The sequence below is a fragment of the Musca autumnalis genome, unplaced genomic scaffold (genome assembly GCF_047663935.1).
Source record: "Musca autumnalis isolate F117 unplaced genomic scaffold, ASM4766393v1 scaffold_2, whole genome shotgun sequence".
Classification (NCBI taxonomy): Eukaryota; Metazoa; Arthropoda; class Insecta; order Diptera; family Muscidae; genus Musca; species Musca autumnalis.
In genome coordinates this window covers 161,677,824-161,749,912 of record NW_027411755.1, presented here as the reverse complement: position 1 = coordinate 161,749,912, position 72,089 = coordinate 161,677,824, and the positions used below count along the sequence as shown (strand labels likewise).

Here is a 72,089-nt window from a genome sequence, read left to right as displayed (position 1 = left end):
GCCCAACTCTTTGAATGATTTAGCGTTCCTGATGGCATTCGCTACATCATCCATTGTAAAATTGGTGGTTCATCTGCGGCAGGAAGAAATCTTATGCGACGTAGTACTCTTCTCTTCGCCCTGTCACTACGTGGTTCTAGACCAACTGTCGATTGAAATAATTTGCGCACCTCTAAGGGTCAGACAACGTAACGTCGCCTACCGGGGTTCGAGAGTTGCAACACTTCCGATGATTTACCCACTTGTTCCGCTTATGCTCGCCGACCAGCCTGTTAACTTCCAGTGTCAGCTCACTGACTCTGTGGTCACTGGGGTTGGCTCGACGAGGCTCATCACGCTCATTTGCTAGTCCCGTCCCCTCTGCTGGGAAATTGGGTCTGATTTCTGGTATTCCACCAGCAGGTAGGTAGCGAGCGGCTGCTGCAGTGATGATGTCTCGGAAAGTTATCTCAACTAACCGATGATCTGATGGAGAGGGCAGCTCTCTGAAGCGGTTATTGGTAAATTCTCGGAACTCTTGCCAATCAGCTTTCCCATGGCTCCGAAAAGTACTGCGTTCAGAGGTTATTCAGTCGAGTGTTCTATTTATGGAGACGATGATAGGAAGGTGGCCTGAGTCAAGGTAAATGGCAGGTTGCCAGGATACGTCATTTATCAGACCTGGTGCCACAATGGTGATATCTGGCGAGCTATGGCAATATCCTCTTAAACTCGTGGGAGCGTCTTCATTCAGCGTGCTATCAATTTGTAGCTATTGATTTGTTCGGCCAGCGCTGTACCCTCCTGGTCATTACCTAGGACTGAATGCTGAAGTTCATGATGGGCATTGAAGTCCTCTGGCACCAGGCGATAATAGTCCTCCAATAGTGAACTAATGTGGGACATATAACGCTAGGCACAACTATTCATCGGCGGTATGTACACATTAACCAGCTCTACCTCGGCACTACCACACTTTACTGCTACCCCCATACATTCCATGTACTGGATCTTCTATCAGAAGACATTTTGGTCTTCTATAAGAAGACTCTGCGGTCTTCAATAAAAAGACCTTGAAGTATTCAATAAGAATACCTTGTAGTCTTTAACAAGAACACCTTGTGGTCTTCTATAAGAATACCTTGTGGTACTCTATAAGAAGACTTTGTGGTCTTATATAAGAAGACTTTGTAATCTTATATAAGAAGAATATGTGGTCTTATATACGAAGACTTTGTGGTCTACTATAAGAAGACCTAATTGTCCACTCCTTCGGCTACCTCCCACACAAAATGTCGGAAATGTTCAGTTCAGTACCTGCTCCCGAATTGCTTGGATTTTTGTTGCAGGCACTTGTATTCACTGCCACCCATGCGACGGTACAAGTTTCATCAGGGGCAATTCCATACTTCCTGAGAAAATGGTCTGAAAGGTGCAAAAACCTCTTGACGCCGTGTGCAGCGGTTGGAGCGCAAGATAGTTCTTGAACGGATCTGCCGATTCGGTCCAAAATTTGGAGTTCGCAATATTCTGTCTAAACTTAGTTTAAATTCGAAGAAAAGCCATATCGGCCCACTCCTTCAGGTACCTCCCCTACAAAAGTTCAAAAATGTTCGAAAAATTGTGCGCACAATAACTCCTGAAGGGAGTAACCGATTTGGACCATACTTTACACATGCTAATATATCTACCAGATTTAGATCAGGTTCGAATATGGACTATAATTGTTCAATCCTTCGGATACGTACCACACAAAATGTTGGATAAGTTCACTTTAAGATCTGCTCTCGAATTAGTTTGATTTTTTTTTTTTTGACGGAACTTGCATTCGCTGCCTCAATTACGACGGTAAAAGTTTTTCAGGGGCAAGTTCATACTTCTTGAGAAAACAGCCAGAAATGTGTAAAAACACCACGATATCTCTCGAACTGATCAACTGACTTGGTCCAAAATTTAGTTTCAGTTGGAAGATGGGCAATATCGGTCCACAACTTCTGGTACTTCCCCCAATATTTACCAAATGTTACTAAAATGGCATGCACGATATCTCTTGAATGGGCCAACCAATTTGGCCCAAGCTGTGGATCTCCTAATATTTTGTCCAAATTTAGTTTAACATCTAAAATGGTCCATATCAGTCCTCTCCTTAGAGTACCTCCGCCACAAAAGTTCAAAATTTGTGTCTAGGTGCAGTTTAGGGTCTGTTTGAAGATCAAAATATTGCGGAGGAGGTACTTAAAGGAATGTGGATCTTATTTTGAGAGTCATTTCAGTGGGTCATCGTATGATTTTTGGCCAGTAAGCCAGGAAGCATGGAGCTGTCCATGGAAAACATAACATCGCTGCAAACAGGACCACACGAACCGAACTGTCCGTAAATGAAAGTTACAATTCACATAGGCTGAGGGTATATCTCTGTCGGCAAAGCCGAATGATACCTTTTTACTTGTTTTCTCCCATAAAACAACAACATGTAATTTAAATATATCCTGTGTTGTTTAAGGAAAAAGTTGTGTTCTATTCGAACTTAATTGCATATTTCAATGCTTCAATTTCTAATGTTTTTGACACAAACTTAATGGAAATTTTTTAAAAAAATAAAATTTTAAGGATCACATTCCTTTAATCAACTGCGTCACTAAAATAAATTTCACTTTTATTCCAATTCGAAGTACATTAACAAACTACCACATGCGAAAGAAAAAAAAAACAACTAAACGCAGGAATGTCATTGTTTTGTGTCACCAACAGATGGAATAACTGTTATTGGTGTTCAATATGGACGTGAAAGTCCATTAAACCAAATACATGCGAGGCCACACAGGTAGTTCGGACACTGAATGCTTAAATAGCGTTTGGTTGATGTGGAAAGCAAAACAAAAGAAAAAAAGAACCATGTGTCAGACACATCACGCACGTTTTACTTTTTTGTGTTGTTTGGTCGGATTTGCTTTGTACGAATTAAGGATATAACTTTTTGCTACGCCACGTATCAATCGCATTTTGGGGTTCTTTGTTATATTCACCTTGCCACAGATGGATGTAACAAAACAAAAAACGAAACGAAAATGTGTGCTTGGGTTTGAGTGGGTGTTTTCGTCACTGTTGTTTTTTGAGGGAAAACAACCTATTCTTGAGTTAACCATGAGATGTCCATAAAAGGGTCGAGTAATTTTATTTTGTTGTCGTTTGCCGCAAAAAACCCCAGAACCTGCAAGTTCTTTAAAAGCTAACTTTGTATGCGATTTTTTTTATTCGCTTTTGAATTCATTCTTTTTGCACTTTGGGGGTTTTTTGGTCAAAGTGGGCCCCTCAAAAAAAAAAAAAAAAAAAAAAAAACGAAGATGAACAACAAAAACAGATGAATGAAAACAAAAAGAATAATCTACTCATTCGCACAGCGAAAAACGAAAACTTCTACTAATGAAAATAGGACATAACAAAAAATATGCAAGGCTAACACTTTAAGTGGTTGCAGTAGCTCGTGTAGTTGAAGGTGGCATTGCTACTGTCATTACTAAATGCTGGCACTTTTTTTCTGAAGGCAGAGGGAAAAATCTCAGTTTAATTTATATAACCCCTGGAAAAAATATTGTTTATAACACATCACAGAAAATGTCAAAAAAATAAAATTTGGCAAATTTACTTCTTGACCACAGTTTGCTAAACTAGAGGCCCATTTCCACATGATGAGGCGTCCAACAAGCAAAAGTGTAGCATCTGGAGATCGGAAACCCCAATAGTTAGTCTTGAGAAGCCTCACCATCCTTAATGTACGAATCGGTATACATTTCCAAGGAATTGTCGAACAGACCCTAAACTTCACTTAGACACAAATGATGAACTTTTGTGCGGGAGGTTCCCTAAGGGTGGACCGATATCGGCCATTTTAAAAGTTAAACTAAATTTGGACAAAATAGTAATAGATCCAAAGTTAAGAACCCGTTCAAGAGATATCGTGCATAACATTTTAGTGACATATTTTAAATATTGGGGGAGAAGTAACGGAAGTTGTGGACTATCGAAATGAAACTAAATGTTAACAAAATATGACGAATGCCAAATTATGGACCAAATCGGTCGAACAGTTATTGTGCTCTCCGGCCGGTACAATAGTGACATAGGGTATGGACTTGCACCTGAAAAAACTTTTACCGACGTAATTGCGGCAGCGAATGCGAGTTGCTTGAACAAAATCAAAGTGATTCGAGAGCAGGTCTTAAACTTGTATGAACCTTTACGAAATTCTATGTGGGAGGTATCCGAAGGAGTGGTCAAATATAGTCCATATTCGAACCTGATCTATATCTGGTAGATATATTAGGATGTGCAAAGTATAAACTACTCCCTTCAAGAGTTATAGTGCGAACAATTTTTCCGACCATTTTTGAACTTTTGTGGGGAAGGTACATGAAGGAGTGGACCGATATGGCTTATCTTCGAACTTAAACCTTTACGAAATTCTATGTGGGAGGTATCCGAAGGAGTGGTCAAATATAGTCCATATTCGAACCTGATCTATATCTGGTAGATATATTAGGATGTGCAAAGTATAAACTACTCCCTTCAAGAGTTATAGTGCGAACAATTTTTCCGACCATTTTTGAACTTTTGTGGGGAAGGTACATGAAGGAGTGGACCGATATGGCTTATCTTCGAACTTAAACTAAGTTTGGACAAAATAATACGAAGGCCAAATTTTGGACCGATCCTTGGCAGATCCTTTCGAGAGTTATCTTGCGCTCCAGCCACTACATACGGTGTCATAGGCGTTTTTTTTTTTGCAACTTTCAGGCTATTTTCTCAGGATGTATGGACTTGCCCCTGATGAAACTTATACCGTCGTATGGGGGACAGTGAATACAAGTTGTTACAACAAAAATCAAAGCGATTCCAGAGCTGGCCCTAAACTGAGCTTTTCCAAAATTTTGTGTGGGAGGTACCCGAAGGAGTGGAGCGATTTAGTCCATATTGGAATATCATCTGAGTCTGGTAGAAATTTCAGGATGTTCAAAGCATGGACTAAATCGGTTACTCCGAACATTTTTGGGGGGAGGTACCCGAAGGAGTGGACCGATTGGACCCATCTTCGAAATTAAAAATAGGAGTCGATTTTGTCATGTCATGTCTGTCTGTCTGTCCGTCTGTCTGCCTGGCTAGTGCGCACGATAACTCTCGAACGGATGAACCGATTCGAACCAAATTTTGGGTATCGTACTATTTTGTCCAAACTTAGTTTAAGTTCGAAGATGGGTCATATCAGTACAACTCCCCCCCCAAAATTTAAAAATTATTCTGGATCTATCGATTAGCTCCAAACTTTGAACAACGTATTATTCCTTCCAGATATAGATCGGGTTCGAATATGGACTATATCGGTCAAATCCTTCGGGTACCTCCCACACAACATTCGGATAAAGCGAAGTTTAAGAGCACCTCTCGGATAGTTTTGTTATTTTTTCGGTATATTGTCCTTGTGGCTCTCTTTGCGACGGTACAATTTTTTTCTTGCACAAGTCTATACTTCCTGAGATATTGGCCTAAAAGCTCCAAAGTTATACCTCAACCAAAATGGCAAATCCGCAAGATAATTCTCGCAGAGAGTTTCTGATTGGTCCAAACTTTGCACATCGTATTATTTCATCCATTCATGTAGCAGGTTGGAATGTGGACTATATCGATTCCGTCCTTTGTATACCTCCCAGACAAAATTTGGGAAAAGTGCAGTTTAACAGCTCATCTCCGATCGTTTTGAAATTTTTTTGCAACAAGTCTTTCTTCCGTCCCTGTTACGGCGGTGCAACTTTTTCTGCGGCAGGTCCATACTTCCTCAGATAAAGACCCAATAGCTTCAAAAAAGCCTGCATCGTATTGTTTCTTACAGACTCGGAATATATCAAAATATTGATTACATTGGACCACTGTTTGGTGTACCTCCCACACAAAGTTTGGGAAGAATTAAACTTGGAAGAGTGAAGATTGGGAAGAGATGTCGCCCTAGTTACAAAGTTATACCTCTGTCGGCACAGCTGTTGGACACTTTCTAACTTCTTTCTTGTTAACATCATCCGTTGGTGAATTCAATAATTACAAATATTTTGAGTATCGATCGGAGTGTTTTTTAATTTATATTAATTAAAAAGAATATATTATCTTCAAATAAAAATAAATGTTCCTATAGTGATTGGAAGGTTGATATGCGAACTATTGATGATGAGAACAGGAAGCCCGAACGGTATTCACAAAAAAACAAGAGAGACTAAATTTTTATTTTGAAAGAAATTGAGCCAACGAACTGATTCCCATTGGAAACTACAAAGACAATATAATCGCCATGCAGGACATCCTCACAAGACCGTGTCCTGATAACAACCAAACGATTGCTTTTTTTTCTCGAGTGTACAACATAACACTTGACCATCAACCCAAAAAAGAAAAGTCAGTGCCAGCTATTTTTTATCTCTAGCACTGCACGAAATAAAAAAAAATTGCAAGGGTTGGTTGATGCTTTTATTTTAATGAAATGTTCCCAATTTCATAGAAATCCGATTCGTTTTTTTGTCGTTTCCTTTTTTCATTTCATTTCACTTTCTCTAGTTCGCTTAAGTTCTATTCTTCGTTTTTACGTAGTCCGGTATTCATTGTATTTCTTGGCTCAGAGTTACGACCTAAATTTCAATGCTCATTAGACCAGCAAAATATTAAAAACCTAACAAAAATGGAAAGTAAAATCAAATTCACATAGAAGGATTTGTGAGCTGTGTAAAAAAACTGGGGTTAACTTTACATTTCAAATGGATACCGCAAAAATCTTCCGTGAAAAAATCCACGTCCTTTTACTTTGACATTATGAAAGGAAAGCGAAAAATACAAAAAAATGAGGTTTGGAATTTTTTAAGCATTTTGAAAGGTTTGTGCTTTGGTGACTGTTTGTAGTTTCCTTTGTATGCCATGTTTTTTCATTTGTTATCAAAACGAATAGTGGGAAATGTTAGTTAGATTGAAATTTAATCAATATTCCATTTCTATGACAAATCTAAATGTCCATCTATCAACATGTCGTTTCTATTATTGTTTGCATGTCGTGTTCATCTATGAACATAGAGTAGAATGTTTTGAATGTACACAAAACTGGGTTTTATTGTCCTGCACAAACATGACAACATGTTGTGTGTCCCTGTTTTTTCCGCTATATCAAAATACTGAACATTATTGGCAGGGAATGTATTTTAACTGTTCTCACATTGTTCACACTCTTTTGCACCCTTTATATTGTTACATTGACCGTATTGTCACAGTGGGAGACTTTGAACAGAATATATTTAACGATGAACCCACGTGTTCCAGCCAGTGGCTGTCACTTCAGTGCGCACATGTTTTTCTTTGTATCGTTTTTTTTTGTGTTGGGAGCAGCACATCCCGGAATGCCTGCTCCGGATTTTTAAGGTCCGCGCCGGCACACAGTGGTCGAAACCACTAATCTAGCGGCGCGAAATTAATAACTTGGAAACGAATGAAGATATCTTTCTGAATTTTTGCACAAACTCAATCTGTGTCTGTGGATAATTATGGACTAAATATGAACAACATAGGCAAATATTTTGGTATAGCCGCCATATAACGGTACCTCCTGATATTCGATATTTTGAGGATTTAAGCCACCTTTTCCTTCCAAATTAGTTGTAATTTGGTACTTAGGGTTCCTAGTGATCACTAAACCTTTCCACCAAAAATTGTGGACATATGTCCACGTTTGGGTATAGGCCCCTTTTAAGGTATCTCCCGACTTTCATTAGTTTGGGGATTTAAAGCTGCATTTTCCGACCAAATTAGGTGTAATTTGGTATTGGGAAGTACACAAAAATTCTCCACCAAAAATTGCGAACATAGGTCTACATTTTGATATAGCCCCCATATAACCGTACCGACAGATTTTGGGTATTTTGAGGATTTAAGCTATTTTTCAAGACCTTTTATCAGCAAGATTTGCAGCTAAATTTTGGTTATTCGGAATCTAGGGAGTCAAATTTAATTATTAAAAAAATAAGTGGACCGAACATCGGTGGACCTTTGTAGTTACGCTCCATCCAACAAAAGTATATTGCATTAAAAACATACAAAAAAATAATAATTTTTGAAAATTTATTGCTTTATAACTATGTAACTTCAGGCCCCAAACATTTTATTTTAATCTAACTTAAACCCTCCCCTATCAAAAAAAAAAAAAAAAAAACTTTGTTTAGTTTTATTACGAATTTATTTAACAATTAAACAAATATGAGATCGGATTCTTAGCAACAATTTTATTAAAATCTGATCCGTCAAAATTTCTTGCACTTGACACTGAATAACTGAGTGAATATTTACAACAACAAAAAGTAAAAACAAAATCTTAGTCAGCAGAGTGTCTGTAATCGATATAATGGAAAACATTTCGCAATTTTATACTTTGATTTTTTTACTTTCGCGCCGCTAGATCAATGATTTCGTCCTCTGTGCGGCACCGAGAAAAAGCAGGGACGAATAAGAATGTGCTCGATTTATCACTTCCGCAACCGTCTCACTCAAACTTTGGTGAGATGCAATAGATGCCGTGATTGGGTGCATCTCAGAGGTTGCTCTGAACTCGTCCATGTGAAGGACTAAGGCGACATACTGCGTAAAGCATTCAGTGAGTCGCCGTCGTCCTCCGTAGTCAACCCAATAGCAGCCGGGCACGCTGCACTTAACATCAGCCGCTTCTGTTCCAATCCGTGGAAATGCATCCTTTTTGTAAATAATTTGCAATGGACTCTGAGATTATATCGAGCAAATAGTGGATTTTCTGAGTCGGAGGAATATAAATGTCTCGGCTGCGGAAACCAAACACAAAAACATCTGCAGCTTACAGCGTTGTGATGCTTACAACATACTGAGGAAGAATCCCACCAGAAGTGGAGGAAGGGGATTAGCTTTCGAATTACACCAATCTTTTCAATACAGATCAATCTCGCTTGAGCCTGGCTCTAATGACCTGAGCATTGAATATATGGGGTTAGCAATCAGGTATGGATCTGTCGAGGCAGAGTTGCTTAACGTATATATGCCGCCGATAATTTGCTGTAGTCCAAGTTATAGACCCAACATTAGTCCGCTTTTAGAAGGTCTGGTCTTAGGGGAATATAATGCTCATCATGAGTTGTGACATTAGGTCCACGGCAATGACCAAAGGGGTATAGTGCTGACTTATACATCTCTTCGATAAATAGCTGTACTTGAGGTTATAGGTCCAACATTAGCCAGCTTTTGGAAGGTCATAACCGTATTGTCTTTGGGTCTTTAATATTCATCATGAGTTCTGGCATTAGGCCCTCGGCAATGAGGTATAGTAGTGCATTGGCAGAGTGATATCTCTGCGTTTTGCGCGGTGAATAAGGACACAAATACCAGAATTAGCGGATTGTGTCACAGTTCGTCCGATATAACCATCGTGTCACCTGGTCAAAACTGACGTTATCTGACAACTCGTCGTTTCTTTGGTGTCAGACCATCTCTCCATAATTGTCTGCATCAACGAACCGCCTGATTTCATCCTCTCTGAACACCGTAATTTCATAAATCATGGGCAAGCTAATAAACCAAGTTTCAGAGAGTTAATTAATCACCGTTTCAGGGATTTACCCAATCCTTCTGATTTTCGGGTAGCATATAAGATGCTCCGAGACATCATTCCTGCTACAGCCGTTCGCCATATACTTGTTGGTCGAATTTCCCATGTAAGACCAAATTTGGCGGGATTAGCAAACGAGCATGATGAGCTTCGTAGAGCCAACCCCAGTGACCCCAAAGTCTGAGAGCTGACACTGGAAGTTAACAAGTTGGTCGGTGAGCATAACCTGAACAAGTGACTAAATCATCTGAAGAGTTGCAACATTGAAGCCAAATAACAGAACGGTTAAGTCATTCTCGCACCCTGGAAGGAAGTAGGAAGATAGGACCTCAGTCAGACGTTACGTCGACTGACCAGAAGTTATTATAATAGAGAGTTCATCGAGCACCCCGAGAGTGACATAGCGAAGAGAACAGTACCACGTCGCATTAAATTTCTTCCTGCCGAGAAGAAACCACTAGAATTTACAATGGATGATGTTGCGAAAGCCATTAGGAACGCTAAATCGTCCAAATCTTTGGGTTCTGATGAAATCTCCATGGTAATGCTAAAACAGCTAGTTGAGTATCTCACCAAAATTGATGACTACTGCGGTGTAATTCTCAATCACTTTGTACGACTGCATACCTATGTGTTTCAGTTTTTGATGGGAATGGAAGGCTTGCTACAGCAGCGAGTTACCCACACGGGCTTGAGTACTTGAGTGTTGAAAGTCCGTCAACTGACACGAAAGTGTAGAGAGTGTTGTACATCATCTGAAAATTACATGAAAATCGGTTCAGAAATTTTCGAGATTAACATATTTAAAAGAAGCATGATAGGGCCTTTAGGTCCCAAATAAGGACCCAGGGTGAAGGACACAACCACCATTGCAAATTCATTTTCAAACCGATACGTGCGCAAGATTTACAAAACTAGCGTTTTTAAAAAAATGGGCCTAATGGAGGTTCCTCGGCCCCTCCGAAATTCAACAAAATATATTGCCTATTTTCTCCAGGGGTCATCCCTGTATATTCTCTGAAAATCGGCTCAGTAGTTTCAGAGAAAGAAAGTATTTAAAAAGTGGGCGTGGTCGGGTCTTTAGCCACCAAATAACTACATAGGGTCGGAGATTCAACCTCAGTTGCATTGCAAATTAATTTTCTAACCGATACGTTCGTTAGTTTTGCAAAAATAGCGTTTTTAAAAAATAGACCTAGGGGAGGTTCCCCGGCCCCTCCGAAATTAAACAAAAAATATGCAGCCTATTTTCACCAGGGAACATTCCGGTAAATTCGCTGAAATTTTCAGGAAAATCAGCTTAGCAGTTTCAGAGATAGAACATATTTAAATGAAGTGGGCGTGGTCGGGTCTTTAGGCACCAAATAAGTACTTAGGGTCGGAGATTCAACCACCGTTGTATTGCAAATTAATTTTCTAACCGATACGTTCATATGTTTTGCAAAGATAGCGTTTTTAAAAAATAGGACCTAAGGGAGGTACCCCGCCCCCTCCGAAATTCAACAAAATATATAACCTATTTTCGCCACAGGTCCTCCCTGTACATTCTCTGACATTTTCAATCAAATCGTTTAAGCAGTTTTAGATATACATATAACATATTTTAAAAAGTGGGCGTGGTCGGGTCTTTAGGCACCAAATAAGTAATTAAGGTCGGAGATTCAACCACTGTTGCTTCGCAAATTCATTTTCTAACCTATACGTCCGTCTGTTTTGCTAAAATAGCGTTTTTAACAAATAGGCCGTAGGGGAGGTACCCTGCCCTATCCGAAATTCAACAAAATATATAATCTATTTTCACCACGGGTCCTTCCTGTACATTATCTGAAATTTTCAGGAAATTCGGTTCAGTAGTCTTGGATATATATAACATATTTAAAAAGTGGGCGTGCTAAAATAGCGAAATTCCTCAAAATATATAGCCTTCACCGCGGGTGTTCCCTGTATATTCTCTAAAATTGTCAAGAATATGGGTTCAGCAGTTTTTGAGTCTGTATGGAACATACAAACATACTAACTTACACACATTGTCTTTTATATATAAGACTAGCTGAACCCGGTGCGCTTCGATACCCCGAATAAGGTAAAATATATTTTGACACATTTATTTGTAGGCCAATTTCGTCACCCATTCCGACTTTCATTAAAATCGGGTATATACAGCGTGTTCGGTGCATCAAATACATGAAATCAGACGAAAATATATATGGGAGCTATATCAAATTAAACTTATTTCTAGACCCTATTCCGTCACACATTCCAAATTTCATTGAAATTGGACATACATAGCGTGTTTAATGCATAAAATACATGAAATCGACCGAAAATATATATGGGAGCTATATCCAAATCTAAACCGATTTAAATATAATTTGGCAAATGTATTTCTAGACCAAATTCCTTTCACATATCCAAAATTTTGAGACATTATCTGTTACCATTCTATAGATACTTGCATAAAAAATCTAATTTTTTGTAGGTATGTATCTCCGATTCTGATGCTATATCTCCGGATCAACGCGGAATTTCAGAAATTTTTATAGCTTACGTTATGTTAATTGCAGGAAGATCGGTTAAGCGATTTTTGAGTCCATAAACTTTAAATAAACAAACTTACAAACATTTTCTACTTTATATATATGGTAAATTTCAAATTTCCTTTGCAATTACATAGAAAAAAAAATTAAAAACTTTTTTGGCGAGCACATCCGCCATTTTTGGTACATGGGTTACGAAAAAAATCGTGGTTTCAAATCTGTTCGCGTTCACAAAATTGGATGCTGCACTCAAAAGTTATATGCGGTTTTACTCTCTTGTAAAGAAGAAAATATTTAAAAATTCCTATTGTGTTGTAATATGAACATGTATATGTGAATCGTTAGCAGCATTTGATATCTATCCATAGATGCTAAAATAGTTGCTAAATTTATTTTTATTTTCGCGGAAAATCAAAAAATATTGAAGAAATCTTGGAATAAATTTTATTTATTCTAAATCAGAGTCCAAAAAATCTCTAAAAAAAATAATTTAAAAATACGTACAGAATCTAGACAACGCGTAGAAAAATGTGAGACCAAAATTATAAAGATCGCGTTTATAACTTGCATATTACAGCAACAACAAAGAACGGAAACTTATTGTTGGAAATTATTTCAAAAATATATTTTTGGTAAAATACGAAAAATTTGAAAAATAAATGTTGGGAGTTATTCTATTATTTCGCTAAATTTCGATTCAAATCCTGAAGTATTTTGCTTAAACTTCTACGAGAAAAGTAATTAGTCATCGTGAAAGTATATTTTCTTTCTGTGATAAGCAATAGAAATAAGAAGTAGAGAGTAATATTGAAATTACAATCAAAGAAAAAAACATAGAAGTTAAAAACCGAATAATTCGCGAATTGGTTAAAATCGGTTGAGGTGCATGTGCTTTTCGGATACAGGGAGTCCATGTCTATCAATATGCATGGATTTTCCCATGTTTCATTCAGCGGCCAAAGTGTGCCATCAGTTGCATCTTACTATTCAAAAAACCTTCAAGTGGGGAAAAATTGCGCGATATGAATATGGTGATAAGGTGCATCCGATTTCAATGGCCCCCTATTAAAAATACGTCAATATAAATTATTTTAGACAGATTCGTCAAGAACTGCGGATGTGCCACCACATTCTATTTTGGGATAAATAGGGATATTACTCCCGAATCTTTGTAATTTGTGACACACCTTTTTGGCAAATATTATAATCGCGTATAAAGGATTACATTTATGCAAAAATAATCAAAGAAAATCGCGGTTCAATTCGCGGAATTGTCAAAATATATTTTTGCAGATTTTCCTACTTTCAAGGTATCTATATCCGGCGTTTTAGTGGATGGATTCGACCGCGGAAGAGCTCATTAGATCCGGCACGTAAAAAAACTAAAATCACGCGGGGTTCAGGGGTACCTGTACGACGGTTGTAAATTTTAAAGCCAAAAAATAGGTTTTTTCAGAAAATTTACGCACCAAATTTTCGCCTTTGGACTCCTATTACTAGGAAGCTGTACGGAGCACACTCATGAGATATACATCGAACGACGTGGAATCGCCAGTTCTACCATCCTATAAACTAGTTTGGATTATTATCTAGTTGCACCCACTATTTATAAGAAAAATTCGAAAAACCCAGTTTTCAAAACTTCAAAATGTCAGCATCGATTTTAGGGGGATGCAGTGTATATATCGAGAAGTCATACATTAGAACCATGTTGCCCAAGGGGTATTCTTCAATTCTTTCTTTGAACTTATGTCTGAATTTTCCGTGGTTTGACCAGAAATCAAGAAAGAACACAAAAAAACTTGTAAACTTCAACACATTTTTACCTATTTTTTAATATTACCACCAACGCAGCTTCCACGAAAATTATTTGTTATGGTCCATATTATGAGATCATGGCGAAAACACTTCAATTAATATAAATATATTCATATTTTATAAAATATATTAACAGTTCGCGACTTATTAAATGGTAAACCTCAACTTCAACGATTGCAAAACTTTTTTGAATATTACCATATATATATATATATATATGAGGAAAAGTCAAAATTTTTTAGTTTCCATGAAGCCAAGGTTTGCACTATTATAATACGTGAACTATTGTAGTTTACCAGTAACTATGACTATTGCTGGATTATTTTAGATGTTTTTGTAAAAAGCTCAAAAATTTAGCAAAAAAAAAAATTAATTTACGTGGTAGTTACGACCGCGTAAAGGAAAAACCATAGGTAAAAACACGTTGAATCTATACAGGTTTTTTACATTGCTATTCGATTTCTGATTAAACCATTCAAATGACGGACATCTGTCCAAAGTAAAAGTAGGAGAATACAAAATGAAGATTACACTTCTAATGTATCACTTTCCAAAATTTCCACTGCATCCACCTTTTATGGATGCTGACATTTTGAAGCCGGATTTCAGGTGTTTTTTGTATTTTTTATGTAACTGGGACGCGCATTCGGATATTTCGAAAAACCAATTATAGGATTAAAGAACTCGCGATTTCGCATAATCTGATATGTATATTGAGTATGTAGCCCACACAGCAGCAGAGTAATCTACTGCCAAAGGCCAAAATTTAGTGTGATATTTTTTCTAAAAAACCTATTTTTTGGGTACAGTATTTACAATATCGTTTTGAGTGTGCTGATACCCCGCGATATTTTAGTTTTTCGACGATCCGGATCATATGAATCACAGATCGCTGACTACTTCGCGTTTTATGTGGATCGTTTCCATTTCAATGAAGAAAGTGAATCATCACTCGCTTTTGTGCCAAAACAGCGGTTTGACAAATTTAGTGGCGTGGGAGCTGTATCCGATTTATCCAAAAAATACTGTGTGATGCTACATCCACGGTTCTTGATGGATTTTATTGAAATATGTTTAGATCGATGTATTTTTTCACGGTTGATAGTGAAATCGGATGCGCATAAAAAGTGTATGCACTTTGTGCAAAATATAAGCGTTATACAGTTTGTTGCACATTAAACTGCAGACGATGCTACATCTTAGCGGCCAAAGTAAATCCTGGCAAATGTGTACAAATTAAAAGAGAAGAATTCGCTGTATTGGTAAACCGCATGCGCATTAAGTGGTTTTGAGGATTTCGCGATTTACACGCATTTCAAAATGAACATTACCCGATACAATTTTATTTCAAGATTAACCCCTATTTAAAGGAACCCAACATTTATTTGAAAGATATCGATATATTCTGCTAGATGTTAGCGTGTTTTCGAGAAGTGATTAGAATAAAAAATGTGATTTATTGCGTGAAATTTAACTAAAATAGAAGAAAAACTCCGACCTATTTTTCTTACATTTTGTTCAACTAACTCACAAAATAAATTTTAATAAATATTTTCTCTTACAAAAATTTTATAAATTTCCTCAATATATTTCTTGTTTTTTGCTATAATATGCAAACCGCTAAACGGATTTGTATAGTTTTGGTTTCATTTGAATCTTCGCGATGTTTGGATTACGCACATAATTTTTATATATTTTTCAGATGCATAAACAGCTTGAATTTTATTAGAACAAGTTGTAAACTACCAATTGTTTTGAATGCTTTCCTAATTTCCGCGAAAATTTACAACTTTTTCACTAAAGTTATTGGACCTCAGTAAACATATAATATGTAGGGAGCCCCTTATTAAGAGAGTTTCTCAATATAATGATTAGAGTCTTTTAAAGATTTTTTTCTTTTTATCAGAATTGAAACCGCCATAACTTTTGCGCGCAACAACCAAAATTAGTATCACGAACAGATTTAAGAATGGGATTTTTTTCCCAATCTATGTACCAAAAATCTTTCATGTAGCTTAAAAAATTTTTTTAATTTTTTTTTTATGGAAAACTAAAAAATTTTGTCTTTTCTTCATATATATATATTATAGATCTCGTGGACCTTGGAAAAATATTTTTACAAAATCCAGACTTCCCACTGTTTTCATTTTTGTGCAGCCATGTCCATTTGGCCGGTCATTCATTCAAGCATTTTGACTCGTCCTTGCTTGCACAATTTTCCATGAATCAAATGGGTTCAATAGGATGTACGTATGTACACACATACATACATACATATGTCAATTCTGTATAAAAACTCTCGTTATTATATTTTATTTTTCAATTTTTTCCATTTCACATTCCCTACTCTTCTTTTATCTGTCTCTACGCTTCTCTTTATCCATTTCATTTTGTTGTTCATTAAACTATAGTTGGAACAAAAGTTGCAACACTTACAGGATATGAATCAATGAATGAATGTATTGATATAGTAGCTATATGTACCCCTGCAAACATTTGCTATCTGTTTCTTGTCCAAGAAGTCACTTGAATACGATTGCACCAACGAATCCGAAGAACGAATCGGGAAGAACTTTTCCACACATTAGATACTTTTTGTGAGTGTTTCATTGGACACTGCAGAAAGTTATTAAAACGATAAGCATGTTCGCTTTGCAATCTGAGTGCCCGGGTTCGATTCCCAGGCCAGTCGACATCCCTTTTCAAATGACAAAAAGACATATGTTCGTTGATAAAATAATAATTACAATAATACAAAAATTAGCAAATAAAAAAGAATAAATTAAAAAAAAAACAAATTTATTTTTTTCTATTTTATTTAATTTCTTTTTTATTTATTTTTTTGGTTTGTTTTGTTATTTTGTTGACCTATTGTAGAGTTAATTCTTTGTTTGGATTATTTTGTCTTAAGGTTTTTTATTTTTATCAAGGTATTTTTTAAAAATTCTCAGGAATTGTCGCTTATGTTAATGTTGTCATCTGAACAAAGGTCACGCATTGCTGAGAGAAAATAAAACTCACTTAAAAATGCTGGCAGGGTATTTAATGTAAGTGTGTGACTGGCCTGCAACAGTGTGTGTGTGGCTGGTCTGCAACAACATGTGTGTGTCTGTCTATGTGTTTTATTCTGCATATTTCAAAAACTATAAGGATTTACTTAATTGGATTTTCCGTTAAAACTAAAAATTGGGACCAACCAATTTATTTGCTGCAAGAGAGGAATTCTCGAACACAGAAAAATACGAAATTAATTAATTCGTCTAAAAACTTGTAACGTCAAAAGCGGAATAAGTCCTTTTATTCCAACAAATAGCAACAATGACATTTTGTTGTTCAAACAGTTCAGAGAAAAAAAGTTTAAATGTAATTGGATGCCAATTTTATTTTTGTTCTGTGGAAATCACAACATTTTGCTGTTTGTAATGAAATGAATTAGGAAAATGAATTGACCCAACGCTTTTGAAAGTCAATACTATTGTGGGGATATTCAAAATTGTAATATAAAACAGTTGAAAATGAGTTTTTAATCAACAATTCGACTGTAAGAAATATTTAAGATTGTAATCCAAATACTATGCAAATGATTTTCAAACTTTTCCAAAGACAATGTCATTGTGGTGTGGAACTATTTTTAAAGTTGCTGTTGTTGTAACAGCAGGAACGTAGTCAGAAATTCACCACGACACCATTTTGGTGGCGGGACAACGGACAAAATTTGCTGGCTTGTGAGAAAAATATACAAAAATGTCTAAAAAATTACCGTCGTCGTCTGAATACGAGACTCCCCCGCAGTTCCCCCAACAGCAACCGCGAACGAAGCACATAACATAAGCCTTAACTGCTCCAATTCCTGATAACGCATTCTTTTTGAAATTTAATTGCAATGGACTCGGAGGTTTGATCGAGGTAATATGGGATTTTATGTGTCGGAAAAACATCATGGAACAACATCGAGGAAGGATCGCACCAGAAGTGGACGTGGCAACGTCAGTGGGATCGTGTATGTTCTCCAAGGACTGCATGGTTGTTTATAGGGGTATCTGCCACTGCATCTGTGTGAATTTGTCACCTAAATGACCTACTGAAGACATGCGGAGGCACGCTGTTGCAGTTCTCGGGGAAGCATTCTAACAGGTTTGATTATATGTGGTCAAAAAGACACTTGAGGACCTTGTTCCTACATCTCAGCTTGTCGCAGATAGGTGTAGCATGCGCGGACGACCTGAACATACTGTCGAAGGTGATCCCTAGAATCTCTGTTGGTGGTAGGAATTCTGCTACCATCGACCATGACATTCAACTCAGTACTCACCTCTACAGTTCATGTGGTGAAAAAATGTGGTAAGATCAGTCAAATAGGACTTAAGTCTTTCACAAATGACATCAGGGAAGTTACCTGAAGCCAAAATCATACAATTTATACGAATACGTTACGATCTCAATGACTTTAGAAGGGGATGGAATACAGGAGAGATAGAGGTAAAACAGTTTCGGAGATATCACCTCACCCTGGGAAACTCCCTATTTCACTCTACGGGGCTTGGACTTCTTATACCTGAATTCCACGTACGACCGGCGTCCAAAGTTTCAAACTTGGCCGGACGGTTGTCTGCTCAGTGTCCTCAAACAGCGTGGAGTGCTTAATAGTATCACAGGCTTTTGATAAGCCTAGCGCCACAATCACTGTTCTATCACACGGCTCGCTCTGGTTGAGTCCTCGACTAATATGTGTGGAGATGGTTTGCCCTGCTGTTTTCGTGCTGTGATCCATACGGAACCCATGCTAATGGTTGCCAACTGGATAGCAATTTCTGACGATGGGAAGAAGTAAGGCCTCAAGGGTGTACAGAAACACCATTTTTTCAGAAAGGATATATAGAAGCACCCTTTTTCAGAAAGGGTCTATAGAGGCACCCTTTCTTTCAGAAAATGTGTATAGAGGCACCCTTTCTTTCAGAGAGGGTCTATAGAGGCACCCTATCTTTCAGAGAGGGTCTATAGAGGCACCCTTTCTTTCGGAGAGGGTCTATAGAGGCACCCTTTCTTTCAGAGAGGGTCTATAGAAGCATCCTTTATTTCAGAAAGGGTCTATTGAAGCATCCTTTATTTCAGAAAGGGTCTATTGAAGCATCCTTTATTTCAGAAAGGGTCTATAGAGGCATCCTATCTTTCAGAAAGAGTCTATAGAGACACGCTTTCTTTCAGAAATTGTGTATAGTGGCACCCTTTCTTTCAGAAAAGGTCTAAAGGGACACGCTTTCTTTCAGAAAGGGCCTCTAGAAGCATCCGTTCTTTCAGAAAGGGTCTATAGGGGCACCATTTCTTTCAGAAAGGGTCTATAGGGTCACCCATTCTTTCAGAAAAGGTCTAAAGAATCATACTTTCTTTCAAAAAGGGTATATAGCAGCACCCTTTCTTTTAGAAAGGCTTCATGGAAGCACCGTTTTATGAGAAAGGGTCAATAGAAGCAAGCTTTTTTTCAGAAGTTATGGGAAGACCTAAGAGAAACGATGTGTTGCTAGATGGCTAATATTGTCAGACGAGGTGACACTATGGGTATATCAGATCAAACATTAACGCCCCCTAAGACAGTCGGTTATGACATTTCAAAATAGGGCTATTGTTGGGCCTATAATCTGGAGTGCAGCTATTTATCGAAGGGGTGTATGTGTTAAGCAACGGTACCTCGGCAGTTCCGCATCTGACTGCTACCCCCATACATTCCATATCATTGTGTCATTATGCACAGGCTCAGGCGAGATATGTAGGTCTGTATTGACCAGACTTCTGTAATAGGAAAGCAAATCCCCTGCTTCACTTCTGGTGCGGTCTTTCCTTAGTACGATATAAGCATCACAAGGCCGTAATCTGCAGTAGTTGGTGAGCCGCGACCATGATATTCTTCCAGATCAAAAAAATATACTATTCCCTCGTTCTAGACTCGGATTTCATTGCAATTAAATTGTAGAAAGGATTCATTTTCAGGGATTGGAACAGCAAAGGCTGTTGTTAAGTGCTGCATGTGCGGTTAAAGGAACTGCGACGGAGTCTCGCATGGCGAGATGGCGACGGCGACTCACTGGAGCCTGTGTTCACGCAGCAACATAGTCCCTGTCGTAGTCCATCACATGATCCAGAGTCTAGAGCAACACCTGAGATGCACCCACTCCCTGCATCTCTCCAACGTTTGGGTGTGCTGAATAGTGTTTTTTCCATATTGATCCTGGGGTTTCCTCCGGACCAAAAGAGTTTGGATCATACATTCCGGGATATGCGAATCCCAACACAAAAAAATTATACAAATACAATCATGTGTACACTGAGATGGCAGCCGCTGAACCGGAACACGGGTTTTGTGTGGTTGCCGGTCAATCCGGTACCGAAGACCGCGCCTATTTTTTAAACATTTTAATATGCGTTGTGGTTTAAAAAATATATTTTTAATAATATGCATTTCCACGTTTCTCATTACAGAGATCCCTTGGATGGTTTTTGTATTACCGAATGTGGTTCGCTGGCCTGCCTATCCAGCCCCTGCCGCAATGGTGCTGATTGTATTAAAATCGAAACCAATGAAGTCGATAAAAATGGTGATAAAGTGAAAAAAAAAAATGGAAATGTAAATGTCCTTCCGGCTATATGGGTCCAACATGCGAGATATCGGTGTGTGAGGAAAATCCATGTCAATGCGGTGGAACTTTGTTTATGTCCTTTGGGTAAACATGGACACTATTGTGAACACAGTAGGTTTTTCCTTTTCCAGGATATTTAAAACAAAGAGAAGAGTATTGTATTGATGCACCCCCATATCCACTTTTGAAAAAATGAACTTAATTTATTGATTTTTAAAAAACTGCCGCAGTGTCAATGGCCTCTCTTCGTTTGTGGCCTACGCTGTACCCATACCCTTGGAGTACCCCATGTAATTGAGTTTCAAGATCTTACCACAAACCATGTCATAAATTGCCTTGTTGGCCTTTTTGGGCCAGTTTGTGCTGGACCAAGAGCACCCCCATATCCACTTTTGAAAAAATGAACTTAATTTATTGATTTTTTTATTTTTTGAAAAAAATTAATGTTTTTTTTGGTAAGAATTTTTGTTTGCAGATCATCTCAGATGATGCTACTGAACCAAAGAAAATAATCAATTTGTTTTGTTTTATTTTTTTTTTTTAAATTTTGAAAAAATCCTTTCTATTCCAAATTCCTTTCTATTCCAAATTCCTTTCCACGCTATGATATCCAATACTCCATTCATCCCCCCTCCCTTAATGCACCGGAAAAACTCTTATTGCTCTCTATGCTCTAGCCTACCTACCTCCTTTGTCAGTATTCCTTGATGCAAATGCAAACTTTTCAGACTGGGAAGTGGCGCTGCCTTCATTTTTTGGGCAGTGTCAATGGCCTCTCTTCGTTTGTGGCCTACACTGTACCCATACCCTTGGAGTACCCATGGAATTGAGTTTCAAGATCTTACCACAAACCATGTCACAAATTGCCTTGTTGGCCTTTTTAGGCCAGCCTGGCTATCACGATGAGAAGAGCGATCATTTGGCAATTAGTTTCATCCAAGGCTATATTATGCTTACCTGGAATTTGGGTACTGGACCAAGAAGAATATTTACCCAAAAACCGATCGATCACAATGGACCGGAAGGTCTCCGAGTGACGCAGTCACAATTAGTGACTGCACATCCCCTAACCTAACCTACCCAAAAACCTATATATTTCCGTTTTGATGCACCACGAGTGCCGTACGAAATTAAAGTGGGCCGAATTGGGCGTCAAGCATGGCTGACCGTTGATGGTAAATTTAATATCACAGGACGTTCACCGGGCAGTGTTAGCCGCATGGATGTTTTACCCATTCTGTATTTGGGTGGCCATGAGATTGCCAATTTCGATACACTGCCGCATGACTTGCCGCTGCATTCAGGATTCCAAGGCTGCATCTATGATGTGCATCTTAAGGCTGGTCAAGTTACAGTGCCGCTGCAGGAGACACGCGGTGTAAGAGATCATGGTGTGGGCCAGTGTGGTACACGAGAATGTCATCGTCATGCATGTCAGCATGACGGTGCATATCTTCAGCATGGAGCCACATTTACGTAAGTAATACAGCAACAACACTGAAATGCGATCAAATAATTAATGCCTCAATGTTTCTGCTTTCTCCTATCCTTTCCATCTTCCGCACACACAGTTGCATATGCCAGGAAGGATGGTATGGCCCATTGTGTGCCCAACCCACAAATCCTTGTGACTCGTTTAACAATAAATGTTCCGATGAATCGACATGCGTGCCATTGGTCAACGGATATGAATGTTACTGTCCGGTGGGTCAAACGGGCAAAAACTGTGAAGAAGGTAAGTGTACGAGTATCCAATTCAAAATGAAATTCCATAACAAGACAGCACTGCTGTCTGTCGTACATCAAAACGTACGTTCAGCCGGTAAGTGCCCCCTCCATAAGAAGAGGTTAATGAAATGTGATTGTAAGAATATAAAATGTGTAAAGTGCTAATTGGGAATATGTATCATTTCATGGCTAAATTAGCAGAGGATAACGAAGTTTATTTGTTCGAATTCAAACAAAAGTGTGTGCGTGTGTGTCTGTCTGCCTTTAGAAGTTATGCAGGTTAGTGATGAGATTAATTATGGAAAATTCCATTATATTGCATTTGAAAAATTAATGCCAATAAGTCCGATGTCATTTGGGGGTTTTGTGAATGTGGCTGGAGTTGAGGTAGGTGTGGTTGAACATAAATAACCTCAGGGCCTTTTCAATTAAAGATTTATGTAAAATTGCACTTAAATATGAATTTAAAACAAGTAACAACATCAAAGCTATATAGCCTTAGCCCAAGACTGTAATAATTGTACTATTCGCTAAACAAAATTACTGTATATAATCCAATCCCACGGCGGCGGGTTCTTCAATACCGGATTTAACCATTCGTTTTCTGGCCAGCGGCTGCCACGTCAGTGTATACATGTTTGTATTTGTATTCGTGTTGGGAACAGCATATCCCGGAATACCCGCACTGGATTCATTTGGTCCGCGCTGTAGACGGAGGAAACCCCAGGACCAATATGGATGAGGTCACTTTTTCACATCCGCATCCACCACATTTAAATATTGGTGAGATGTAATAGATACCTGGGTGCATCTCAAGGATGCTCTGGACACGTCCATGTGAGGGACTAAGATATGGACTAAGTTGCTGCAATGTGTAAACACCGCCCCCAGTGAGTCGTCCTCAACAGAATATGAGACTCCCCCGCAGTCCCAATAACAGCAGCCATAAACGCAGCACTTAATACCAGCCATTGCTGTTGCAATCCCTGAAAATGCATTATTTTTGCGATTTACTTTCGATGGACGCCATGGTGAGATCGAGGAAATAGTGGATTTTATGAGTCGGAAACCAAACTCAACAACAACTGCAACTTACAGCGTTGTGATGGTTACAACGTACTAAGTGAAGGTGGCGGATTAGCTTTCCTATTGCACCAATCTTTTCAATACAGACCAGTTTCGCTTGAACCTGGCTCTAATGACCCGTTTATGGAATGTATGGAGGTAGCAGTCAGGTGTGGAACTGCCAAGGTAGATTTGCTTGACGTATACATCCCGCCGATAAATAGCAGTAGTCCAGGTTATAGGCTAAAGGTAATAACCGATGTTGGGCGACTTTAACGCTAATTCGGTCATCGGAAATAACCAAAAGGGTATAGTGCTTGCTGAGTAGATTCATAGCTTTGCGTTTTGCACGGTCAATGAGAAAACCCCTACCAGAATTAGTGGAGAGTGTCACAGTTCGCCAAATACAACCAACGTGTCACCTGGCAACTTGTCGTTTCTCTTGGGTCAGACCATCTTTCCGTAATTGTTTTCATTAGCAGACCGTCCGATTTAATCACCTCCGAACGTAGCATAATTCATCAATTATGCTAATTAGCCCAGCTTCAGAGATTTCACTAATCAGCGCTTTAGAGATCTGCCCGACTCTTCCGATGTTCGGGCAGCAGAGAGGACGTTGCCAGACATCATCACAGATGCATCAGCTCGCCATATACCTGATGGTCGGATATCCGAAGAGAGGCCAAATTTTCCAGCAGAGGGTACGGCATTGGTAAATGGGTGTGATGAACTTTGTCGTGCCAACCCCAAAGTCGGAGAGGTGACACTGAAAGTTAACAGGTTGGTCGGAACAAATAGCTAAATCATCTGAAGAGTTGCAACATTGGAGCCGGTATAAGTGAATTGTGGACAACGGTTAAGTCACTCTCAAACCGCGAAAAAAAGGAATGTACGACACGTTTGGCGACCATACGCCATAATTGTGGGCAACGGTTAAGTCGCTCTCGAACCCTGGAAAGAAGAAGTTATTTTTATCGACAGTTTATCGAGCACCCCGGGAGAGACAGGGCGAAAAGAAGACTGCTACGTTACATTAGAAATCTTCCTGTCGAGGAGGAACCACCACAATGTACAATTGCTGATATTGCGAATACCATCAGTAATACTATATCACCCGAAGCGTAGGGACCTGTAGAAGGGAGTCGAGTACCTCAACTAAGTTCTCAACGTGTTGCTAGCCATTAACATCGTTCTCTAAGTCTGGAAAATGGACAGGTTGGTCCCGCTACTAAAGCCAGACAAGGATGCCAGTAAAAGTGAATCGAACATACCGAACATATCGAACATACATAAGGGCTAAGCTTACAATATGTTTCCACGCGAGAAATATGCAAAATTCCGACCACCAACTAACCCAAGATTCTAGGGGTCCAATTCGACATTATATTCACGTCGTCCGCGCATCCCCCAATTATCGCAACAAGTTGAGATGTAGGAACATGGTCCTCCAGTCCCTAGCCGGCAGAACATGTGGGGCAGATAAAGACATGTAATTGAACACATATAACGCGATAGGTCGGTCTGTGGTATGCTATACAGCACCAGTATATAAGCCCAACACGATGACAAAATATTCAAAACTGTCAGAATGCCGCACAGATAATTGCAACAGGGTGCCTTAAAATTTCTCTCGGTTCTTTGTTTCATGTTTTGGTGGCAAAATTCGTCAGGATTTCTTCTTTGCTTGTGAGCACAATTAAGAGTTTAGAGAGCCTGGCTCTCAACAACGTCTAAGCACGAGCGTAAACTTCATGGAAGCCTGTGGGCGCCAACGTTGATCTATATGGACTCATAAGCTACCATCCCTACTGCATTGTCCGCCATAGCAACGCAGATATCTGTAGACCCTATTCCCCAAGTACTTCGAGTTGGCTCTTACAGATATTTTGGTTGTGCTGCAGGTATTTCTTTTATGCAGCGTGTTAGGATTATACCGCCCATGACGGATCGCCAGAGTCTCGTTTGCGCGAACAGAGGACAACAAGTCACAAGTAGACAGTGGGTGAGGTTGAAGTTTGAAGACGATTGGTTTGAATTTTCTATAATTAGGGGATTCTAGTATTTTGTTACGTTTTAAAATATTAATTTTTAAAGAATTTAACCTTTTTATTTATTTTCCCTGCGGAAAAATTCCAAGGGTAATATTCATGATTGTCCTGTATGTGGACAAATATATTATTCGTTTTCGCATCACTCTTCCGATTGTCCTCGCCGATATACAGCACCTTTTCAACTGCCCTGCCAACCCATCGAAGCATCCACATTCCTAGAACTGGAGATAGGCTACAACAACCACGCGTATTCTCTCTGTGTTTCACCTGCGGTAGCTTAGCAAAGGAAGGACTCTCTTACCACTACTAATGCAAGAAATATTTTGATAGTCTCTGGTCCAGGGGTGAGCAATTTGTGAAAACGTACTCCTAGTTTTTTGTGAACCATTAACAATTAAAAGTTTATGCAATTTTTTAATAATTTGCATTGTGGACGATTTTAGACAACATTAATGTTTAAAAAATTTTGAAATAAGTAATGAAACATCAAGAAAAATTAAATATTAATTCTCCCTTAAATTTGCCTCTCTCTCGATTTTGCTCAGCTCTGCTCTGCACTATAGGTAAATTGCCCAGTTTTTGAGGCAAAAAGTCGAATTTGCAACTTTTAATAATAATAATTTTTTTAGTTGGCATTGAAAAAAGAACATGTCAAAATTTATTAATATAAGCGATATTTTCCAAAATAGCGCCATTATCGCGGTTTAAATTTCCGTTAAAGTGAGAATTATATATATTATAAGGCATATTTTAATGTATTTAAAACCGCGGAAAAATAAACCAAATATAAATATATGTAAAATGGAATAGATTGGCAATTGAGAGAGGAGTTTATTTTTATGCATAAAATAACTTAAACATTTTGGGTAGCAGCCAAAAAAACACAAAAAGTCAGAAATAAATACAGTATAGTCTCGATAATCCGGACACTCGTTAATCCGGACAACGCACAGTGTTGCCGCGTGGACAAAAATCAAAAATTGTGATGTTAACTTTTACATATGTTTATGATTTTTTCTTACAGTTAAAACATCCCATACAACGAATCTGAAAGAATTTTGTCGATATGTGCATCCATAATGAAGTTATAGACCTTTAAATATGAAAAATGTTTTCCAGGTAATCTAAAGCGGTAATCATATGAAAATTAGACAATTTTTAAAATAACATTTTCTGGAAAGTTTGTTGATAAAATTAAAAGTTTTGGATGAGGATTTGATGGGTGGGCTATAAATATAAAATTTTAGTACAAAAAGTTGACATCAACTGCGCATGGGCAATGTACCGTTATCAAGAAATCAAAATTTAAATTTGATAAAAAAAACTCAAATTCTTATTATTTAGTAGAGCAGATCTTTTGATTGCCACCTATTGCCACCTCGGCTCTTATTATCCGTTAAGTGCACCTCTCTTCCAAATAAAAATGTGCAAAAACTTTCTGCCCGTCCCTGCAAACTTCTGAGATATATCGGTTCAGATTTTATATAACCCCCATATATATCTTTTCCCGATTTAGCTACAACTTGTTCAATTTTGATCGGATAGCCTTCAAATTTAGTACGTGTTATTTTCTTAGGCCCTTGAATAGCTACACCGATTTTCACAAAAATCGTTTCAGATTTGGATATAGCCCCCATATATATATATCCCCGATTTTGCTATAACTCGGTCAATTTTATTCTAATAGCCTTCAAATTTTATGTGCGATATTTTCTTAGGCCCCTGAATAGATTCACCGATTTTCACAAAAATCGGTTCAGATTTGGATATAGCCCCCATATATATCTTCCCCCGATTTTGCTATAATTCTCCTAAATTGTTGATGAATAGCCTTCAAATTTAACATGGGATGTTCCTAAAGCCGTGGTGCAATGGTATGCACGCCCGCCTTGCACGCAGAAGGTCGGGGGTTCGATTCCCCGGCCAGGCAACATCAAACATTTTTCAACGGTGGCAAAATACCCCTCAGCAATGTTGGCGACATTTCCTGAGTATTTCAGCCTTGAAAAGCTTCTCTACAAGTGGTGTCTTAACACACGCCGTTCGGACTCGGCGATAAACAGTAGGTCCCATATCATTGAGCTAATATGAATCGGGGTGCACTCATTGATATGAGAGAAGTCTCCCTTGTCCCGTATGGGATGTTGTGGAACAATGTTTTTTTTTTTATGTTCCTCAAGCCCCTGTTCAGTTTTACCGTTGACCTAGGTTGATGAATGTTTGCACAAGTACTTATGAGGGCACAGGAATGAAAAAAAATCAACTTTGGTCCATATCGGTTCAGGTTCGAATATGGCTTCGATATATTATTTCGCCGGATGTCACTCAATTACGGATAATTACGTCATATTTTCCTAATTTAATCAATATTACACATACATTGCGTGTTTATTGAAAATATATATGAGAGGTATATCCAAATCTAAACCGATTTTTTTCAAAATCGGTGAAACTTAAAAAGGCCTTAAGAAAACATCCCATGTTAAATTTGAAGGCTATGTTTCAAAAATTGAGCGATTTATAGCAAAATCGGGGAAATATATACATGGGAGCTATATCCAAATCTGAACCGATTTTTACGAAAATCGGTGAAACTACTCGGGGGGCATAAGAAAATATCACATATAAAATTTGAACGCTATTCGATTAAAATTGACCGAGTTATAGCAAAATCGGGGAAAGATATATATGGGGGCTATATCCAAATCTGAACCGATATGGACCAAAATTGAAATTTTTCATTCCTATGCCCTTATAAATACTTGTGCAAAAATTCATTAACCTATGTCAACTCCTTCTATTTTTGTCCACTTTTGTATGGAAGCGGCAACACTATGCAACGCGGTAATCCGGACACTAGAATTTTTTACATTGTAGACTCGGTAATCCGGACATCACTTATTTTTCGTACCTCGATAATCCGGACATCAATATTTTTCCTATCTTGAGCATTATATTCTTATTTATTTCATTTGCGATTTCGTTCTTAGCAATAGCAATTGGTGTATAAATAAGAAAAATTAAGTTTTTCAAAGTTTTCGGTCCATATCTCGTCTTTATGCCTAGCCACTGTTGACACAGTTACACAGTCAATATGGAATTAACTATTTGAATCTGTCGAATGTTTTTTCCCCCTCAACCATCGATGTCTAATTATGATAAGCTATAGGCAGAACTTAACGACTACTTTTTGATCACTAACTTGCTGAAAATATCATTAATTACCGAAATTATAAACAATTTATTTTTACCGATTTTTTCGGTAACGCAAAAAAAGCAGTTGGAGCATCGCACTTCTTGTATAGAAATTCCAATAAATTATTTAAAAACGCATGACTCCTTTTATTTTTATTCTTTGATATACCAAATCGCCGTCAACTACAGATTGTTGTATTGTATTCTCGTAATTATACAACCAATATATATGCAAATCCCATTGTCTTAATCCAAAATTTATATAACATTTATATAAGACAATACCTTTTTTGGTTTCGACGACAAGGAATAGCCAGTTGCTGATGTTCCTAGAAATGGCTAAAATATATTTACCATAATGAGATGAGTGCATTTGAATTCTGAAGTTACATATGTATATCTCAATTCGTAACAGACTCATGTTCCATGGACACTGAAAATCAATATGTGTACGTGGGCTACGAAGTTTATATCCTTGAATAACACTATGAATAAATATACCCCCATTGTAAAGAAGTTTTAGACTACAAAAATACACAGGAAATGTCACATAAATTATGCTGGAGGAGTAAAATTAAGAAGTAAATTTGGCAGCCAGGAAAGCTGCTTAAAATGGTCGCAACCTGTGATATTTGCTTAATATGAATTCGGTTACCTTAGATGTCAGGTTATCATCTGTAATCCTCCGATATTAATGATTTTATCTTAAAAAATTATGTGTTTTTGGGACTACTCGGTAATCCGGACAATTCGATAATCCGGACATCGCCGAATCATGTGGTGTCCGGATTGTCGAGTAAATACTGTATTATATTTTTCTTAAACTCACTTCATATAGACCTAAATTGTCCGAGTTTGGCCGTGATTTTGCCACCTAGAACACATTACTGAAAGCCTTCTGCATTGGTATTACTAGGTTTCACAACCCGATTTTGCCCGTTTTTTGATATTTATGAGATTTTATTAGGTTACTTCTCAATAAAAAGTCTTAAAATTGTGGACGTTTGGTTTGAGGTACTAAATAATAAATATAAATAAGTATATAATTAAAAAAAAAATTAAGTAACAGTGTTTTATTTATAAATGCACTTAAAAGTAGAAAATAATTTTTCATGATGGAATCTCTCAAATAAAACGCTGGCATTTGAATTAAAAATTGTGACAATATTGAACGGCAAGCGTTTTATTTGAGAGATTCCATCATGAAAAATTATTTTCTACTTTTAAGTGCATTTATAAATAAAACACTGTTACTTAATTTTTTTTTTAATTATATACTTATTTTCTGGTTTTTAGTGTATTTAAAAATAGAACACTGAAACTCGAAATCAAAATTACAGCCATTTCGGCCCAAAAATTAAGACAATAAACACTTGAAATCGGGTGGAGCCGTAATATGGGGGCTATACCAACACCTGGACCTATGTCACAATTTTTGGTGGAGAAATTTCTGTACCACTGGGATCTCCAAATGCCAAGTTACACGCAATTCGGTATAAAAATGAAGATAAAATCTTTAAAACACTTGAAATCGGGCGGTGCCGCTATATGGGGGCTATACCAAAACCTGGACCTATGTCCATAATTTTTAATGGGTACGTTTCTGTACCATTGGAAAACCTAGTTGTCAAAAACAGCCAATACGGGCTTAAAATGACGATAAAATACATTAAGTCGAGTGGTACCGCTGGATGGGAGGTACAGGAAAATATGGACCCATATTGGTTTTGGATTCATATTCATGTATTGTCATCCAAATCTGAAAAGTGTACAAAGTTTTAGTTCGATTGGTCAACTACAACTGTGTGAAAAATGAGTTACCAGATTTGAAAAGCAAATTAGATAAAAAACTGTAAAACAGTGTAAAAATGGACCAATATTGGTTTTGATGTCATATTCATGTATTGTCATCCATATCTGAAAAGTGTGCAAAGTTTTAGTTCGCTTGTTCAATTACAACTGTGTTAAAAATGAGTTACCAGATTTGAAAAGCATGTAAAATTGAACACTGTACAACACTGTAAAAATGGACCAATATTGGTTTTGATTTATATTCATGTATTGTCATCCAAATCTGAAAAGTTTGCAAAGTTTTAGTTGGATTGGTTAACTGCAACTGTGTGAAAAATGAGTTACCAGATTTGAAAAGCAAAATACCTGAAATCGGGTGGTGCCGTTATATGGGGGCTATAGGAAAAAATGGACCCATATTGATTTTGTTTTCATATTCACGTATTGTCATCTAAATCTGAAAAGTGTGCAAAGTTTTACTTAGATTGGTCAACTGCAACCGTGTTAAAAATCAGTTACCAGATTTGAAAAGGGGGTTAAGTTAGACACCGTAAAAACACTGTAAGAATGGACCAATATTGATTTTGATTTCATATTCATGTATTGTCATCCAAATCTGAAATGTGTGCAAATTTTAAGTTCGATTGGTCAACTGCAACTGTGTGAAAAAGTAGTTACCAGATTTGAAAAGCAAATTAGATTTCATATTCGTGTATTGTCATCCAAATCTAAATAGTGTGCAAAGTTTTAGTTCGATTGGTCAACTGCAACCGTGTTAAAAATGCGTTACCAGATTTGAACTAAACACACACCAAAGCAAGTTAAATAAAACACTGTAAAAATATTGTTGTTTACAATTTCATTGCAAGTAATATAAGTAATGGCGACAAATTGTTCGGTATATCCGTGGTTTTCTATAAACGGTGCGGCAGTAGTAAGCTTTATTTTATCTCTCTTTTACATATTAATCATTGATACGGTTTAAAGGTGTACTAAACTTGTCCTTATTAACGTATTTAAAAAAATATACAAAACTGTAGTAACAATTCGTTGGAAAATCTACTCGCGGAGACAAAATTTTTGTTATTTACTACCGTGATCGTTTTCAACAGTTTGTTGTGTATAAGAAAACTAATGAAAATGACATTGGAAAAAATAGCTTAGTTCACTATATACGTAGTTACTTATAACCGTTGTTCCTTATATCCGAATTTATCTGTAAAATTCTTTGTTTTATCTCAGTTTTACACATAAATAATATAAAATTTTAAAAAATCCTTTAATTCCGCTGTTATTAATTTTTGCCTCAAAAACAGGGCAAATTACCTATAGTGCAAGGTTATGTAGAATGTGTATATGAGAATTATATGGAACCAAATCAAACATTTTAGTAACAATCGCGTGGTCGGAAGAATAATATATCATTCCCCTACACTTGTTGTTAGCGAAACATAATATAAATTCGCGGAAAGATCGCCGAGATACATAGCAGAAGATTCCTCCTATCGATTGAATTTAAACAATAATTTTAGAGAATCGTCTACGAATGGCAAATTACTCGCGTGGGTGAATTTTATATAAAAATTCGCTAAAACATCAAAAAATCGTCGAAGAATCTTCCAAATGTTTGCAGGGTATGTTAGAGATAGCCAGTATGCGCTTGCTGAGAGCAAGTGAGCATACATTTCAATGTGTTTCACATTTACGCTCCCTTTCTCTCAGAAAGCGCCCACTGGTGCATGTGTTTGTTTTTTGTGGCTTTTGGGTTTGTATTTGTTTGCACCCAAACATATAATTTGTTTGCACCCAAACATATAATTTGTTTGCACCCAAACATATAATTTGTTTGCACCCAAACATATATTTGCAGCACCCAAACATATGTTATGTTTTGGACTGCTTGCAAACAAATATATGTTTGCTGCAAAACATGTTTGGGACATATGTTAGAGAGGCCTTTTTCTCTGTGTGTAGAGTGTCCATACACACCGAGGGAATGATCAAATAAACGTGGTTACACTTCCCCATTTTGGCCTATTTTGTATTTGTTTAACATTGTAAACATCCCAAATGTTAATGAATTAATTAACAGAAATGTGGCAATTTGTTTTAAATTATGTACTGTTTACAACTACATTATAAATCGTCTTTAAACTTTTTGTTCAAAAAATAGGAGTATGGAAGGAAAAAGACAATAAAAATATTTTTATTTGAATTTAGGACCAAAATTGTCAATATTTATGTTTGGTTTTTGTTGATGGGCTTTTTTAGTCAATTTTGATTAAATGAAAATAAAAAACTAGGATTTTATTTCATTTTCCCGATATTTTAGTTGTTAGTAGTGAATGGCCTTACAATATATATCAAAAACAAGGGCTGCTAAGGATATTATATGTTATGCTTACAGATTGCTTTTGTTCAGAGACTCATAGTGAAATTTGATTTGGAACATTTCTTCTTTTGACACTATCCACAAGAAGTGGAGAATATACGGAGATTTAGCTCTGTATGCAAATATTCAAAATTAACATTAAAAAGTGTAAACAAATAATTTCTACTTTTGATATATAAATTTTTAGATTTGTTATTATAAAAAGTATTATATCTAGATAAGTAGTTTATTCTAAGACTTGTAACGGCATTTTGTGTAGAATATTTCTCTTGTGCCAGACATTGAAAATATAACATGAACATTTTTTAACTTTTAGGAGAGAGAGGAGATGAAGGAGCTCCCTTTCTCCCTTCTTACCCATAAACTCAAATCATGTTCATGAAAATTTTCATAGTCTGGCACAAGTCTTTCTTCTTTTGGTACTATTTGTCTAAAACTAAGTTCCATTTTCTTTCATGCGTCACCTCAAAAAATGAAAGAAATAAATTTCATTAAAAATTTTGTTGTCTTTTTTGTTGGCAAAATTGGAATAGATATTTGATTGTTAATTAATATTCAAAGACGTATAGCAATAAAGACCCGAACAAATGCATTTTCCAAAAACATATGCTAATAGTTCCACATTTTGGTTACAGATGGCTACACAACTCACTGGAATTGATAACAGCAATGTCAATCGTTTTTGATTCCCATTTCTCGCGACAGAAAACATAAACGTCGTGTTTTGTGGCTGAAATTTATTTCTTCACTATTTCTTATTTTTTATTTAATAAAAAAAACAAAAGTCAACGCCGTAAAATTTGAGTTTTAATGTTTTTCTTGTCAATATTCCAATGAGTAACAGTTTTCGTTTAACAGAATGTTGCTATGATGTCGTAGCAACAGAGGTTAACTCCCTCTACAGTTAATTTTTAACAATTGACTTTTCCTATCTTATAATATTGACATCTTTGTAATATTAATAGATAGTTCATTTCTTCGATGACATATAGTAAAATTTAACGGAGAATATTTTTGTCTTTGTCGTCATCCATCTAGAATGATGTTTTGTGGGAAAACATGGTAAAAACAAAGATAAAGTACAACTTTAACTCATGGTAGAACAAATACAAGGTAAAGTTAATACTACAACAAATACAACTCGAACAACAACCACAAAGGAATTTGTTTTTGTTTGTAAACCTTAGTGTCAACGTAAATGTAAACAAAACAAGGAAATGTCTATAAATTATTGGAATTTAAAAAACTAATAATTTTTCACATTTGATTGAATATTTTGGAAAACATGTATGAAATCTCGTTAGATTTTCAATTTGAATGTTTCCATATCATTCCACTAAATGCATAATTTCTCGCAGAAAGTAGAATACTTGCAAAAATGTTTCGGGTCGCTGGTAATTCATTGAAAAAAGAGAAGATGTTTCAATCATTTGCTTTTGAAAACAAAAAAGCACATGTTTATTAGGGCTTTATTCTTTTCAAGTTTAACAAAATACCACACATATTAACAAATATTGTACCGCCTCTATAAGCGGTGTTTTATTGTGCGGCATGTCGTTCGGACCTGGAGGAGGTTACATGTCAATGATATGAAGCCGTCTTTATGGGAAATAGTTTTTTTTTTCTGATGAATAAATTTGTTCTTCAAAAATATCTATCCCTAATATACATCGAACATAGAAATAAATACATAAAATGTCGAATGGAATTTGACACTAACACTACAACCCAGTTCAGTCAGCTGGGTATTGCTGCTACCTTTTCTTGTTCTACCATGACTTTAACTCTGAAACGTGTTTTTGATTTTTCAGATTTTGGGCATTCAGGTAAGATCTGGAGTTCTGATGTATTCTAAGACCTATAGTGAAATTTGATGACGAACATTTTTGCAGAATATTCGGATCCGACCCGATCTCATTTTAAAGGGTATTTAAAACGTTTTTGGAAAAAGGAACCAAAAAGTCTCCACGCATTGTTGGCAGCAATATTGCCAAAGACGCTATATGCCTAAAACGCAAGGATTCCAAGGAATCCTAATTCGAATATTTCCAAATATGTACAAATAGGGGGAAATTCCCCGACGCATTTGGGGTACTTCCCGACGTAAACTTTCAAAACGTCGATACATGTGTCTTCTATTTTTCGTTCCTCTTTCATAATCTGCCCGATTTTGTCTGTAATTATTTTTTGTGTTGTACAGCGTTAATGATTTTAGAATAATTTAACGATTTACATTAATATATTTTGCCTTAATCTTAATCATCATATAGCATTTTATACGTATTCAATTTCTCATAAATGCTTACGAGTATACATACCCAGCAAAATTAATTGGAAGTAGTGCAATGTAGACTAGTTTTCTCAAACGGAGTCGTGAAAAAGGCACTCCATTCCTTACATTTTAACCGCATTCGGATGCGATCCAATGAATGACATCCTTTCCTCACATTTTGACAGCACCTGGATGCAGTTCAATCGGAGTCGTGAAAAAGGCACTCCAATTCCTAACATTTTAACCGCATTTGGATGCGATCCAACGATTGACATTCATTTCTCACATTTAAATTGCATCCGGATGCAGTTCAAGGGAGTCGTGATAAAGGCACTCCATTCGATACATTTTACAAGCAGTTGCTAAGTGATCCCTAGCAAGCAAGCCAATTTGTAGATACCTACAACTACAGAATTTTTTCAAAGATAGAAAAAGTGTGCACCAATTTCTAAAATTTTTATATAAAACAAGTAAGAAAAGTCTATAGTCGGACGGAGCCGACCATGGGATACCCTATACCACTATCCTTGGACAATCGCTCTTCACGGAACTTCTTTTCAATGATTGTGAAAATTTAATTATCAAATATCAGAGATGTAATGTATAATACTTATGACCAAAACCAAGAAGTTATCTAGCATGACAAAGACATTTTTGTAGCAGGAAAGGAAAATTTAATTCACACAAACTAAAATGTAATGAAACCCACTTATGTAGTACTACTACTTTACGTTATTGAAATTTTTACCAATTTCACACAAAAGTTTCAGTCCATTTAACTCGCTAAGTATTATCTGATCTTCACGTTGGTTTGTACGCTTCTTCATCATCATAAACTCAAACTTTGTTTAAAGTTTTGCGGGTTATTATTTTGATCTAAAGAGCCGCTACAAAATTGGTTAAAATTTTGTTTTTGGTCCATTTCATCCCCTGAACATTTCACGATCATCACCAAAAACTAATCATTTCTATTCTGGCCCAAACCCAACCTCCCTAAAAACTTCGTTACAATCGGTCCATAATTGCGGCATTAAGCTTTTTTACAATTTTTAATGGACGGACACACATCGCTTAATCGCTTTATCTCGTCGAGATATGAATTTTGGCATACCAAATAGGGGGTCTAGGACGAATATTTCGTGGTGTTACATAAACTTTTGGAGAGACAATATATAGCATGGGATAAAAATGTGGTTCTCTACACAGAACCCATTATATATTAGGCAGTAGGCTCGTTTTCTAGCAAACACTTTATTGCAAATTACATAAGAGGAAAGGTCAGTAGTTTTTCCCCATATGTAGGCTACTTTGCGAAATATATATGTCCTCAAGGAATTAAAATATCGACCAAAAATAAAATTTTTATATTTTTCATACAAAAGTAATGGTCCATTTCACCCGCTTAAGAATATCAGATCATCATTCAAAATTGTAGGCATCTTTTTCGATCTATACTCTTACACGGTGCAAAATTTCATGACTATTGATGTATAATTGCGACTTTTATCGAGTTTATTATTACACTACAACAAATAACGGAATATATTAGGCTGTAACTCTGTTATCTGATCATGCACACCAACATAATTGGCATCAATTGAAAGGTCAAGCGTTCCACTTTCAAGTATATCTCATTTTTCCGGAATGTCACTTCCAGGAATTAAGATATAAGCTGTATATTAAAATTTTTCACAATTTTCACACAAAAGTTTTGGTCCATTTAACCCTCTAAATATTATCCGCCATCTCAAATTGCAAGATTCTCCTTTGTAATATACTCTTACCTTATTTAAAATTACGCGTTGATCGGACTATTATTTAATTTATAATGGACAGACGGACGGACTGACGAACACACATCTCAAAATCGTTTATCTCGTCGAGATATGAAGATTGGTATACCACATTGGCGGTCTCCGACGAATATTTCGCGGTGTTACATGAATTTTTAGCAAAACAAACCTATAATACCCTTTTCCTCATTGTGGTATAGGGTGACGTAGGGGATGGAAGATACCAAGCAACGGTCCTGACCGGTTTTAACATGGCAAAACCCAGGATTTATCTTGGTCCCTCTTTCATCCCAAGTGGACATTGACCTCCCCGTGGTGTCACCTGGGGAACTGCCTTTACACCCGTTAAAGGTAGTGAGCTAACATGTGCCGCGCGTTCACCCATAACAACGTTAAAAACTTTGGTTTGGGCGTCGGGTTAGTAACCCTCCCCTAGAAAAAACAGCCTACTATGAAAAAACGATAGAAAAGAAAAACAAACCCCTCTAAAGTTGACGAACCCCGCAAACGTTTTAAGGACCATGATCTGCGAATATGCACCTGGAATGTTCGCACTCTTTATAGAGAAGGTGCAGTCTTCACATTGGCAGACGTACTTGAAAAGTACAAGACCGATATTACTGCCATACAGGAAATACGATGGATTGGGAAAGGCGTCACAACAACACCTAAAGGTGACGCACTGTATTATAGCTGCCATGACGTAAAGCGTGAGTTTGGTTGTGGATTCGTAGTTAGTCGGAGACTAAAACATCTGGTATCCAGCTTCACCGCAGTGAATGAAAGACTTGCTGCAATTCGAATAAAAGCTAAATTCTTCAACATCAGCTTTATTTGCGCTCATGCTCCCACTGAAGAAAAGGACGAACAGACCAAAGATATATTTTACGAGCGCTTAGAAGAAACATATGACCTTTGCCCTGCCCATGACATTAAAATCATTTTAGGCGATTTTAATGCCAAAATTGGAAAGGAGAATATCTTTGGCCCAACAGTCGAGAAATTCAGTCTACATAGTGAAACATCTGACAATGGTATGAGACTGATAGACTTTGCAACTGCAAAAAACATGGTAGTTAGCAGTACCAGATTTAATCATCTCGATATTCATAAGGGCACCTGGCTGTCTCCAGATCAGAAAACAAGAAACCAAATTGATCATGTTGTGATAGATGGAAGACATTCATCGAGCGTGTTGGATGTACGATCGTTCCGAGGCGCAAACATTGATTCGGACCACTACCTTGTTGCAGCAAAGGTACGCACCCGCTTAAACGTAGCAAACAAAGTACGAACAGACACAACACGAAAGTTAGACATCGGTAAGCTGCAATCACAACAGATAGCCACAGCATATTCCACTCAACTATCCCAATTGCTTAATCAAAGCTCTCCTCATCCCGATAACATATCAGCGCAATGGCAAAGCATTGCCCACTCCATGCAAACAGCCGCAAAATCCATACTTGGATACCAGAGACCTCCACCAAGGAATCCATGGTATGATCAGGAGTGTCGTGCTGCCACCGAAGAGAAAAATGCGGCATATAGGGCTACTTTACAATCCGTAGCAACGCGTAGCGCACGAGAGAGATACAGGGAGAAAAGGAGAGAGGAGAAACGTCTTTTCCGCAGGAAAAAGAGAGAGATGGAAAAGCGGGAGTGTGAAAAAATCTAGATGTACAGGAGTCAGAATGAAGTCCGAAAATTCTACCAAAGAGTCAAGCATCAAACTGATGGCTTTGGTACAGGCACATCCTCCTGTAGAGACCAGCAGGGTAATTTGGTAACTGATACAGATAGTGTACTCAGGATATGGAAGGAACATTTCTCAAATCTGCTGGTTTTTAATAGTAGCGAAGACGATGATGCCACAGATCCAATCCCAGAAGATGGTATAGAATGTATACCGCCCAGCCAAGATGAGGTAAAGACAGCAATAAATCGGCTGAAGAATAATAAGGCAGCAGGGGCCGATGGCTTACCAGCCGAGCTGTTTAAAACCGGAGGCGACACGCTGATAAGGTGTATTCATCAGATAGTAAGCACCATCTGGCAGGAAGAACGAGTACCCGACGATTGGAACCTGAGTATCCCGTGCCCCGTCCACAAGAAGGGAGATAAGACTGTATGCTCTAACTATAGGGATATTGTGCGAACGACTAAAGCCTATGGTCAACGAGATAATTGGACCATACCAATGCGGCTTTAGACCTGGCAAGTCCACCATTGACCATATATTTACCCTGCGGCAAATCCTGGAGAAGACCCAAGAGATGCAGATCGACACCTACCACCTTTTGTCGATTATAAAGCAGCCTTCGACATCCCGCTGCGTTCAAAGGTATTCCAAGCCATGTCTGAATTTGGTATCCCCGCAAAGCTCATCCGGCTTTGTAAAATGACTTTAACTGACACGAGGTCCTCAGTTAAAATATGAAAGAACCTCTCCGAAGAGTTTGGTACCAAAAGAGGTTTCAGACAAGGAGACAGCCTTTCGTGTGACCTCTTCAACATCCTGCTAGAAAAGGTTATACGAGAGGCAAACGTCAAAAGAAGTGGCACAATCTACACCAATAGTCACATGTTACTTGCTTATGCTGATGATATAGACATCATGGGCCGATCAGTAAAAAAGTAACTGATACCTTTATAAAGGTCGAAGGAGAATCTGCTAAAGTGGGTCTGGCGGTAAACGGTGAGAAGACCAAGTTGATGGTGTCGACGCGCAATGCGTCCATTGAGCTCGGACCGACTGTGGAAGTTGGTTCCTATAATATTAAGGTAGTAAAAGACTTCGTCTACCTCGGCACCTCCGTAAACACAACAAACGACATCAGTTGTGAAATTAAAAGAAGAATTGTATTGGCCAAGAGATGCTACTTTGGTTTAAGTAAGCAGTTTAAAAACAAAGCCACATCTAGTCAAACAAAAATAACGCTCTACAAAACACTGATACTACCCGTGCTGATGTATGGCTCCGAAGCCTGGGTACTTGCGCAAGCAGACATGGCAGTGCTTGGTGTGTTTGAGAGAAAAATTCTTCGAAAGATCTACGGACCAATCTGCGTTGACGGTGAATATCGATGATGAACCTGCTAAAAAGGCGTATAAATACGGACCGCTTGGCGGTGCACGCAGAATTGGCAGGCCAAGGAATAGATGGCGCAAACAAGTGGATGATGAGATGAAAAGGCGCGGTATTCCAGAGTGCGAAGCAACAAATAGAGAGGAATGGAGATCTCTTCTTAGTTCGGCCTATAGAACAAATGTTCTGTAATGGGCCAGCTAAGTAAGTAAGGTATAGGGTATAAAAATACTACCAAAATTGGGAACATTTTTACGGTAACTCACGAGAAGAAAATTTCCTAATGAAGTGCGGAAGTGAACTGGTGATGGGAAGACAATACAATAACCCCTTGGATTAAATTGAGAACGTACGAAACAAACTTTTATATTCATCAATATAATACGAGTACTGTGAATAATTTTTTGAGTCATGGGTAATTAACTATATTCTTACGTCATATCGTGATAAAAGACCAAAGAAGAGAAGACACCCGTCTCGGGGATTCCCCATCACCGTATGGGTGCGCATCTTGACTACTACAAGAAAGTGACCCGAATCTATATTCGTTCCTCGGATCCATCAGATCGTGTATTTAGCTCTTCTCGGATGTTACCGAAAGTGTAATTACTGATTAGAATCTTTGGACCTATTGCTCTAGATTGTAAAGTTTCTTAATTATGTGCCTGTTCATAAGATAATGGTTTTAATGGTTCGCTCGATAATATCCTAGCAAAAGTTTAATCGATAATATTTTGTTGTGCTTATGTACAGAACAGATCTTGGATTTCTTATGTAAGACTGTATTTTTTGTATTGTATTTTTTCCGTTTGGACACTGGTAGGTAAAACTTACGTTGCCAAACCTTACCAGAATAGCTTGTCATTGGGTCATACGAATTTAACAAGGTTTCTGCTTAACTGTTCCACAAGTGACGGTGGCATGTAACTTGAGGATCTTGCTCCTACTAGGCAAATTATCAATTCAAGTTTCAAACAAGTAAAAAATGTTAAGTTCGGCCAGGCAGAACTTTTTATACCTTTCACCATATAATATTCTGAACTAAAATGAAATAATTAGCTTTCTTTTTGTTACAGAAGTACCAATGTATGTCCACAATATGTGGTAGGGAAGTTTTATGACCACTGGGAATGCTAATTACCAACTACACCAAATTTAAGCCAAAAAGCGGTAAGGTTTTATGGGATCGTACCAAAACGTGGAAAATTTATTTGACAGCTAGGAACTCTATGTGCCAAATTACAGCCAATTTAGGCCGAAAATTTAGATAAAAACTTCAGAATACATACCTCAAATCGGGTGTATTCTTTATGTAAGATATACTACAGGGACCTGACCATCGCCAAAACTAGAAACTTTCACGAAAAAAGTAGAAGAAAGCATGAAATCGGACCCGCTGTATTGTGGCTATTCCGCAACGTAGACCTTGTCCAAAAATTAAAATCGAAGTGATACCAAATTTCCCATGAACGTGATGAGTTTCGCCGTGCAAACCCCAGTGACCCCAGAGTCAGGGATCTGACATTGAAAATTAACAGGTTGGTCGGTGAGCATAAGCGGAACAAGTGGCTGGATCATGTTAAGAAGAATAAGTGAATTGTGGACAACGGTTAAGTCACTCTCTAACAATGGAAAGAAGGAGGATAGGACCTTAGTCAAATTACGCCACATTACGCTGACTGATCCCAAGAGGTGCGCAAGTTATTTTAATCGACAGTTTCTCGAGCACTTAGGTAGTGACAGGGCGAATAGAAGAGTACTATGTCGCATTTGATATCCTCCAGCCGAGAACGAACCACCACAATTTACAAAGGATGATGTTGTGTCATCAGAAACACTAAATTATCCAAAACGTTGGGTCCTGATGAAATCTCCATGGTAATGCTGACACAGATGGATGATCCGGGAGTCGAGGATCTCACAAAAATTCTCGCCGTTCCCGAAGTCTGGAAAATGGGAAGAGTGGTATCGCTTCTGAAACCAGGAAAGCATGCCAGCAAAGGGAAAAAGGGATAAATATTCAAACCCGATTTTCAAGGTTGTGGACTCAATATCCCACCGAAATGGCTGAAATTTGGCATTTAGTTTTCGTTGGGCGATATAGAACTTTCCACCTGAAATTTGTCGGCATATGCGCACCTCTTCATATAAGTACGTAGGCCCCATAGAACGGTATCTCCCGAGTGTCGGTATTATGAAGGTTTTGGTCTCAGTATCGAAACGAAATTTAGCAAATAATCTTCGTGGGGGGTACAAGCATTCCAGAAGAGAATTATCAGTACATGTCCACGTTTTCATATAGCCCGCATAGAAGAGTACCCCCGATTTTCAGTAGTTTGTGGCCTCAATATCCTACCGAAATAACTGAAATGTGGTATTTAGTCTAAACACGTGCAATGGTATAACTGTTTGTATCAACAAAACAGATATATCATATACGTAACAGATATGATATGATATAAATGTGGGAATGAGTGTAACAGTTATGATATTGTTTGGGTTGTGTATACTCACAATAACATAACTGTTAGAAACAGTTCTGTGTTGTATATGAACGAGTGAGAACTTTATTTGTTTTTTCGTTCTCAAGTATCTGTTGTACAACAGATATTTTTCAAATACTACAGATACCAACAGATACTATAGGTGTAACAGGCTTGTGTGAATAACTTCAAAGGAAACTCTCATCAAAACTAAAATTTTTCAACATTTTTATTATTTAGGGGATAAATAAATATTAAAGACATGACATTACAACTGAACGCATCAATTTGAATGTTTTTCTGGGTTCAGTGAGTGGAATGTACGAGGGGTACTAGAAAAGCTTCCGAACTAATAATGAAAACGCGAATATTTATCAAAAATAGTTTTATTATATTACAAATATTTATTGCTAATAGTTTTGTTATATTGAAGCGTTTTTTGTGGTTATTTCAAAACTAGGTTTAAAATACCTTTAAACCAATTTATTTCCCGCAGGGAAGTGTTAGCTTGTTACATTTTTAAATTGGTGTGGTGGTGATTAAACAGAGAGGGAGATGGAGAGAGTAACATATTTGCTTTCCTATTGTTCGTTTAAACAAAAACTTACATATTATATGCGCCTACAACATCCCGGAAGGGAGAAGGGTGCACAGCGTTGCATATTGCCACAATGATATGGGACCTACTTTCATCGCCGAGTCCGAAAGGAGTGTCTTACGACACAAGTTTTCATGGCTGAAATACTCAGGCCACCACCGCCGAAAATGTTGGTGTTCTGGTCAGGGATTGACCTTAGGAGAATAATGCCTTCAAAAGCCCTTAAAACGACCCGTCACTTTGTAAGGTAGGGGTTGGTCCAAGCTGAATGGACGTACAATACATTTACCGAAGTATTATCCACATACATACTTCGGACATTAAAGTCATTTCCACAGAAGTACAGTCATGGCTATATCGGTGTAGAAGCAGGCTGATAAAGAACATATACACTTTATATGATCTTAAATTATTGTTTGGAGGAGTTACAAAGAGAATGACAAACATAATATACCCTCCATTACAAATTAAACGATTTTGTTATTCCTAATGGTTTTCATAATGTTATTGGTCCATGGAATGATTCTGAAGAAAACCGAAATTCACATTTTTGATTTGATTTGAAGTACTCTGTCCAGTAGCACCAGGTCTAACCAGATTTTGTATCCTGACTTTCGGGTCAAATAAGTTATAGGTGCTTTATATGTGCATATCATTATTATGTGACTTTTAGGAACGCCATATCTTATAGAGAATTTTACGGTCGTTGTCTTTTGCTTTAGTCACTTTTTGGTAAGGCTCACAGTTTTTGACATATATAAAAAACCCAAAAATATGACCTATGACCATGAATAAGTTTCTTTGCACGCATGAGATCAACAGAGATTTTTAGGACCTCATTTGTAATGACAAATCCTACATTTCAACCAAAATTCAGCTCTGTGGGAATTTTTCTATTTCAATTCCTATTTTGTTTGGGCTACATACAATAAATACTTATTGTATCACACCAATATCCATTTATATCAGTTTGTACAAACCAGATATAAACAAATATGTTCCTTTTTTTCTGTCTATAACAACTCATATCATACCTGTTCGAAAAAGTATCAGTATCAACTTGTAACTGAAACTACATTCTACATATCCATACTCACTCAATGTTGAAAAATGTCGGAACTGATATATACAGTTGTATCCATGCAGGTGTTTAATTTAGTCTTCGTTGTGGATATAAAACATTCCAGAATATGATTATCAGTATGGGTCCATGTTTTCATATAGGCCCCATATAACGGTTCCTCCCGATTTTCTGTATGTATTTTAAAGATTGTGGCCACCAAAACTGCTGAAATTAGGTACTAAGTCTTTGATATTACTCCACGTCTTCTTATAGCCTACGTAGAACTGCCCCTCCAAATTTTCAGAATTTTGACGATTTTGGCTCCAATATCCCACCGAATGTTTTACATTTGGTATTTAGTCTTCGTTGGGGGCATAAAAATTACCACCAGAAATTTGTCGGTATAGGCCCACGTATTCATATAGCCCCCCATATAACTGTTCCTCCCGATTTTCGGTATTTTAAAGGTTGTGACTTTAATATTCACCCGAAATGACTGGATTTTGTCATTTAGTCTTTGTTGGGGGAGAGAAAACATTCCAGAAGATGAATTTTAGTACAGGTACACGTCTTCATACAGCCCCCATATAACGGTTCCTTCCGATTTTCGGTATTTTAAAGGTGTCAGCGTCATTATCAAACCGAAATGAATGAAATTTGGTTTTTGGTCTTCAATAGGGGTATACAATATTGCAGAAGGGAATTATCAACATTGGTTCACGTTTTCATATAGCCCCCATAGAAGAGAACCTCCCAATTTTCGCTTTTTTTGAAGGTTGGGGACTCAATATCCTATCGAAATATGGCATTTTGTCTTCATTAGGGGGCTTCTAAACTTTCACCCCAAAAGATTTTCGGTAGAGGTCCACGTCTTAGCTCCTGCAGAACGTTGCCTTCGGATTTTCGAACTTTTGAATAACACTTACTAATTTGCATCTCTCTCTTCATAATTTCAGCACCTGGCTAAGAAAAATAAAATAAAACATCGTAAGCAGAATAAAGTTGGTGAAAATTTAGCTTTCAGCTCTGTCAGTTCGTATAGGGTTGAAGATGCTGTCCAAGCAGGGTACGGTGAAATGGAACATTATGATTACAAAAATCCCACCATCTCTGGCAATACTGGTCATTTCACACAAGTTGTATGGAAGGAAAGTTCACAACTGGGAGTTGGTATGGTTCAAAAGTAAGTATGACAAGCACATAAGGTTTTCAGTTTCTTTGTAAAGCTTTCATACAAAGCTTTAAATTTAAGCATTCCCTGCACGATATTTGTGTATGACCTATGTCCATAGTCTGGGATTTCCTCGGTCCCTGCACAGACCATAAGAACAGGCATTGCGATATATGCCTCTCCCAAAACAAAACAAGTAAAAAAATGCTAAATTCGGACGTGCTGGACTTTTTACACCCTCCTCAAATATTCTAAATGGAACAGTTTTCTGTCCTGTCCGCAATTTTAGGTGGAGATATGTATGTTATGACCACGGATACCCAAATACCTAAGGTCAGAAAATGTATCTAAAAATATCTTCAATAGGGCGGCAATGTGTGGACCTATGCTGACAATTTTTGGGCTGTTTTACAACCACTGGAAATCTCAAATGTCAAATTACAGGTAGTTCCGTCAAAAAACATAGCTAAAATCCTCAGAATACAGAAAAAATTGTGAAACTACCGAAAATCGGGAGGTATCGTTATATGGGGGGCTACGCCAAGGTATGGACCTACGTTGACAATTTTTGGTGGAGATATTTTGTGACCACTGGGCACCTCAAGTGTCAAATTACAGGTAGTTCGGTCAAAAATGTAGCTAAAATGATCAAAGTACCGAAACTCGACTGGTACCGTTATATGTGGGCTATAGCAAAGCATGGACCTATACTGAACACTTTTAGTGGAGAGATGTTTTGACCAATGGGAATCTCAAACGTTAAATTACAGGCACATCGATCAATTAAAGTGTAGCTAAAATCCTCAAAATACCGAAAAATCGGGAAGTACCATTATATGGGGGATACGCCAAAAACATGTACCTACGTTGACAATTTTTGGTGGAGATATTTTGTGACCACTGGGAATCTGAAATATAAAATTACATGTAGTTCGGTCAAAAAAGTTGCTAATATCCTTAAAATACTACAAATCAGGAGGTACCGTTATAAGGGGGCTATACCAATTGACAATTTTTTGTTGAGAAGTTTCGTGACCGAAGGGAATTTCAAATGTCAAATCGTATATCCAATTACAGGTAATTGCAGAATTTTGTGACCACTGGGAACCTCAAATGTCAAATTACATTTAGTTCGGTCAAAAAGTGTAACTGAAATCCTCAAAATTCCTGAAAAACGGGAGTTAAACTTATATGGGGCTGTACCAAAACGTGGACGTGACTGCACTGAATCTCAAATGTCAATACCAATTTTTATTTCTTCTTTTAGGAATGATCGCACTTGGGAAGTTTGTAACTATACCCCTCCTGGTAATGTTCTGGGAAAGTTTGAAGACAATGTGCCACGTCCCAAGGGAAGACAACCCAAACCACAACCCTCGCGACTTATAACAAAATCAAAAACTGAAAATGATCGAAGGCCTAGAACACCAACAAACCTGCAAACCGCAAAACCCCAAAATGAACAACGCGCCGATGATAAACCAAGTACATCGCAGGCTTTCAAGAAAATAATTGGCAACAAACATGACAAATGGTCTAAATTTGAAATGGAATGCCTTGAGGAACACAATAAACGTAGAGATCTACATGGCTGTAAACCAATGGCACTCAATAGAAATCTCTGCAATTTGGCAAATGATTGGGCCATAGTAAGTACCCAACCTCGTTTGTACCAATTGAAATTTATAAAAAAAAAACTTTTTCTGTAACAAATTTTTAGCACTTAACCAAAACACGTAGCATATATCATCGACCCGGAAATGACTATGGAGAAAATATCTATCAGCTCATAAACCAAGATCCCACAGCAGAAGATGCTGTTAAGGCCTGGTATGATGAAATTAATAAATATAAATACAGTAAACCAGGATTTAGTACGGGCACAGGACATTTTACTCAAGTTGTGTGGTTGGACACCAAGGAAATGGGTGTGGGCAGGGCCAAAGTGTAAGAAAATATTAGGCTTATTTAAAACGGTTTATTTTCTAATAATTTTCATTTCTCTGTTCCTTTCAGTGACAATATGACATTTATTGTTTGTAATTATAATCCACCCGGCAATGTTATGGGTCAGTATAAAACTCAAGTTCCACCTGTGGGTGGATTCAAATATCCTAACAGGAAAGACTGTACAGATGCCATTACTACATCAGGAGAAAATGAAACACATTCCACTTCGAATTAAAAGTCTGATTACTTTTCGAATTGGTTCAAATCGAGAAAATAAACCTAACCTAAGAAGTATTATTTGTAGATCTCTCTGAAGAAGGGAGAACTGATGATTAATTCCATGAATATTTTAAGTATTTTTTACTTTTATATATAATTTATATTCCTTATAAATACATGTACATATGTATACCTCATATTGCAAAACGAAATATTGTTGTAATATAATTACAAAAAAAATGAAATGAAATCCTATATTGAAACTGTACCAAAATCGTAAAACATTTGAAAATAAAATGAAACTTCACAAATTTCGTGAACCCAAAATGCGTGGATTGATTGTTGTTGTTGCAGCAAAGCAAATATATTCGTTATTGTATTATTACAGTTATCAGGTAAGTTCCTCTGTATCCAGACACAAAAATTCTGCAACCAGGACTGGTTGCATCTATAAAGAATCAGGAGACAAGTGAGTGGGCTTAGCTGCACATGGTTGGTTATCGTGGCATCAATTCGGGCCCAATACGAACAGGGGCCTGAGGAAACATCCAATGTTAAATTTGAAGGCTATTCATCAGAAAATTGAGCAAATTATAGCAAAATCGGGGCAAATTATAGCAATATGGGGCTATATCCAAATCTGAATCGATTCATCAGAAAATTGAGCAAATTATAGCAAAATCGGGGATTGATTTATATGGGGGCTATATCCAAATCTGAATCGATTTTTGCGAAAATTGGTGAAACTACTAAGGGGCCTAAGAAAAATTTGATTTGGAAAATTTCTTCTTTTTACCATATCCCCAAAAAGTGAAGCATTTTGTTAGATTTTGATCCAGTATGGAATTATGTAAAGTTAACAGTCCAAAATTAAAACAAATAATTTCATTCTTAAATATATAAATTTGTTTCTAAAGAAAATAGTATTACCATTAGTCATTACGTTATCCATTACAAAGTAATGTAAACAAGCTTCTTTTCCCATTACAAGTAATCTGAAAAGTAATGGGATACTTCTTAAAAAAATTACAAGGCAAACCTACTTACTTTGCTCCTCACTAAGTAATGAGGACGGTGGCACAGTGAGTGTGTGTCCGACTATAAATCCTAGGGTTGTGTGTTCACTGTCGGCACGCGAGTTTTTTTAATTAAAAAATAACAGTTCGTTGTGCACATGTGCACTGCACATTTTAGTTCTTAAGCAACCCTTAATGTTCGTGTGCGTGGCATAGTATGTAGTGTCTTTGGCTAGAAATCAGAGGGTTCGTGTGTTCAACTCGCACAGCGAGCGAAATAAAATAAGGTAAAATAAAAGTAAGAAGTGTGATGAAATTAAAAAAAAATCTCTACATCAACTGTTCTAAAAATATAATTTTTTTCAACTTACTTTTCTAACTTCTAGTGGCCACAGATTAACAAGTTATTCTAGTGGTCATAAAATAACTACAAACTGAGTGCGACATGCCCTTGTAAAAATAATGGGGAAGAAAGGGGATTTGCGAGTAGTTACGGCTGCCAAAAATCCCTTACAAAACCCATGATTTTGGGAGGACTTTTTTTTGCTGGGAAGAAATGTTCCAAATCAAATTTTATTATGAGTTTCTGAACAAAAGAAATTTTTAGCTATAATATTTAACGGGGACCTATAGTAAAATTTTATGACAAATAATTTTGTAGAATATTTTGATCTGATACGATCACATTTTAAAGGAGTTTTTAAACGTTTTTGAAAAAAGGTATCAAAAAGACCCCTTTAGTGACTCACATGAGGTTAATTTTTTTCATAAAAAGATACCCCGCATTGTTGTCAGCAATATTGCTAAAGACACTTTATACCTAAAATGCAAGGATTCCAAGGAATCTGATGTCGAATATTTCAAAACCTGTAGAAATGGGCTGAACTTGCCACGCCTATTTAGGTTACTTCCCGACGTAAACATTCAAAACGCCGATACACGTGCCTTATTTTCTTCGGTCCTCTTTCATAATCTGGTCGAATTATATTGTAATTATTTTTTGTGTTGTGCAGTGTAATTAAATTTGTCATTCCGTTTGTAACACATTGAAATATTCATCGGATACCCTATAAAGTATATATTTCTTGATCAGGGTAAAATTCTAAGTGGATATAACCATGTCCGCCTGTCCGTCCGTCTGTTGAAATCAAGATACAGCTCGCAATTTTTTAGATAGTGCTTTATAATTTGGTATAGAAGTTTCTATTGCTTCTAGGATGTTTGGTATTGCAAACGGGCTATATCGATGCACGTTTTGATATAGCCCCCATAGAACGGTACCACCCGTTTTTCGGTGTTTTGAAGGTTTTAGCTTCAGTATCACTGTGAAATGGCTGAAATTTGGTACTAAGTCTTCGTTGGGGTATACAACATTACCTCAAGAAATTTCTCGGTACAGGTCCACGCCTTCATATAGCCTCCATAGAACGGTACCTCCCGATTTTCGGTATTTTTAAGGTTGTGGTCTCAATATTCCACTGAAATAACTGAAATTTGGTACTTAGTCTTCGTTTGGGATATAAAACTTACCCCCAGAATTTTGCGGGGATAGGTCCACGCCTTCATATAGCCCCCATAGAACGGTACCTCCCGATTTCCTTTATTTTGAAGGTTGTGGTCTCAATATTCCACCGAAATGACTGACATTTGGTATTTAGTCTTCATTTGGGGCAAGAAACTATCCATATAAAATTTGTCGGTATAGCTGCATGGCATCAAATAGCCCCCATAGAACGGTACCTCCCGATTTTCGGTATTTTGAAGGTTGTGGTGTCAATATTCCACCGAAATGACTAAAATTTGGTATTTAGTCTTCGTTTGGGGTATAAAACTTTCCTCCAGAAATTTATTATGGCCACAATAATCCATCGAAATGTCTGAAATTTGGTATTTACTCTTCGTTGGGGTATTCAAATTTCCCCTCTAAACTTGTCGGTATTGGTCCACGCCTTCATATAGCCCCTATAGAACGGTACCTCCCGATTTTCGTAATTCTGAAGGTTGTGATGTCAATATCCCACTGAAATGGCTGAAATTTTTTATTTAGTCTTCGAGAAGAGAATTATCGGTATAGGTTCAAGTATTCCTCTTGATTTTCGGTATTTTGTAGGATTTAAACACATTATCTTACCGTAATATCGGAAATTTGGTATTCAGTCTTATTTGAGTCTAAAACCTTTCCACCAGGAATTTGTCGGTATAGATCGACGTTTTGATATAGCCTCCATAGGACGGTACCTCCCGAATTTCGATATTTTGGAAGTTAGCAACGTTGTTGTTTATTGAATGGACTGTTTTGTCCTTCAATGAGGTTGTAGATGTCGTTTATCAAGGCGGATCACCAAGATAAATTAAATGAGGTTGTAGATGTCGTTTATCAAGGCAGTGTCACCAAGATAAATTATAGTTTTAACACAAGCACACGAACTTGGTTAAGATCGGAGAGGAAAAGTACACACTAGAAGGCGTTTTTAAGTTCTCACATTCTTTATTGATAAATTGGTTCTTAAATACTAACTTATTGCTAAATTGCACATTTTGATTGGTGTCTAGTGTGTTGTAGAAATTGCTTAATTTACAAAATAATTATTACTAGCTGAACCCGGTGCGCTTCGCAACCCCGAATAACAGCAATTATATAATAATTTACAGATTCCATTTACCAAGATCTAAGACTTGTAGGTCATTTCGTCAGATTAGAGGTACATCTCCCCTGAGGCTAATCTATCCATTAAAGAAATTCGTTTCCTAAATGCTCCCAGACATCAGAATCATCGTATCCACCATTTTAAATACGGCGATATTTAATTTGTTATCGTCACTGCTGTGGACTATAATAAATATTTTGGCACTTTGGAAGATCTTTCATAACAACATGGTATGTATTCATTTGCAGAACACTGCTACTATGGTAAGGCTGCATTTTGTGGAGCACGTTTGGAGCGTATTTCGGGTTAAAACTTAAAGTTATTTATATCAAATATCACATTTGTAAGAGAAAACATGTTCTTACTCTCATAAAAAATTGGAAATCCGCAAAATATTCCGAGACAATGGAAGAAAACCATCGACAATTTTGTTTAATGATAAATCCCTTGAATATCCCTATATCGATCCGTAAATGGGTCTATAATCGTACAGATGTGTGTAAAATGTATTATTTTTACCATATTTGATAATAATCAAAAATATAATAAGTATATAATTAAAAAAAAAATAAGTAACAGTGTTTTATTTATAAATGCACTTAAAAGTAGAAAATAATTTTTCATGATGGAATCTCTCAAATAAAATGCTTGCCGTTCAATATTGTCACAATTTTTAATTCAAATGCAAGCGTTTTATTTGAGAGATTCCATCATGAAAAATTATTTTCTACTTTTAAGTGCATTTATAAATAAAACACTGTTACTTATTTTTTTTTAATTATATACTTATTTTCCGGTTTTTAGTGCATTTAAAAATAGAACACTGAAATTTATTAATTTTATAACAATTTTTAATTTTTTTGTAAATACATTTTTAAGATTTTCAATTTTATTTATATACTTGGTATTATAAATGATACTTCCATTTATTAATTAAATGTGTAATGTTAGTAGAAATTTATTTAGGTTGGTAGTTTCTCATCCTATTGATTTCAGTTAACGCTTCGTTATTGCATGGCTTCTTTTCTGTTAGCTTCGAGCAATCCAGTTCTTCTATTCTTAATCCATCCAGCGATCTTACACGACTCAATGCCACATAACCAATTTAGGCGAAAATGGTGGATACAAACTTTAAAATGCCTGAAATTGGGTGGTACCATTTACAGGGGCTTTATTAAAACCTGAAACTATGTCCACAATTTTTGGTGGAGAAGTTGGGAACTAGAAATCAAAGTTACAGCCATTTCGGCTCAAAAATTAAGACAAAAAACATTTGAGATTGGGTGGAGCCGTAATGTGGGGGCTATACCAACACCTGAAACTATGTCACAATTTTTGGTGGAGAAATTTCTGTACCACTGGGATCTACAAATGCCAAGTTGCACGCAATTCGGTATAAAAATGAAGATAAAATCCTTAAAACACGGTACCGCTATATGGGGGCTATACCAACATCTGGACCTATGTCCTTAATTTTTAATAGGTTTCTGTACCATTGGAAACCCTAGTTGTCAAAAAACAGCCAATACCGGCTTAAAATGACGAAAAAAACCCTTAAATCGAGTGGTACCTCTGGATGGGAGCTACAGGAAAAAATGGACCCATATTGGTTTTGGTTTCATATTCACGTATTGTCATCCAAATCTGAAAAGTGTACAAAGTTTTAGTTCGATTGGTCAACTACAACTGTGTGAAAAATAAGTTACCAGATTTGAAAAGCAAATTAGATAAAAAAAACTGTAAAATAGTGTAAAAATGGACCAATATTGGTTTTGATTTGATATTCATGTATTGTCATCCATATCTGAAAAGTGTGCAAAGTTTTAGTTCGCTTGGTCAATTACAGCTGTGTTAAAAATGAGTTACCAGATTTGAAAAGCATGTAAAAGTGAGCACTGAACAACACTGTAAAAATGGACCAATATTGGTCCTGATTTCATATTCATGTATTGTCATCCAAATCTGAAAAGTTTGCAAAGTTTTAGTTCGATTGGTCAACTGCAACTGTGTGAAAAATGATTTACCAGATTTGAAAAGCAAAATACCGGAAATCGGGTAGTACTGTTATATGGGGGCTATGGAAAAAATGGAACCATATTGATTTTGGTTTCATATTGACGTATTGTCATCTAAATCTGAAAAGTGTGCAAAGTTTTACTTCGATTGATCAACTGCAACCGTTTTAAAAATCAGTTACCAAATTTGAAAAGGGGGTTAAGTTAGATACCGTAAAAGCACTGTAAGAATGTACCAATATTGGTTTTGATTTCATATTCATGTATTGTCATCCAAATCTGAAAAGTGTGCAAATTTTAAGTTCGATTGGTCAACTGCAACTGTGTGAAAAATTAGTTACCAGATTTGAAAAGCAAATTAGATAAAATACTGTAAAACAGTGTAAAAATGGACCAATATTGGTTTTGATTTCATATTCGTGTATTGTCATCCAAATCTGAAAAGTTTGCAAAGTTTTAGGTCGTTTGGTCAACTGTAACTGTGTTAAAAGTGAGTTACCAGATTTGAACTAAACACACACCAAAGCAAGTTAAATAAAACACTGTAATAAAAAGACATTTTAAATTGTTGAGGTCTTAAAATCGATGGAAAAATTTTACAAAATTACATTACAAAAGCGCTATCGTATATTTGAATTGATAACATTTATTATTAATTTTAAGTACTCTAGTAAAGGATTAGCCAGAATATTTTGTTCATATTTTTGTCAGGCACTGTATATAGCCTATGTCACTTTCAGGCTATGCTGTAATGTACTCTCAAAATCTCAGTGAAATCCGTTCAGCGGTTTTTGAGTTATTAAGGCACAAACAAAGCGGTTTTCATTTAAAGTTAGCTAAAGTGCATGACATTGTTTTAAAATGAGGCGATCCAGTGCATGGTCCCAATTTGAACTTCTATATCTCAAGAATGGTAAAATCTACGAATACATCATAATGATCAATCTTGTAGAGAATTTTCACTGCTGCAACATTTGCTTTAGTCCCATTTCGATTGGACTTGCGGTTCCCAAGCAAAATCCTAAAAAAACCCCTAAAAAATGTGAATTTTGATCGTGATTTATTTAAAAAACGCTCCAGCGATTTTTTATTTTTTTATTTTTCTCATCTATGAACATGATAGTTTCAGAATCCGCAAAAACTTGCCAGGTGTAAGCATCATCCATTTAAAGTTGGCTCAGGCGCAGCGTGAAACATGTTTCTTTTTTCATAAAGTTGATAGAAATTTTGTAAATTCTCAAAAATTGTATTTTATCAAAACATATAGCCAAGCCAATATTAGCATATTTTTACAAAAAGTAATATTTAACGGTGTCGATATGAGAACATTTTGAACAAAAACCTGTCGAAGGCGCCCCATGTTACCATACATATTATCTTGATTAGCATAAAAAACAATATACCAATGTCCGTCTGTCCGCCCGTCTGTCTTTTGAAATAATCTTTATAGTTTGGCACAGCAACACAGCCAAGGGGCCCCCCGAAATGGTAATTTTGTTTGTATATTTCATCACAAAACATCAAATTGTGTCCCAGAAATTATTTCCTGTAGCATGAATGAATAAACTTAAGCCTACCAATAACTAAAATATTTTTATTTCATATAAATATTGAAAAAGTCATGCACAAACCACTTTGAAAAATTCTGGTTTTATATTTATTTATTTATTTTATTTTTTTTTAAATTATATCTTTGGAAAAAGCGTTTAGGACATTATTATGATTTTCAGAATTAAAAAAAATAGTGAGAAACAATTATTATGTCAGTTTAGTTATATCATGTGTCTCTAAAGTTTATTTTTATTTTGCATATTTCCTTACAGTAACTTCAAAAAAGGCCATAATTCTGATAAATTCAAAATTTAATCACTTTGTGCGTGAGGTTTTTTTCACCGAATCACCTTATAATTAAGATTTTATGTAATCTTATGTAGAAAATCAACAGGCTATGATAGAGGGATATGAGGTTGTAAAAAAGTCTTAACCCTAATGGGGATTTCTGAGTGAAAGCGGTTACTTTTTCAAAATGAGGATTTTGATTTACTATATTTTTGCCTGTACTGATGCTGCTCATCAGCAAAACATATTAGTATATTTTCAGACTTTTTTTGACTAAGAGTTCCAGAGATATCCCACCTTGAAAAAGTCGAATTCTGTAAAAAACTATATGCAAAGAAATACTCATAACTTCTTTAGCATTGGCCCAAATAGAAAAAAAAACTTTTCTTAGCTGTCTAATAAACGATAGAAAAAAAATTTTGCACAGTGCGCTTGAATGCTATTTTTGGGATTTAATATTTAAAATCAATTTTTATCAATGACTAGTTGAACCCGGTGCGCTTCGCTACCCCGAATAACGTAAAATATATTTTGATACATTTATTTGTAGGCCAATTTTCGTCACACATTCCAACTTTCATTAAAATCGATTACCCGGTATCGTGTTTGCTCCATCAAATACATGAAATCGGACGAAAATACATATGGGAGCTATATCCAAATCTGAGCCGATTTCAATATAAATTGGCAAATTTATTTCTAGGCTCAATTCCGTCGCACATTCCAAATTTCATTGAAATTGGATATACATAGCGTGTTTAATGCATAAACTACATGAAATCGGTCTGAGTCGATAATTTGGCAAATTTATTTCTAGACCAAAATCCTTCACACATCCAAAATTTGGAGACATTATCTGTTACCATTCTATAAATATTTGCATACAAAATCTAAATTTTTGGAGGTACCTCCGATTCTAATGCTATATCTCCGGATCAACGCGGAATTTCAAAAATTTTTATAGCCTATGTTACTTTCAGGTCATGTAGTGATATACTCTGAAATTTTCAGGAATATCGGTTCAGCGGTTTTTGAGTCCATAAACTTCAAACAAACATACAAACAAATGTACAAACATTTTTCTACTTTATGTATATAGATTGTGGTTCATTGCCCACAACAATACTACAACATTGATTTTTTACATTTTTAGGCAATGATAGTAAATCTGCGTTTGCACTTTCAATTAGAACATTTCGACGCCTCCAAACAATAGTATGCTAAGTCGACTTAGCATGTTTTCAAGTTCTTTACATTTTTACATTTTACGTCCTTTAACTTAAATTCTGTCAAATTTTGGTAGTGATCGGTCAATCCGAACAAAAGTTATAAACAAATGTTTACTCAGAATAGTAGTGAAGGTCAAAGAAAACTGGAAACTTTGAGAGCTTCTCCTGCAAAACTCACTTTTCAGACTTAGCATACTATTATTTGGAGGTGTCGATTTGTTTGTTTACTTTTTTGCAATGACCTACTGTCTGAGTTATTGAACTGTATTACGATATGAATAATTTACAATTTCATTAATGCATTATGTGCTTAATCATACTAGGCAATGTGAATGTTGAACAGTTGTTTTACTGAGATTGTTGGAATTTGGTATTCTTCTTCATAAACGAATGGAAGCTAATTGTTAAATTGTACTTCAATAGAACTCATGGTGGAGGGTATAACAAGTTCGGCCTGGTCGAACTTAACGACGCGTCGTTCTTACTTGTTTTTTAAACATGTAAGTTTTTAAGATATTAATTTCATAACTGAAAAAGTTTAAACAAGGGTGGATATCATGGAAACTAGGGCAGATAGAAGAAGCTGACCAAAAATTCAGGAAGAGCATACCAGAAAACCCATGAAACCACCTGTATCTCAAAAATGGCGTATGGATTACTTAATCATGACACCGACGTAATGTTCGACGTATACTTTGAATAGACACCTTGCTATAGATTCCTTAACCCGAGACTATTATGAGATTGATTCACATTATTTTAAAACATCGATATTAAACCATGCAAATCTCCAATTTCATATTTTCCTCGAGCGTATTCGCCTTTCATCGAGAACAATTATTATTAGCCCACTTTATTATTTAACTTTTATTTTGTTAACAATTAAAATGAAGTTACCAACAATTGAGTTAAAAGTATAGATGGAATGCCGTTATTTTATTTAGTAAGATTTCCGTTTTATGTTGAACAACCTTATCGTTCGTTGGATGTGAATCATGGAATCGTCAAGTGTTTTGAAGTTGTTGTTACTGTTTGCGCTGTGATATCAATAAAATGGGAGGGTGGGTGGATGGCCTTAAAGATATGAAAATTGAATAGAAGTCAGTCGACCAATTGTACTATCATTTTAAGTTCATTGATAAAAATCATTATCTTTGTTTATTTTAATGAATGAATGGATGAATGATTGTTAATAGCGCGCATTTCAATGATGAAATTATTTTCAAGTAGCTCAAATGTGAAAATAGGTGCAATAAATTCTAATTTTGAATTTAGGTTTATCAGGAGTTAAAAATCTTGAAAATCGTTAATCAATGAATATAGAAAAGTTTGATAATTGCACAAAAAATGAGGAGTTATCTAATACGAACAATAATCGTTGAATATTAAAAATTATTTATTAGATTTTCCAAGGCAGGTACAACAATTAAAAACTGCGTTAAGTTTGGAAAACCAGGAGCACCGTTCTATGGGGGCTATATCACCGACCAGCACCGACCATTCTCTGCGGGAGTAATAAAAACCCCAAAAAAGAATAAATAACAACTTTCAGCCATTTCAGCTAGATAATGTGGCTAAAATCTTCAAACTTCCCAAAATCGGGAGGTACCGTTCTATGGTGGCTATATAAAAACGTGGACAAATGCCGTTAATTCTTTGCAGAAACTAAATACCAAATGTCAGCTATTCCAGTTGGATAATGTGGATAAATTATAAAAAAATATGTATTTCGATAACACTAGTGGAAGTATTTGTTTTTGACAACAAAATACACGTTCAAAACACCCGCCATAGTCAATTGAAAGAAAATTGAGATTTTTAACAATGCCACATCGTATTGCACAATATACCCAAGTGAAATTCTAAGAAAATAAATTATTTCTAAATATCGTCGAATATATAAACTAACAAAAGGTAGAATTAAAAATTGCAACATTCAAAGTTAATGAAACGTTTGATAAAAAATATGTAAGCAACCTACACTATAAATAAATATGTTTGAAAGCCAGAGGAGACGGAAAATTGTGTTCATGACTCCATTCCACGCCTCTAAACGAGACCGATCTTATACAAATATGTTTTTTTATTAAAAATAAATAACAAAGTGTTATGTTAACGACGCGTCGGGCCGAACTTTTTATACTCCCCACCATGAAATATTATGAATTAAATAAAATAAATAGGAAGTTTTCTAATCGCTGGGAATACTAATTACTAATTACAGCAAATTTGGACCGAAAATGTACGGGCATGTTCTGAGACACACTTCACCTCTTACTTCACGCCTCAAGCATTTTTTCACCCCATTTACTCCCACTTTTTGCGAATTTCTTGGGGCAAAGATTCATTGGGGTATTTAAAAACAAAAGTACCTCCTAGTCCGTCCATAAAATACTCAAAAAATAAGCGTTAATGGGGTGAACAAAATGCTTGTAACACCAACTGAGAGGTGAAGTGTGTTACAGAACATACCCGGTAGATTAAACTTCAAAACACCTGAAATCGGGCGGTGTAATTATTTGTGGACTAGATTTTTGACCACTGGAAACCTCAAATACGAAGTACAGTATAGACCCGATAATCCGGACACCACATGTTTCGCCGATGTCCGGATTATCGACCTGTCTGGATTACCGAGTGGTTAAAAAACACAACATTTTGTAAGTTAAAATCATAAATATAGGACGTTTACAAATAAAACGAACTGTATTGAAGTGAATAGTAACAATTAGTATAATTTCGTGTTATTACAGGAGTAGTACATATATCTCAACTGATAATAAATACTCCCTTCAAAACAGCTCATATGGGGCGACATTTTTGTTCTTTCCAAAACATGGACCAATATTTACAATTTTCCGAATTGAGCGAAATGCATAAAATTGGGCAATACCGGCTAGACCTAAACCTGTATATTCTGGATTTGGATAGTTAGCAACATCGGGAGCACCGTTCTATGGATGCTGTACAAAACGTTGACCTGTACCGATAAATTTCTGGTGGAAAGTTTCGTAACTCCAGCGAAGACTAAATACCAAATTTCAGTGATTCCCGTTGAATAATGTGGCTAAAACTTTCAAAATACCGAAAATTGGAGGTCCCTCCCAATTTTCCATGACAGTTTAAATACTAAATTTCAGTGATATCGGTGGTATATTGAGGCCACAACATTCAAAATACCTTAAATCGGGAGGAACGGTCCTATGGGGGCTATTTGAGGACGTCGATCTATACTGGTACATTTCGGGTGGAATGTTTCATACTCCTATCAAAAACTTTATACCAAATATCAGCTATTTCGGTGGGGAACGAAGACTAACTACCAAATGAGCAGCAACCTTCAAAATACCGAAAATCGGGAGGTACTGTTCTATGGGAGCTATATGACGACATGGATCTATGCCGACAAATTTCAGTTGGAAAGTTTTATACCCCCAACGAAGACTAATTACCAAATTTCAGCCACTTCGGTGGAATAGTGAGGCTAACACCTTCAAAATACCGAAAATCGGGCGGAACCGTCCTATGGGAGCTATATGAAGACGTTGACTTGTACCGACCAATTTCAGGTGGAAAGTTTTATACCTTCAACGAAGAGCGTAAACCCTTCAAAATACCGAAAATTGGGATGTATCTTTTCTTGGGTGTACACCAAAACCTGGAACGATAACGATAAATTTCCGGGGGAAAGTTTTGCATCCCAAAGGTGGACGAATATCTATTAAGAATTAAATTGGGAATACTAATTACCAATAACAGCAAATCTGGACCGAAAATGTGTGCAAAACACCTGAAATCGGGTGGAGTGGTTATATGTGGTATATATATCTTATGTCCACAATTTTTGGTGGAAAATATTTTTGACCACTGGAAATCTCAAATACCAAGTATTAGGTAATTCGTTCCGAAAACTTCACAATAGTCGAAATCGAGAGATACCATTATAACTGGGCCTTGTTCAAAATTGTTGGTGCTGATGATATTGGATCACTGGGAACTTTACCTGACAAATTGCAGTCAATTTGGAGCAAAAATATTGATAGAAACACAATTGACTGGGAACCCAAATTGCAGCCATCGAAAAAAGTAGATAGCAACTTCAAAATACCTGAAGTCGGGCCGTACCGTTATATGGGGGCTATACCAAAATATGGATCCATGGTGGCAATTTTGGTGAAGGAATTTTTTAATCACTGGGAATTTCAAATGTAAAATTATAGGGATTTCGGTCCAAAAATTTAGTTATAATCCTGAAAGTATCGAAAATCGGGAGGTACCGTTATATGGGGCACGGTGTGCCTTAACAAATTTAAATGGAAGGTGCTTACACCTCGGAAGTTTTTGCTGATTCTGAAACTACAATGCTCATAGATGAGAAATATCAAGAAACGAAAAAAATCACCGGAGGGATTTTCAAATAAATCGCGATTTAAGTTCACATTTTTAGGGGTTCTTTAGGTTTTCACGATTTTGCTTGGAAACCGCGAGTCCTATGTAAATGGCCTAAAAGAATGTTGTAGCTGTGAAAATTCTTAACAAGATTGACCTTTATGATATTTTCGTATGTTTTACCGTTTTTGAGATATAAAAGTTCAAATTGAGACAATGCACTGACTGTATCGCCTCCTTATAAAACAATGGCATTACTGCAATTTCCCAAATTAAACTTATATATCTTGAAAATGGCACAACCTAGAAAAAAATAAGTCATCCAATCTTGTAGTGAATTTTCACAGCTTCAACATTTTCTTTAGTCCCATTTTCATATGACTTGCGGTTTTCAAGCAAAATCGTGAAGATTTAAGATAAAAACCTAAAAATTTGAATTGAACCTCTACATCTCAAAAACGGTAAAACCTACGAAAATATCATAAAGGCCAATCTTGTGGAGAATTTTTACAGCTACAACATTTTTTTTAGACTCATTTCGATACGACTTGTGGTTTCCAAGCAAAATCGTGAAAACCTAAAAAAACCCTAAAATTGTGAATTTTGATCGCGATTTATTTAAAAATCCCTCCGGCGATTTTTCCTGTTTTTTTTTATTTTTCTTATCTATGAACATTGCTGTTTCAGAATCCGCAAAAACATCCCATGTGTAAGCGGTTTCCATTAAAAGTTAGTTAAGGGACACTGTGCATAATATTGTTTTATAAGGGGACGATACAGTCAGTGCATTGTCCCAATTTGAACTTCCATATCTCAAAAACGGTAAAACCTACAAAAATATCATAAAGGACAATCTTGTGGAGAATTTTCTCTGCTACAACATTTTTTAGGGCTATTTACATAGGTCTCGCGGTTTCCAATCAAAATCGTGAAAACCTAAAGAACCCCTAAAAATGTGAACTTAAATCGCGATTTATTTGAAAATTCCTCCGGCGATTTTTTTCGTTTCTTGATATTTCTCATCTATGAGCATTGTAGTTTCAGAATTAGCAAAAACTTCCGAGGTGTAAGCACCTTCCATTTAAATTTGTTAAGGCACACCGTGGGGGCTTATACCAAACCATGGACGTATGTTGATAAATTTTGATGGAGAAGTTTTGTGACTACTGACAACCCTACAAGTTAAATTGGAGCCAAAAAATAGCTAAAATCCTGAAAAAAAGGAAAATCGGGAGGTATCGTTTTATGGAGTCTGTACAAAAACATGTATCAATTTTGATCCTATATTTACAATTTTTGGTTTAGATATTTTGTGGCCACTAAGAATGTCAAATGTCAAATTGCAGCTAGTTCGGTTAAAAATTGTAGCTAACGTCCGCAAAATTGCAAAAATCAGGAGGTACAATTATACGGGGAGCTATACCAAAAAATGGGCCGAAACAGTCTATCTTCGAACTTGGCCTGCCTATGGAAAAAAGACATTCGGATGCAAATATATAGCGTTCTAGCTTAATTATTGTGGACGCTAGAGTTGTTACAACAGACGGACATGACTATATCGGTTCAGAATTTTATCCTGGTCTAGAATATATCGGGAATTCTGTGTGAAATCGGACTCTTTTGCAAAAAGTGGGTTTAGGCAAAAAAATTTTAATAAATGTAATTTTTTTATTTTTTGGTTAAATAACAAATGTTTCACAGGAAAAATTGTACCAAACTTAAAATTCAAAATACTGAAAATCGGGAGGTACCGTTCTATGGAGCTATATGAAGATGGGGACCAATACCGACACATTTCAGTTGGAAAGGTTTACACCCACAACGAAGACTTTATGCTAAATGTCAGCTATTTCGTTGTGTTAATGAGGCTAAAAACTTGAAAATACCGAAAATCGGGAGATACTGTTTTATGGACGCTATTTGAAGTTTTATACATTCAGCGAAGATTAAATACCAAACATCAGCCTTTTTGGTGGGATAATGAGGCTAAAGCCTTCAAAATACGAAAAATTGGGATGTACCGTTCTATGGGGGCTATATCAAAACGTGGACTATATACATTTATAATACGAAAAATCCTAGGAGTAATAAAAACTTGTCTGCCAAAGTACAAAGCTATATCTTAAAAATTGCGAGCTGTATCTTGATTTCAACATACGGACGGACTGACAGACGGACATGGTTATATCGACTTAGAATTTTATGCTCATGAATGTACACTTTATAGGGTCTCCGAGGAAATTTTACCAAAGATTGAAAATTCAAAGTGGTGGATTTGTTATAGGCACTTCCTTCTGTAGAGACGAGCAAGTTAAACTTTTAGTGTGCTTAGTGTCGGCCAAGATTGAATTCATTAAACTAGTTTTTCATAGTGCTATATATAGTTTGATCGATGCACTGAATCGGCAGATCCGTTCGAGAGTTATCTTGCGCTCCAACCACTACACACGGTGTTATGGATTTTTTTTGCACATTTCAGGCTATTTTGTCATGGAAGTTTGGACTTGCCCCCGATGAACTTAAACTAAGTATGGACAAAATATTACAGACGGACGGACATGGCTAAATCAACTCCAAATTGTTTGAAACGGATTTCGTCCAAACATACTTGGGGTCTAAAACCATTATTTCGATGAGGCACATTTTGCCCGAATGAAAGTGTATAGCATAAATGTGGAGGGTATAAAAAATGGTAAAGCCTAAGAAAAAATTACACAAGCCAATCTTGTAGAGAATTTTCACAGCTATATTTGTAAGACTTGCCATATTCAAGCAAAATCGCGAAACCCTAACAAAAAAACCTAAAAATGTAACCTGAGCCTCTTTTTCTCAAAAATGGCATAACGTGGGAACAAATCATAAACGTCAATCCTCTAGAGAATTTTCACAGCTACAACATTTTCTTTAGCTCTATTTTGAGAGGACTTGCGGTTTCCAAGCGAAATCGCGAAAAACTTAAATAAATCTGAACATGTGAACTTCGACCGCGATTTATTTAAAAATCCCTTTAGCAATTTTTTCTTGTTTTTGGATTTTTCTCTTTTACAAACATTGCTGTTTCAGAATCAGCGGAAACTTAATAGGTGTAAGCGGTTTTTATTTAGAGTTAGTTAAAGCGCACCGTAAATGACATTGTTTTAAAGGGGGCGATACAGTCAGTGCATTGTCCCAATTTGAATTTCTATATCTCAAAAATGGTAAAAAATGGAGGTCAATCTTGTAGAAAATTTTCACAGTTACAATATTTTCCCTAATCCCAATTCGATAGGACTTGCGGTTTCCAAGCAAAATCGTAAAAATCTAAAAAAAAACTCTAAACATGTGAACTTTGACTGCGATTTATTTAAAAAAACGCTCCGCCAATTTGTTTGTTTTTTTGATTTTTCTCATCTATGAGCATTAAAAAAACTTCCCAGGTTTAAGCTCCTTTCATTTAAAGTTGGTTCAAGAGCACGGTGGTCTTCTTTGTGGGTGTTGTACTCTTATGTTTGAGTAAAAGATTTAGTTGTGCTTTTATTTTATAAATAAAAGACTTATTGATAAATTAACAAACTTAAGCTAGATTTATTCTGTTTAATTCTGGAAACTGAAAATACGTTACAATGAGTTGATGTGCGTGCTACTACTTGTGGTGTAATACAATGACTGTGTTGTCTGAATGACTGAAAGAGACTGACTGAGTGAGAAAGAGTATAGCATGAGGATTGCATGTGTGTGTGTATGTATGTGTGCATGCATAATAACAATTATGCCTAGTTTCTGATTGTTTACAGTGGAGCCCTAACATCTCCCTTTTTGAGACTTCTCGGGGGTCCTGGATACTGGCTGTACAGGGTTTCTTCGAGAAGTGATGCGTTGTGGGTGCATAACCGGTGATGATGGTGGAGTTGTAAAATCTTCTTCCGTTGGTGGACTAATGTTAAAGTCTTCTAGTAGGATTTGAAGAGGAAGATTATCATTTTGCTCTGCAGGTACATTTTGATCGGTTTCTCTTGCTCGGAGTTGATCTGCGTGAGATCTCACGAGAATTTGTCGCTTTTCCACTTGAATGAGAGTGTCGTAGGTAACATTTCCCACTTTGTTGATAATTTGACCTGGAACCCAGTAGCTTTTATTACCTTTGAAGTGTTTAGCGTAGACAAGATCTCCAGTGATGAAATTTCGCTCTGATTTTTTTTAAAGATCGTTTGAGAGTATCGACGAATCTTCCTGCTTGACCATTGGAACTTGGGTGACATCGAACTGTTCGTGTGTGTTTGATTCCTCGTTGAGAACACCAATTTTCAAAATCCGCTGAGGAAAATTGTGTTCCATTGTCGGATACAATTTGTTCAGGATTTCCAAACTGTGAACAATAAGTTGTTAGTAACCTTAATGTTGCTGCGGTCGTGGTTGATGAAGTTTCATATATGACGGGATATTTTGAATATGAATCCACTATTACGAGGTAGTAAATGCTTTTTACAGGACCTGCGTAATCTATGTGAACACGTTCGAGAACGCGTGTTGTTGTGGGCCAAGGACGAAGGTTGGTTTTATGGGACTTTTTGCTGCGAGTTGACAATTGTTGCATTTCTTGACGTAAGTCTCTATGTCCTTGTCTATGTTTGGCCAATATACGTAGCTGCGTGCGATTGATTTGCTTCTTTCTGTTCCTATGTGTCCGCGATGCAGTTGTTTGAGAATTTGTTTTCTGTAGCATTCGGGTACTATTATGCGCGTATTGAACATAAGACAATCATCTGCTATTGATATTGAATCTTGCCTGTTGAAATATGGAAGAATTGAAGAATCTATGCTGTTTTTGTTTTCTGGCCAGCCGTTGTATACGTAGTTTGAAACTGTTTGTAAGGTTGAATCCTTTTTGGTTGCATCCTGTATCATTTTGAAGCTAACTGGCAGTGTTGATACGGCGTCTGCGATGTCATACCTTATGTCGTTTTCTAGGTTGATTGAAGCTATGATGTACTCGTCTGATGGTTTTTCATGTGCGCTAATCAATCTTGACAGAACGTCTGCATGTCCAAAATCCTTTGTATTGGTATACTTTATATCGAAATCGTAGGTGAGAATGATGAGAGCCTAACGTTGTAACCTGTTCGCGGTATAGACCGGAATACCTTTTTTGGAACCAAATATGGTGAGCAATGGCTTATGGTCGGTATGTAGGGTGAATTTTCTTCCAAAAATCATTTTGTGGAAACGTTGTACGGCGAAAACTAGTGCTAGTCCTTCTTTTTCGATTTGACTGTAATTTCGCTCCGTTGGAGTAAGTGATCTTGAGACGTGATGAATGGCTTCGACACTGTTGTCTGGGTAAGTATGGTATATTACCGCTCCGATGCCACGTGATGATGCGTCCGCTGCAGTGTGAATTGGAAATGCTGGATTGTAATAAGTTAGTAGTAAATCCGATGTTAGAATGCGTTTGAATTCGTTGAGAGATTGTTGACATTCTTTGGTCCAAGTGAATTTGTGATCTTTTTTTAAGAGATCATCTAGTGGTTTTCGGATGTTTCTCATGTTGTAGACATACTTTCCATAGTGGTTTATGGAGCCAAGTAAAGATCGTACTTCTGTAATGTTTTCAGGGACCTTGAGATTCTGTATTGCAAGAATTTTATCTGGATCAGGTCGTATGCCATTTTTATCTATGATTTGACCTAGATACTTGATTGATGGTTTGAAAAATTGACATTTTTCGAATTTGAGTTTGAACCCGTAATCTTGAATTTTCTGTAATAACAAATTAAGATTAGTTTTGTGATCATGAAAAGATCTACTTGCCAAGACTATGTCGCCTATGTACGCTCGTGCTCCTTGGATGCCTGTGCGTAGCTCATCCATGATTCGCTGGAAGGATCCTGGTGCTGATTTTATACCTGGAGTGAGGCGATTAAATCTGTATAACCCTTTGTGAGTATTAATAGTTAGCAAGTCTTTGCTTTGATCGTCGACTTCTACTTGAAGATATGCGTCAGCGATATCCAAATGACTAAATATTATACAAGCGTGACAATCTGAGAGAATTTCTTCAGGAGTGGGCAGAGGATACTGATTTGGTTCAATTGAATTGTTGAGACCCGTGGAATAGTCTGCACAAATTCTAATTTTTCCGTTCCTTCTACTCACGACTATTGGCGCTGCAAATTTTGAAGAATTGACTGGTGTGATGATATTTGCTTTTTCAAGTCTATCTAGCTCTGTTTCTATTTCTGTTCTCACGGCATATGGTACTGGGCGTTTTGCAATGAATGTTTCTTTTGCGTCTGGAAGAAGTTTAATATGCACTTTGGTTTTTGTACAAAGGCCAAGACTGCTGTTGTCGAAAACAGGTTTGAACTTGCTTCTCAGGTTTGATATGTATTCATCGTTTGATATTTGGCGACACCAAGCTGAAATTGGTTTGTCCCAAAGGTTAAAACTTTGTATCCAGTCGATACCCATTATGTTTAAGTTATCGATTTCCGTGACGTAACATTGTAGAGTTAGCGTTTTGTCTGATACCGTTATGTTGCATTGACAGACGTGATGCTGTTGGAATTCACGTCTGTTGCAGTATCATTTGTTTTGTGTACGTGTGGCTTACCTATGTATTCCCATGTTGATCGTGATATGATTGAAATATCAGATGCTGTGTCGATTTGTAATTTGACTTGTTTCTTGTTTATCTCCACGGTGGTATATTTTCGCAATTGTTGAAATTGGAGTTGCTTCGAAGAGAATACAGCGTTGGCGTTGTATTTTGTTTTGTCCGACTTGACTGCAGTTTTGTCTGTAGTGGACTTGCCTCGTTTTGCGCTTTTGCAAAAGTTATCCTTGTGACCTGTCTGCTGACACTTTGAACATTTATAATTTTTAAATGGACAGTATTTTGAGTAATGCATGTCTCCGCATAACCAATGCTTGTTGTTGTTCTTGGCGAATTTCTTGACTGCGCAAATTGATTGCGATTGATGCTCGATCAATGTATTGTCTGTTTTCAAATCCATGAGTCGCTGAGTTTCATCTACAAGAGTGTCTAGAGTTATGGAGTACTTTGCTTCGTCTAGCAATTTGAGTAAACGTAAGCGAATGTCGTTGTCTTTGCTTGATTGTAAACCTAAGACATAGATTAGACACTTGAATTGATCCACTTGCATTTCATTTAGCTTGAAGAGTTCGCACTGTAAGTTAACTCTACCGGCATATTCCTTATAGTCTTCTCCGTCAAGTTTTTTCATTTGCAAACACTTGTAGCGTTGAGACACTTGAGTTTCTACCTTACCAAATAGTTTGTTAAGTTTCTCCAGTGCCTCGATTCACTATCACATTTTATCGACACTCAAGTTGTTTAAAAAATTTAACCCAATTTTTATCGACTTTGGTATTCTGAAACATTTTTAACAACTTTAATCATTGTTATTTAAAATTTTGTCGTTAAATTAACAGCAATAAATTTTGTGTTGTTAAATTGTCGACGATTTGTTGTTATAGAAAAATGACATTTGAACAACTTATGTAGGGTTTATCTCTTGGAATCAATTTTAGGAGAGAACCTGCTATAGACATAAGATTACTTCGCGACTAGGACAGTCTCTTTTAACGGCATATGTAATCTAAAAGTCAAACATGCCTGTTCGGCCCCTAGAATAGCACTTATAACGACCGCGTTTCGTCACGTTTTTTACGGTTGTTATAAGCGAATTCGACTGTATGTTCAAAACCAAAATGCAACGGAAAGTTTATGTTTTTCATGTTAAATGTATTTTTATGTATTTTATTTATAACTGAAGGTCTTTCAAAAAAGATTTTTAATAGAGGATGCATATGCCATCAGACCCACCCCATAGTTTTGATGTCTTCTGTGAACATTCTTGGGCCTACACTACTCGCAGCATTAAATTCTGCCCACATCTAAGTATGAAAAGATTAATATTGCAATTAACCTAAAACGATTACTATCTGCATTTAACATTCTTTGTTATTTCTAAAAACTTTGACCACGCCATGATCTTTTTTCTGCACTAGAAGGAATGGATGGTGGAATCGTTGACGATTCTTGCGATATTTGTTATTCACCGTATTCGTCACCAATTACTGAAACACATTTCATCTCCAAGTACTTCATCGGCTCCAAACATATCAATCTGTTCCCAGCTTGTTTTCATTCCTATTTCATTCCCAATAGCTATTTCTCATTCCTATTTTATAAAAATTGTTTATTTTTCGCGGAATATACGTTTTATATATGTTCTATTTCCTTGTTTTTATTTTATTCTTTATTTTTGACATCTTGAATATCCAGAGATACCATTTTAAAATATTTATTTTCAATAGTCTTTTAACATAAGTTACTGAATAACACAATCGTTACTGCAAACACCAAAACCTGGCGATAAAAATAACAATTCGACAGTCGTTAAAAGTTACTGAATCGCCCTACAGGGTGTCTTTGAGACTCATTTCTGTTGGATTCTTTGGAAGGACGTAGTTCCTGAATCTTTCGTGAACACTGTTTGACATCTTTCTCCAGAGTAACGCAACTTTGTCATGATCGTTCAGAGATTGGGCTTCTTTTTCGAAGACATGTTGGTAGCGATTGTACCACCCTTGAAAAATTAATCCTCTTTCCGGTTCATAAACGAAGTCTGTCATGGAATGTGAAAGAGATTCCATTAATGCTGCTTTTGAAGTGCTGGGACTCGTAGCATCTTTGGTATTTCCAGTAATCTGTGCTTGAAGTAGATTTGTTAATTGTTGCAGTAACTGCGTTTGAAGATTCATAGCCGCTTGCTGTTCAGCTAGTAATTTCACAATGTTCTCGCTTGACATTTTATGTGCAGTTGATTTTTGCGTAGATGAATTGAAATTAAAGAATTTATTTCTTTATTCACCGTCCTCGTCGCCAGTTGTTGTACTCTTATGTTTGAGTAAAAGATTTAGTTGTGCTTTTATGTTATAAATAAAAGACTTATTGATAAATTAACAAACTTAAGCAAGATTTATTCTGTTTAATTCTGGAAACTGAAAATACGTTACAATGAGTTGATGTGCGTGTTACTACTTGTGGTGTAATACAATGACTGTGTTGTCTGAATGACTGAAAGAGACTGACTGAGTGAGAAAGAGTATAGCATGAGGATTGCATTTGTGTGTGTGTATGTATGCCTAGTTTCTGATTGTTTACAGTGGAGCACTAACAGTGGGCTAAACGTTCCCCCAGAAATTTGTTTGTGAATTGATATAGCTTCCGACAATGGTATCTCCCGATTTCAATTATGTTGCAGTTTTTATTGACACTTTCCCCTCAAATTGGATTTAGGGCAACATTTTCACCAAAAATTGCACTTTACAGATTTTGATATGTCCCTCATATAACGATACCAGCCGGTTTCAGGTATTTTGAAGTTTTTATCTATGTACATAGTTTGGCATTTAGGGTTCCCAGGGGTCACATAAACATATGTGCTTTCGTATCAGAAACAGTTCGGCTCGTCCTAATTTGACTTTTATGGTTCTTAGTGGTAAAAACCTCTCCAGCAAAAATTTTGGACATGGGTCTACGTTTTCCCGATTTTGTGGCTGATATTTGGTATTTAATCTTCGCTTGTGCTACAAAAATTTTCTTTGATTTGGCGAATTTTTAAAGATTAAACTGCATTATCCCACCGATATAGCTGAAATTTGGTATAAAGCCTTCGTGGGAGAATTAAAACATTTCCGCCGAGAATGGTGGGTACAGGCCCATGTTTTTGTTTATTTTGTTTTACGATCTGACAAAGCACGGAATTGAATAATGGGGTTTCAAGGACTACTCTGCAATCAACAACAACTCTTACAATAGTAGAAAGGAGCAAGAGGAAGAGGTATGACAACGCCACATGCAATGGTGATAAGTCGATCACCGAAATGACTTCTTACACAGGTCACAGCTTTTCACAATAGCGACTCTATGAATGGAGACGACTTGTTGATTGGCGGCAACTTAATACATGAGCGCTTTGATTAATATTGGCACCACATAAGAATTCGGCAATTTGGCACATCAGTGCCGATGAACGGTTGTGGCACGTATGGTATGTATGGTGGCAGAACGTAGATACCAACAATTATTCCTAAATACAATGGAACGTAAAGAAGCTCTCCTCAGACAGAAGAATATTTCCCATTTGGTTCCTCTACAGAGACTTCTTTCATTTATTCTCATAACCTGACATTTTAAGACCTCAGGGTATTTCATTCATTTAGTTTTTGGTCAGTTGATCCTTATAAACGATATGACTATAGATGGACACAGACAAGTCTTATGATTTAAGGCAGCTTTAATACAAATTGTATTACATTTCCTGTGATAAAAATTAAATAAAAAATTAAAAAAAATAAATAAATAAAAATGTCTCACATCCATTTTTATCACTGTTCAAAAGATTTAATTTAATTTAAAATTCCTCTGAACACTTCACACCCAACAAATTTGTGTAGAAACCATTAAATTTCATATTTTACCCACATTTTTATCATTTAAAACAATCTGTAGCTACACTTTGGTGATTGTACTTTACACCCGTATGTGTGCACATGATTGACATTCAACGAAATCGTTGCAAACATTCATCAATCACATGTCATTTATAAGACCCGAAAATTGTGTTGAAAGGGACACGTTGGAGGATATGTATCCCATGTATCTATCCATCGAATAGAGCACAATTATGTAAAAACCGTAAAGTCATTATCATTATCTAAAACGATGTGCGGCACTGACTGTTAGGCGGGTAGTTATCATTAGTAAACATTCACAGCGGCAGTTTCGCAACGCTATAACACAAATGTCAGATTACAAAACGGACATTGATTGTAGGAAATTTACATAGAATAGAATGATGGAGGGTTATTAAAGTGTTAGAGTAGATATGAATAATTAAAGAAGACGGGTTATTGGTTTTTCAATTTTAGAATACATAATCCAACATAAAATTTATAAATATAATCAATAAGAAAGGTATACAGGTATGTGATGAAAACCAATTCGACTCGATTTGCAAAGTTGAAATTGAATATATTTGGATAGTCTTTGATGATAAATATACATATATAAATAATATTTTTAATATCTAATAACAATTTCAATAAAAGCCGTATTCCAGAACCTGCAATAATCTACAAATTTTTACTACGATAACAATTCTTCTTTGTTATCGAAAAAATAGTAAAATTAGTAGATTCTTGCAGTTCTGGAACAGACCAAAAATATTTACCAAATTCGAAATATACGATATCGATTGGTTTCCGTCACATACCTGATAGAGTCGAACTTTTCTATAACAAACATCTCAATAACGAATAATTATCTTTAACGAATTGCTTCAAAAATTACTATTATGGGCTCTCACAGATAATAGTCTCTTTATAACGTACTAGCAAACTGCCCGCTACTTTGTATGCGGAAAGGATATAAACAAGTAAAAAAGTGTCAGTCGGCTTTGCCGACAGATAT

General features: G+C 36.5%; 1 protein-coding gene across 1 annotated transcript; it reads left to right on the top strand.

Annotated features, from left to right (window-relative positions):
* The first annotated feature begins 21,701 nt into the window (after positions 1-21,701).
* LOC141393160 (uncharacterized) lies at positions 21,702-47,538 on the top strand. Its single transcript, XM_073966117.1, has 6 exons — positions 21,702-22,091; positions 22,200-22,350; positions 45,091-45,317; positions 46,573-46,954; positions 47,026-47,252; positions 47,322-47,538. The coding sequence occupies exons 1-6, from the start codon at positions 21,835-21,837 to the stop codon at positions 47,488-47,490; spliced, it is 1,413 nt and encodes a 470-aa protein (XP_073822218.1). The 5' UTR covers positions 21,702-21,834; the 3' UTR covers positions 47,491-47,538.
* Positions 47,539-72,089: the final 24,551 nt, after the last annotated feature.

Coding starts and splice junctions, on each gene's coding strand:
- LOC141393160 (XM_073966117.1), top strand. CDS start 21,835: ATGGATGTTTTACCCATTCTGTATTTGGGTGGCCATGAGATTGCCAAT. Junction 22,351..45,090: donor GGGCAAAAACTGTGAAGAAG/GTAAGTGTACGA, acceptor TCATAATTTCAG/CACCTGGCTAAGAAAAATAA. Junction 45,318..46,572: donor GGAGTTGGTATGGTTCAAAA/GTAAGTATGACA, acceptor TTCTTCTTTTAG/GAATGATCGCACTTGGGAAG.